This window comes from Bos taurus, chromosome 6 (genome assembly GCF_002263795.3).
Source record: "Bos taurus isolate L1 Dominette 01449 registration number 42190680 breed Hereford chromosome 6, ARS-UCD2.0, whole genome shotgun sequence".
In the NCBI taxonomy this organism is placed as follows: domain Eukaryota; kingdom Metazoa; phylum Chordata; class Mammalia; order Artiodactyla; family Bovidae; genus Bos; species Bos taurus.
Window position 1 is genome coordinate 85447461 of NC_037333.1, and position 67306 is coordinate 85514766.

General features: G+C 35.9%; 3 protein-coding genes across 4 annotated transcripts; 2 read left to right on the plus strand and 1 right to left on the minus strand.

Annotated features, from left to right (window-relative positions):
- Positions 1–1717: 1717 nt before the first annotated feature.
- CSN2 (casein beta) lies at positions 1718–10239 on the minus strand. 2 transcript variants are annotated; one of them, XM_010806178.3, is made up of 9 exons: positions 10192–10239; positions 8175–8237; positions 7422–7448; positions 7283–7309; positions 5366–5389; positions 5233–5274; positions 3414–3911; positions 2771–2812; positions 1718–2040 (listed from the first exon to the last, which is right to left on the minus strand). In XM_010806178.3, the coding sequence occupies exons 2-8, from the start codon at positions 8223–8225 to the stop codon at positions 2807–2809; spliced, it is 675 nt and encodes a 224-aa protein (XP_010804480.3). In that variant the 5' UTR covers positions 8226–8237; positions 10192–10239; the 3' UTR covers positions 1718–2040; positions 2771–2806. The 2 variants fall into 2 exon arrangements, with proteins under 2 accessions (XP_010804480.3, XP_015327157.2); XM_015471671.3 differs by lacking the exon at positions 5366–5389.
- A 1711-nt stretch (positions 10240–11950) lies between these two features.
- On the plus strand, positions 11951–24579 carry HSTN (histatherin). Its single transcript, NM_001163414.1, is given in 6 exon segments — positions 11951–12086; positions 19985–20048; positions 21314–21334; positions 21412–21441; positions 22628–22738; positions 24351–24579. Coding segments are annotated over 4 exon segments (177 nt in total). The 5' UTR covers positions 11951–12086; positions 19985–19997; the 3' UTR covers positions 22703–22738; positions 24351–24579.
- Positions 24580–49793: 25214 nt separating this feature from the next.
- On the plus strand, positions 49794–59144 carry STATH (statherin). Its single transcript, NM_174752.3, is given in 5 exon segments — positions 49794–49844; positions 51053–51073; positions 51151–51174; positions 52286–52404; positions 58879–59144. Coding segments are annotated over 4 exon segments (180 nt in total). The 3' UTR covers positions 52370–52404; positions 58879–59144.
- Positions 59145–67306: the final 8162 nt, after the last annotated feature.

Consider the following 67306-nt stretch of genomic DNA (forward strand, 5'->3'; position numbering starts at 1 on the left):
TCATATTTTTATTGACAATTAAGATAACTTCTTTTGTGCAGTCCCCATTCAGGTCTATTGCCTACAATATCAGCTGCCTTTGTTACTGAAATATGCTTAATAAATTTTGAGCAACTTGGGGACTGGATTCAAACAAAAATTTATACTTGGTCATGCCAGGTTTGGGACATTAATTAGATACTCAGTGTGGAGGTCAAGAATGCAGTTGAGTGCGTGAGTTTAGAGTTCAGGAAACAAGTAAGTTTGGAGACATACAAGTGGAAGCTCTGAGGCTGAGAATGGAACTGAACAACATCAACCAAATTAAGGCTAAAATCTAGCGTACTCCAACCCTTAGAGTTTTGGAAAAGGAGAAAACGCCAGAAGAGAGACTACAAAGAAGTGCCTAGTGAGTTAAGAGAAAAACCAAGCCTTATCAGGTTTAGGATATCAAATGAAATGAAGTGTAATATATCAAAATGAAGAAATAGTCAACTCTACCTTATAGCACTCACCTAGAGTTTGGGTAAAACAAACAGATTAGTAAAATAAAAGTTGTTGGTGATCTTCAAGAAAGCAGTTCCCATAGGGATAAAATTGGGATTGGAGCAGGTTAAAGAGAGAATAACATGAAATAATGGACACCGCCATTTGGATACTCCTTTTCTGATAGTTGTTATATAATAACCTAAAGAATCTGAGAAAGACTCTGATGCTGGTAAAGATTGAGGGCAGGAGCAGAAGGGCACAACAGATGATGAGATAGTTGGATACCATCACCAACTCAATCTACATGAGTTTGAGCAAACTCCAGGAGAGAGCGAAGGACAGGGAATCCTGGCATGCTGCAGTCCATGGGGTCACAAAGAGTTGGACATAGTGACTGAACAACAACAACTCTCAAAGATGGAATTTTTCTTTAAAGATAAGAAATATTGTGCCTAAGTACGGCTTCACTTAACCCTGAAGTGAGGAAAACATGGAGGATGCAGGAAAGATGAAATTAGACAAGTCATTGTGTGAACTGAAGGGAACTGAATCATGTATAAAAATGTAGGATTTGAAAGACAGATAATTCATGGCAATGAAATAATTACTCCACAGACAGAGACAATGGATATCAGAGTTTTGCATAAGTTCTAGTCTCTTGGGCATTAATGGCTAAAATCACACAACTCAGCTCCTTCTGATTGTAACACTAGCCCTTGCTGCGCTGGTGTCAGTGAAGTCAGAAATGAGATTCAACCAGGAACACCTATCATGCAGCATATAGTGCACTTTTCACATTAAAACTTCAATAAAACACCTTAAATTGACTGTTTATAAATGTAGAAATGGAATCTCTTAGAGACTAACTTACACAGCACCACTTAGCTACCACACTGTAGAGCTGTGATTCAGATACCACATTTGAGGGTTGTTTTTTTTTTTCTTTTGTCTAGGATGACTATAAAATTTAACATCTGATGTTGGGTACTTTCTAGAGTGAAAGGAATTATACTTGTATAATTGTTTAATTTAGGTAACAGGTATAAACCAAGACTTTCTAAGGACATATGCCGCATAGGCTCACCCTATCTTTTCCCTCTACTTTTTGATATCCTTTGGTATTCAATTCAAAGAATTCTATTCAATTTTAATTTTCCACAGCTCTTTTTAACATCAAAGATAAATTTAAGTTAACAATAAAGAGACCAATTTCATTAAAAAAAATATAATAAAGACAAGAAAACTTAAATATGCCTAAGGATTAATTTATTGAAATGACTGGTTAGGAAATAGATTCTTAAAGAAATAATAATCACAATTCCAGAAATTATTTTTATACATATTTTGATATGTTCATGATATTTCCAAGTTAAAATTGAACTTTTATGCTAATGTTGAATTAAAATTTTGAAATATATAGTTTATGACTCAAATTCAAATTAAGATGAAAAAGCATAAAATAAATAAAGGAATAAAGTTTCATTTTTTGTTCCATGTATACTCATTTAAAAATTATCTTAGTAACATGATGCAAGGATTGAAAAGTTGCCATATTTCCAGTCGCAGTCAATTCTGTGGAATAGAGAACAAACATAGATTTAGTTATATGTTATAACTCTTCATCTCACCCCATTTGCAATTTTGGTGTGACTTTTTCATAAAAGAAATCTTATTACAAAAACACCATGCTATGCCTTCTCTTAAAGGTTATAAAAATTCCTCTAGGACCAAACATCGGCTTACTTGGAATCATTTTATTAAAATGTCTGCTGAATCATGATCACAAAAGGATGTGTATTGTTAAGAATATCAAAACTATATTCTATCCCCCTTTTAAGTCCCATATCTGGACTGTGAGATTGTATTTTGACTCATGAATTAAAAGACAATATATATATTTTAAGTGAGATAAAACTATTGAAGCTCATAATGACTAGATTAGAAATGTGAATGCAGTTGATCTTTAAAATAAGCTCTAACAGGTTTACATAAAAGTATAAGAAATTATTTTCAGTTTTTTCTATAAATGATGACAATCAATAATAAGGATATAGGCTATTGAAAGAAAACCAATCAAATCTGTAAACACCATATATATACAGTTTTGCATTATTTGAAATATAACAGATACATAATTTCAGGCCAGTAAATAACAGTCAATCATTGAAAATAAATTTATAATTAATCTTTAAGCTGGTACACTGATGGAAATTGCTACTATTGGGGCTTATCCAGGAAAATGAAATGTAAAAGATATTAACTATAAAAATGATCAGTCTGCCTCCAATATCCTAAAGCTTACCAAAAGTGAGGAGGGGGCATTCACTTTGAAATCCTCTTAGACCTTAAAAATAAAAAAAATAATAAAATAAAATAAGTGAATGATTTATACAATTCTTGCCTTTTGGCAAGAAAATTTTCCCTGAGTATTGAAATAAGCATCTCAGTATTTTTCCCTCATATGCTCATATATCAAAAACACGATGTGAAATGAGTCATGTGGTGAAATAATTGTGCATAAGGAGAACTTCAAAATTGTAGAAAATAGCAAACCTTCTTAGGTTTGTTATTCTTAGCCAAATGAGATTATCAAATTCAATTCTGGCTTTATTGTACCTTAATCGCCTTCATCTAATTTAATTGGTCTCAACAGACCAATTAAATCATAGTCCATTATATTATTTCTTCCCAATAAGTTTCTTCTACATAGAAAGAACAATTACATCAGAATCTCCACGGGTAAGCCTAGACATTGAGATCTGGTGGTGGAGGGGAGGTGAAGGTTCTCCAGCTTATTCTATTTATAACTAATGCTGACAATCATTAATCTCAGCTATGCTTATTTTGGAACCATTCATTATTCATTTTTTTATAGGACTCTTAATTACTCGAATATCATACAAACATCAGAAGTTAAACAGCACAGTTAGTAAATTTAGACTTACAATAATAGGGAAGGGTCCCCGGACAGGACCGAGTACAGGCTCCTGGTACAGCAGAAAGGCCTGAATGGGCATATCTCTCTGGGGATAGGGCACTGCTTTCTGGGGAACAGGCAGGACTTTGGACTGAGAAAGGGACAGCACGGACTGAGGAGGAAACATGACAGTTGGAGGAAGAGGCTGGTGAGGCTGGTGCATCCAAGACTGGAGCAGAGGCAGAGGAAGGTGCAGATTTTCAACATCAGTGAGAGTCAGGCTCTGCCTTTCAGTAAAGGGCTCAACTGGATATTTAGGGAAGGGCATTTCTTTGTGCTTAGGAGCCATAGCCTCCTTCACTTTGGAGACTCCCATTACTTCAGGCTGAAGGAAAGGCGGCACCACCACAGGGGTTTGAGTAAGAGGAGGGATGTTTTGTGGGAGGCTGTTATGGATGGGCCCAGGGAAGGGATAGACTAGAGACTGTGTCTGGGCAAAGGGGTGGATTTTATCCTGGAGTTCATCCTGGAAAGAAGGAAAACAAATCTTTGAGTCCATAATCCAGTTATAATTGTTATTCATGATGAATTATCCTCCTCTTTTTAAAACATAATTCAGTGAAGAGAGAGAAAGAAAATCTTCCATTTGGTTTGGTTAAGAAATTGGGGTCATATGAAGACTAATGAGTAAAATGCTCACTGAAGGATTTCTCATTAACCCACTTTCTTCACAGGTGAAATCAGAGAGTCAAGTGAAATCAGGGTTTGGAGATTTCAACACTTATTCCACCTCTTCCTGAGTTGCCTGCAGAGTGGTAGCTACATACTTTGGATAATAGTCCAAACTGGTTTCATATAACAAAGAAAGATCCATTTTAAAAAGACTTTAAAAGTTACTCTGAGGTTTATTTTTGTTTGTTTTAATGAAAACTAAGTCTTAATATGTGTTTTTTTAATTCAAGGAGTTCCTTAACAATGGCCAACTTCTAGCACTACTTCTCTTGGTAGAAGGTGGTAATCTTGAGTCTTCAAAGGCATCAAGTTGTAAATTCATTTTGATTTAGAATTTGGCCTAAGTGCCAAACAATCAAACTTCAATTATAAAACACGAAAGCTTAAATATCATAATTAGATAAATATGTTACCACAAGAGTAATATAATGAAAGAATTTTACATTGTCCGCAAATCCTTGTTTTTAAGCAAGTTCTGCTATTTAATAACTATGTGGTATGGTCACACATTTGCATACTCAATTGTCCTGTACCTCACTTCTCTCATCTGGGCAATGGAAATACTTTTTAGAACTCCACACATCCATAAATGTGAGTATAAAAGCTATCAAATATAATATAAAACCACTGAATATTCATTGTGTGTCAGTTCATCAACTCTGGGTAATTATGAATATTCTCAATTTACAGGTGAAGAAAATGATGTACAGAGAAACATGGAGCCAAGGTTATACAGCTGATAAATGATCAGATGAGGATTAGTGCCACACTGTCACCCTACTGTCTTTCATCAGCATATCCATCATTAGAATAAGGGGATCACAGTCCCTAGTCTGGAAATGTTCCTACTAATATGCAGTTATTAAAACCAGGTATACCATTAGTAAAATGAATACATCAATAATTATTCTTAGCTATTTATTCTATACTGTGAAATTTGATTATGTGTTTTAAAATGCGTTTATATTTTTAAAATATTTTCATTTTGTCAAAGTTTTTATTTCTTGCACTGACATTTATATTACCATTCTTAGACTGAACATAATTATTATAAATCTTTTTATGTGTTATGTTTCATAATACTTCTCAAAATATACTCATAGTGAACAAATTACCTCTGTTTGCTGCTGTTCCTCACTCTGAAACTTCTCAATTTTCTGGTTAAAAAAAAAATACATAAAGAAATGCTGTTTATAAAAATCAAACATGAAATTTAAAAAAATGTACATTTAAATATGAGGGTTTTACCTTATTGATGCGTGTAATAGATTCCTTTGGAAAAATAAAAATAAAATCAGGTCTAGCTTTAAAAAAAATTCTTATTTGTCAACATAAATCAGAAAATGAAGAAATTTAATAGATTAATATGGACAGCTCATTTGATAATATCATTATTTTATGGCTGAAAGTTTATGTTCCACTCTTCTGAATAAGGCTGTTGTATAAAAAGAAAGATGATGCAATCAAGAAAAAGAGGATTAGAGAGCATAGTACTCAAAGAGGCATTTAACAGATACTAATCGGGCTTCCCAGGTGGTGCTAGTGGTAAAGAACCTGCCTGCCAATGCAGGAGACGTAAGAGATGCAGGTCAATTCCTAGGCCCTGGAGGAGATGACAACCCACTCCTGTATTCTTGCCTGGAGAATCCCATAGACAGAGGAACCTGGCAGGTTACAGTCCATAGGGTCATACAGAGTTGGAAAGGGCTGAAGTAACTTTGCATGCATACATGTCTCTCAATCATCCTGTTCTCTCCTTAGGACAACAAATGATCTCTAATATTTTCATCTGGTTCTAAAAGAATAATAGTCATTGAAAATATATAATAATAACCACGCATGAACTTGTTAATCATTCTTAGTTCCCTGGTTATGTTTAGGCTTCTAATGAATTATAAGAAATACATACCCTCCTATAAGGATCTTTGGAGATGGCAATGGCAACCCACTCCAGTACTCTTGCCTGGAAAATCCCATGGATGGAGGAGCCTGGTAGGCTGCAGTCCACGGGGTCACTAGGAGTCGGACACGACTGAGCGACTTCACTTTCACTTTTCACTTTTATGCATTGGAATAGGAAATGGCAACCCACTCCAGTATTCTTGCCTGGAGAATCCCAGGGATGGGGGAGCCTGGCAGGCTGCCATCTATGAGGTCGCACAGAGTCGGACATGACTGAAGCGACTTAGCAGCAGCAGCAGCATCTTTTGACCTTTGTGAAGAGACAAAGTATATTGATGCACTATTTAACCAACAGCTGATGACAGAGCCAAAAAGAGTGGCATAGGGTTATTATCTACCTCATTCCACCAGGCAGATTTAGGACTACACTCATTCTCACTGCCTCTTGTGTACTGGATTGCTTGTATAATAATAAAATATGTCCATTTGCATGTCTGCTCACACTTTACAAAGGGCATCCCTCTTTCTAGTTTGTACTGCAGTTCCTAGTCAAAGTCTGAAACAGAAAGTGCTCAATAAATGCCAAAGCATGGAAGGAGGTTAACATAGAAAGTTCAAGACAGAAAAGAGGACTGTACAGTTCATTAAGGAAAAAAAGCAGGGCACAATGACACAATTTCAAATAACAAACCCATTTAGAAATTACTAGAATATTAAACCTTCTACACATTTATTCCTTTAAATATACAGAGTGGAAATTGACAATAGTTACCCGTCAGTACATAGCCACATTGGCTTAAAGAACACTGGAATGGGTAGCCTATCCCTTCTCCTGCAGATCTTGAGGAATCGAACCAGGGTCTCCTGCACTGCAGGCAGATTCTTTACCAACTGAGCTATTAGAGAAACCTTAACTGTCCTGCTGCTGCTACTGCTAAGTCGCTTCAGTCGTGTCCAACTCTGTGCGACCCCATAGACGGCAGCCCACCAGGCTCCCCCGTCCCTGGGATTCTCCCGGCAAGAAAACTGGAGTGGGTTGCCATTTCCTTCTCCAAGGCATGAAAGTGAAAAGTGAAAGGGAAGTCGCTCAGTCCTGTCCGACTCTTAGCGACCCCGTGGACTGCAGCCTACCAGGCTCCTCCTCTATGGGATTTTCCAGGCAAGAATACTGGAGTGGGTTGCCATTAATGTAACACAAAAAGATAATACAGCATTTTATTGCTCTAAATTTGGGAAATTGCCTCTGAATGAACACTATCTTACCTCACTGCTTGAAAGGCTTTCCACAATCTATAAAGGAAAAATAAAAATTGACAATTAGCTGAGTCTTCTGCCAGATCATTAGAGACTGTTACTATTTTACAGTTAAATTAATTTTTTTCTTTGTATAAAAATATCTTACCTCACCAGGTACATTGAGTTCTTCCAGCTAAAGAGAAAAAAAAACACTTTAGTTCCCACAGTCAACTCATTATTAAATATTTTCCTACCTAATTTTTACTTGCTTTATTCAGAGCTATCTATTTCACAAATCTGAAAAATAAAAATGTTATATGTCTTTTGAGAGTCTTTTAAATTTAGTAACTTTCATTAGTATATTTTTGTTTTACTTTAATGAAGAGTTTTTATGGGTAACAGAAAAGGAGTTATTTTAATTTTTACTGAACACTTTTTATTATAATTATGAACATATTTATTATTGTTGTCTGATATACCATCCTCTGGAGTATCATCCTGTGTTGAATAGACATAGCTAAACCTAGCACTCTACAGTAAGGGATACAAATATTTCATCACTGGAATAAGATATATTTATCTAGATTGTATATGCATGCAATTGTATTTATGCAATATTACTCACTTTTTGTTCTTATCTGTGTTCCTTCTTGTTAGTCTGTTGCTTATTGGTTTATTTTCTTTTTTCTTTAGGGATTGATGGTACAGATGGTACAATACTATAGAAAGCACTAGACTCAGACTTGTGGTCCCATAGGATACTACTGAGATAGTGGATGAACGTAAATGACTTTCTTAGCATTCAAAAAAAATCTGAGATTGTGCATTATTTATACATTTACAATGTTGGTAATGCGATTTTCTACACATAGGCAGATAGTACTAGTCTTATTTATTTCAACATTTTTTCTGTATTTACCTCTCTTGCAAGGGCCAGAGCCACCAGGCAGGCAAGGATGAGGACCTTCATGGCTCTCAATTCCTGGGAATGGGAAGATGAGGAAATAGTGTATTACTTGTCAATCTATTTTCTTATTTAAGTAGAATTACTTCCCTTTAAAAGAAACCAAAGATAGTGTATAATACAAATATCTAAGACTCCGTGCTTCCAGGGGAGCCCAGGTTTGATCCCTCATCAGGGAACCAAGATCCTGCAAACCTCATGGCAAAAACAAAAAGCCCTGTATTTTAGAAAAATATTAATAGACATTTTATCATACGGCCAAGGTTAAAATTTACTATTACTCATTAATCTTACATTTCAAGTTAATGTTTCACTGCCAGCCATCCAGATGTTTTCAGCTAACAGCCTATATCTTATTTCACTCTTTTCATCTTATTCACAGTACTTATGAGTGTTTTTTGGAAAGACAGAAGAGAAGTTACAGATACTTACAGAAAAATTAAGTGATTGATTTACTTATTAAAAATATTTATTTATTAATTTTTATTGCCAGATATGTCTTAGATTCTGGGATTAGAGCAGTGAACAAAATATTAAAGTTTCAGTTCTGTTGGAGACTCAGTTTTATTGAGGGGCATCTGATCAAACAATGTATATGAAGAAGAAGGTAATACTTTATTTTTATCTTTTCTCTACTAAACTAAGTGATTTTCATGAATGTTTGTCTTCCTCATATCTTTTATTTCCAGTAAGACTTCTGTTTCATTTTAGCATTTCTTCTATTTGTTCCATTGATCCACATGTTTTCTTGGACTGACTAGATTGTTTCTTCTGTACTCAGTCTTCATCCCCACATGCCTAATGTTATCTCCCCTTTGTCCCACACAATTTTAGAGATCATACACTATGCTTATTTTCTCTACAGAGAACTGTGTACTTATCTCTCGGTGATTTACCAGGGTGTCAGATTCTCTTGCCCAGTCCTCACTTTAGACTACTTCTCCTTGTAGCATAAAATAAAATACATACTATTTTTGACCAAAATGTATTAAATGGTTTGTTTTGTTGCATTTTTATAAGTTCTTGAAAAAAAAAATGTTCTTGCCATCAACATCTCTTGACACACATCTTCAATCCCAGATTTGCAAACTACATTAAGAAATTTTTTCTATATTTTTCTCATGGATGCTAATTCGTAATTTGTTTTACTTTATCCAAGATGTCTATAAAAGTCTAAATAAATTTTCATTGTCAAGACTTCAAAAAAGAGTATAATACTCAGAGTTCATTACATGTAGGGAGGGTATTATTACATTTTGTTTATTTTATAATTAGCATTTTATATGCCAATTTTTAAGCCATTTCATTACTGACTACTATACTTTGAGCTATAATTTCTGTCAGATCACATTTTTCATTGTTTTTTGTTTCCTGGTACTCCCTGTCCAACCTAGAATTTTTTTTTACAAAATAAAATACTTTCTCTTTAATTTACTTCTGTATTTCATGTATCTATTTTAATATTTTTGAAATATTGTAAGATAAATGATAAACTTGAAATTTGGATGTTCTGAGCAATTTTAATAAATATACTCTTCTTTTATAAATACCTTTCAAATAGCACATGTATCCTAACAACCCTCTTTATCTCTTGACTAAATATGCTAGCTCTATAAACTTTTTGTTGGTAGAGCTTCTTCAGTAACAATTATTCAAATTCCCATAGTATAAATTAAATGTGCTTGCCTTTATGGCTGAGGTATGTTTAATCAAATTGAAAATATTTAATTCAAGAAAAGATCTTTTAATACAGCCTGTTAACTAGTCTCGTGGTAAAGAAAATAGCAACCACTGTTACAAATCTTTATAGTTGCTTCTATTTTAACAAATTTGCTGAAAATACTGTAAACTTTATCTTAAACATCCTTATTTTTAAGATCTATTTTAAGCAATTATGTTCTTTCTACATTTTAACCTAGTCTGAAATAAAGATGAGTAGCAGATACAATGAAATTATATCTGAGATTCTTACCTTTTTTCCAAAGTAGAGGACAAGAAGTGAAGGAGGAGCTGAATGGATAATGATCTGATTTTGTGGTTGTTTATATATAGTATTTAATGGCATGCTAATTTTGTGGTTTGAAATAAAACCAATAGTGGATTTGAATTCCTAGAAATCTGCATGATTAGAAAATGAATTCTTCCTATTTTTCTGTCCCCAAAAATTCTGGGGAGCATTTTAAAGGGAATAATTCACAATCTGATAAAGGAAATTAAATTGTCCAGTAGCTACAGACCTTGGCTGGGACACACGGAAGTTTTGGCCCAGTCCCCAAATTATTGTAACTACAATGAGGTCTCTTTAGTATTCGGTGGGTCTTTGAGATCTTGGGGTAAATTCTAATACACACCAGAAATACACAGGCCACACAAAGAACACAATCTCATGCTAACCTGAATAGTTGTTAGTGTTTATGCTATAATGGAGAAAGAAACAAGCTAACAAGCACATGATGATAGCTTAGACCTGAAGAGCGAAGACAGTATAGACTAAAAGGAAAGAATAGCCTCCTGAATATGGAAAAAAATTTAAAAGTCACTAAATTAATCAAATGAAGTAGGAAACACAATCCACTCCAGTATTCTTAACTGGAAATAGTGGAGCCTGGTGGACTGTCATTCATGGGGTTGACAAGAGTGAGACACAACTCAGCACACACACATGCAAGCCAAATCAAACAGTGAATCTGGGTCATGTATTGCAAGGAAAAAGGAGTAGATGGAGGTGAGAAGAGAGAAAGAGAAAGGGGTCAGATAATGGCAGACAAAGCATGCTGTGACTCCAGGGAATGTCAATCTTATTCTCTAGATAGTGGGGATTTGTTGAGGGATTTTAAGAGAGAAAGTAACATTTATTTAGAGAATACTTCTGTAGAACAAATATTATTTATACAGATTTATTAAAATGGGACAGCTCAAGTTTGGCCTCATATCTTTTATAGTGAGTCAATGTTTATCAGCTAGTATTCATGGAAGGGCAAATGAGGGAAGGAAGAAAGAAAATGAAAGCCCAGACAAGAGGAGGGTCTTACCATAAGTACTACAATAGAGTCTAAGCCAGACCTCAAAAGTACTTTTCATTAATAAGAGCCCATTTACAAAAGCAGTCCTCAACTTTCTTTGCCTCTTTAGTGATAGATGTTCATAAATGTAGTTGTATTTTACACTACTCATTTTTACAAGGTTTGTTTCGTCTATTAATTATGTTCAATATATATATTCACAGCTTTGGGACAGATAGATGATCTTCTAAAGTAAGCACTTTGACATAATTGATAATTTTTCTTCACAATATACCTTACATTTATATCATGCTGAGATGTGTGTTGGATGGTAATACATCTCACTGTCATAGAAGTCTTGTATTGCTTAGAAAACCCAAATCAACATCTACTATGCATTTGGATTATTCAGCTAATATTCATTCTAAGACTGCTCATATGGACCCAGGAGGAAGTCAGGAAAATAAATGATGAAATGAACTCAGTGTCATAGATATAACTAGAAAAGGCCTTGGCTACTTCATATGCCTTTCTTTATGTGTTAGCTTTTGGTTGCCAAGGCCACAGGCAAAAAAGTGTGATTTCTGAGAAAAGAAATACAAAAGAAAGCATGTCCTTCCCATTCAACATTTCCCTTTTCTCAGGAAGATGCTTTACATATTGTGCAATGAACAGAGAATTTCCTAATGACTGTCTCTCACCAATTTTGAATTACATTAATTGATAGAGATGGATTCGATTGGACCAGAAAAGTAGGTAAAATCTTGATCAAAGAAATCCTTAACAATATACTAAAGAAAGAAGCTTGTCCAAGGGAAAATTAAAAAGCCAGCAATTGAAGATGACATCAGGTACCGCTGTCCAGGTAAGCCTCAGAACACAATGACCAGTAAGAAGCCAAAGGGCCATATGGGCAACTCAAATTTTTGCAATGTTACCTAAGAGTTGTCATTTTTATAAGGCAAAAGAATTTCATATGGGGAAATTTTATTAGATAACCCTGGGTGAGGAGCAAGATATAGTCAAAGCAAGATGTTCTAGTACTAATTTTTATAAGCATGATCTGTTCAGCCAAAGTTTTTTTCCATATTGGCCGATGAATCTGAAATATGCAGTCCTGAGATTCAGATATATTCTAGCTGAAACCATGCAAATGATATCCTTAAGAAAGAAAGCAATAGAAAAGTTGGATGAAGAGTACAATAAAGGGACCAAAAATATTCAGAAAAAAGAACTAGAGGAGATATAGGGAAATCTCTGGTGAGTTCAGTTTAGGATTTTGTACTTTCACTGCAGTGGCCATGGGTATAATCCCTCACTGGGGAACTAAGATCCCATAAGCTGTGCTGGATGGCCAAAAAAATAAATATTAAGAGATATCATCCATAGAATATTTTAAATATATTTAGAGAAGAGGAAACTGAGGATTTGAGAATTTGTATTACTTTTTCAAGATACTAAAGCTATTTAGAGATAAAGCTGTTATGAAAAACTTGTTTCCTAAAAATTATTTGAAGCACTGTTTAATAAATTCCAAAATATAGAGGCAGGAAAATAAAATACTGAGGATTCATATAATGATTCAGATTTAGAAACAATATAACACAGAATTAGTGAATTCTGACAAATTATTAGGTAGGAGTAGATAGTTCAGCATTACTCATATAGATGGAGTATTTAATCCTTTCCATGAGATTATCCAAATATAATAATTTCCTATCTATGTGAAGTATAACTATTAAGATTAATTTATAAAATAAATCAAGAACCAGAGAATAAGAAAAATGTTCTGTGAACCAGCAGATACTATGAACGCATAACACCCAGCACCCTGATTCATAGGACACACAGCTAATCCTGATTATTCTTCCTTTACATATGACCATAGAACTTCACACAGTTTCCAGAGCACATCAATATCAGTTCAGTCACTCAGTCGTGTTCGAATCTTTGCGATCCCGTGGACTGCAGCACTCCAGGCTTTCCTGTCCACCACCAACCCCTGGAGCTTACTCAAACTCATGTCCATTGAGCGGTGATGCCATCCAACCATCTCATCCTCTGTCATCCCCTTCTCCTCCTGCCTTCAATCTTTCCCAGCATTGGGGTCTTTTCCAATGAGTCAGATCTTCGCATTAGGTGGCTAAAGTATAGGAGTTTCAGCTTCAGCATCAATCCTTCCAATGAATATTCCTTGATGTACTCCTTTCCCAATTTGGAACCAGTCTGTTGTTCCATGTCCAGTTCTAACTGGACCTGCATACAGATTTCTCAGGAGGCAGGTAAGGTGGTCTGGTACTCCCATCACTTGAAGAATTTTCCACAGTTTGCTATGATCCACACAATCAAAGGCTTTGGTGTAGTCAATAAAGCAGAAGTAGATGTTTTTCTGGAACTCTCTTGCTTTTTTGATGATCCAATGGATGTTGGCAATTTAATCTCTGGTTCCTCTGCCTTTTCTAAATCCAGCTTGAACATCTGGAAGTTCATGGTTCATGTACTGTTGAAGCATGGCTTGGAGAATTTTGAGTGCTATTTTACTAGCATGTGAGATGAGTGCAATCGTGTGGGTGTTTGAACATTCTTTGGCATTGCCTTTCTTTGGCATGAAAACTGACCTTTTCCAGTCCTGTGGCCACTGCTGAGGTTTCCAAATTTGCTGGCATATTGAGTGCAGTACTTTCACAGCATCATCTTTTAAGATTTGAAATAGCTCAACTGGAATTCCATCACCTCCACTAACTTTGTTAGTAGTGATGCTTTCTAAGGCCCACTTGACTTTGCATTCCAGGCTGTCTGGCTCTAGGTGAGTGATCACATCATCGTGGTTATCTGGGTCATGAAGATCTTTTTTATATCGTTCTGTGTATTCTTGCCACCTCTTATTAATATCTTCTGCTTTGTTACTGCTACTGCTAAGTCACTTCAGTCATGTTCGACTCTGTGTGACCCCATAGACGTCAGCCCACCAGGTTCTCCTGCTCCTGGGATTCTCCAGGCAAGAACACTGGGGTGGGATGCCATTTCCTTCTCCAATGCATGAAAGTGAAAAAGTGAAAGTAAAGTCGCTCAGTCGTGTCCAACTCTTCGCGACCCCATGGACTGCAGCCTAACAGGCTCCTCCATCCATGGGATTTTCCAGGCAAGAGTACTGGAGTGGGGTGCCATTGCCTTCTCCTCTGCTTTGTTACGTCCATATAATTTCTGTCCTTTATTGTGCCCATCTTTGCATGAAATGTTCCCTTGATATCTCTAATTTGCTTGAAGATCTCTCTAGTCTTTCCCATTCTATTGTTTTCCTCTATTTCTTTGCATTAATCACTGAGGAAGGCTTTCTTATCTCTCCTTGCTATTGAGCACATACTACATGCTAGACCAGTATTTTTCAACCTTCATATTATTGATATTTTGAACGGAAGAATTCTTTGTTGTGGGAGTTTTCCTAATGTGTTGTAGGATGTTTAGCAGCATCCCTGGCCTCTACCATGAAGATGGTAGTAGCACCAACTGCACAGCTTTTAGAATCAAAAATGTCTCAAGAAATTTCCCAATTTCTCCTGAGGCAGGGGGTTGCAAAATCATCTCATATTTAGAATGACTGCGCTAGAAGACTTGAAAGGTCACACAATGAAAAAAGATGTAGATGTTGTGGTTCCTGCTTGTAATCAGATCATAAATGTGAAAGGACATATGACTACACTTTGTCATGAAAGTAATTTCCCCACTCCATAATTTCATCCTTCCTACTCTCCCACACCATTTCTTATCTACTTAATAACCCTCTTTTATATCTGAAGCAAAACATTATTTGATTTTATCAGAATCTAGGACCCAGTCAGTTCTTGAATGCCTTTAAATTCAAATGTCTCTTTTCCACCTTAAATTTCAAGGAAATCACTAGTTCACTTTTTATACATATACCCAAATCCCCTACTTGTCTCTGATTTTACTATACTGTCTTACCTAAATCATATCACAGATTAATCCAAATTCTACCTTCTGCCTCTGTGAATGTAGCTGAGAAAAATAATACTCAACATGACAATTGTTCTCACTATAAAATAAAGTTCAGCAGTCACCTTACATGTCTATCCCCACTTTCTTAGACTGTTATTTAACATTCAAAGCAACAGCACTTCTACATATGCCTTCCACTGATTTCCAATTGCTCTTAGGTTAAAATCCAAAACTCATTAAAATGACCTAAATGCCTTACATCATTAGGTGTTTCTTTGTTCTATATATTCTCCTTCTGACTCCTGCTCTGTCTGCTGGCCTCTTGCTATTCATTGAGCGGAATAGGTGAGCTGACACCTGAGAGCTGCCCATTGGTTGTTCCTCAGTCTGGGATTCTTTCCCCACATAAATGCATGGACCATTCCCCACTCTACACTTTTGTCTCTACTTACTTTTTCTGTAGGTTTTTCCTGGCCATGTTACCCTAGAACTAATCACCTGGCATTATAGAGGGATAATTGAACTATAGAATGTGATACCCAACAGGTATTTATTTATTGTGTTCTAGAGGCTGGGAAGTCCAAAACCAGGGGGCAGCATAGTTGGCTTCTGTTGTACAGGCCTTCTTACTGGCTTGCAGACAGATGTCTTCCTCCTGTATCTGCACATGGTGGAGAGGAAAATCCCTGGAGTCTCTATTTCTTCTAATATGAGCATTAATCCATCATAGGTTTTCCACACTATGACCTCACCTAAACCTCAGTGGTAGCGCTAGTGGTCAGGGACCTGCCTGCCAAAGCAGGGGACATAAAGACGCTGGTTCGATCCCTGGGTTGGGAAGATCCCTTGGAGAAGGGAATGGCAACCCATTCCAGTATTCTTGCCTAGAGAATCCCATGGACAGAGGAGCCTGGCATGCTACAGTCTATAGGGACGCAAAGGGTTGGACACAGCTAAAGCAAATTAGTATGCAAATCTCAGTACCTCTCAGAATGCTCAACTCCAAATAGAACAGATTGCAGGGTAAGGTTTCAATATATGAATTTAGAGCAACACAAACACTCAGTCAAAAACATAAGGTAACCTGCTTAAAGGCAAGAATAGGAGATTATCTTTTTGTATATTTCCAATACCCAGAAGGTTTGTGTTATCTAGTAGGTCATCATATGTTGTTCTGTATTTGTCAGCTGCAGTACTTTTCATTTCAACAATCCACATAGGAATATACACACAAAAAAATTTTTTTAGTTTATTTTTTAGCTAAACTGTTTTTAAAAAATTTGTAACAAATTGTAGGCCATGCTTTAGTTTAGGAGAAATATAGAAAAAGGAGGAGAATGAAGGAGGAGGAAGAGGGGAAAGAATAAGAACAAAAGGAGAAGTAAGAGGAGAGGGAATTCCAGCATAAATATCACCATAAATACCCATTCACAGGTCATGTTCTTATTCCCCTAATTTAATGTCACACCTGTGATACAGTAGCATCTCTTACTCAGTTTTTTTCTTGTAAATAAAAGATCTTGGCATTTTCAAACAATATGGTGGTTGGTTATAGAGAATATATGTCTGTCTCTCTCACTTATAAAGTATCAGGACATATTCTGGTTCCTCAGTCTTCTAAAACGACCTACCGTTCCTGGAGGTTGAAGCCATAAGTCACACATGAGGGCTACTCCCGTGTTTAGAGTCCAATATTCTGAGTTCCTACTGTCATACACAATGCCCACACTTCCTACCACATCAAAGCAGAAAATGCTGAGTGGAATAAAGCCTCCATTTTGGTGTCACAAACTAAAATATGGGTGAGTCAAATTTAATTGTAAACTTTAAATGTGTTTTGCAATCTATCAATTTTTATAAACTGAAGTTTGTGTTTGTTACTGTTGTTGTTTGGTAGGGCCTTTAGAATATTAGTTCACTTTTTGTTCTCTAGGCCATGAGTGTCATAATTCAACTAGAATAGTGCCTAAGAACATAACTTAAAAGAATCAAAAAGACATAAATGGAGAAGTTGGGGAGTAAGCAGTAAGGAAAGGAGAGAGAACGAAAAAAGGAAGATAAAAAGAAAATCACTTGACAATTCCAAAATGAATAAAGGAGGACTTATTTTAAAGATCAGACTTACCAGTGATTCCTAACCTATATATCTTTTTTTCTATTGAGAGTATACTAGAGACTGGATTTGTTTTTTGCATTTGAGAAGAGACCTCATATATACCTGAAGAATAGACAACAATGAAATAGAGAAAGAATTGCTTAAATTGAATTGGATTTTAATGCTTTATTTACCTTAAAAAAGGATTTGTATCATTTTATATGCTGTTATTGCTGCTGCTGAATCACTTCAGTCATGTCTGACTCTGTGCAAGACTGCCCTCTGCCAGGCTCCTCTAACTATGGGATTCTCTAGGCATGACTACTAGAGTGGGTTGCCATGTCCTCCTCCAGGGGATCTTCCTGGCTGAGGGAGCAAAGCCAGGTCTCCTGCATTGGGAGGCCCACCTTATATGTTACCTAGGATATAACATTAATGTCTAGTGGGGATGGTCAAATATAGCATAGAAAACTCACGTAATAAATATTTCCTGTGATATAGAGCTAAACCTTAATTCCTGTTATAAACCTCAATTCCTGATATAAAGCTAAACCTTAAAGGGTCCGGTCAAGAGACAAATATACATTAGTCTATTATGTGGTTTCTCAAACTTTAAGATACACAATCACCTGGAGATATTGTTAAAATGGTATTTCCAAAACATCTCCAAGATTCTGTTTCAATACTTCTGTAAAGAAAACTAATAAATTTGCATTTCCGACAAACTCTCAGGTAATGCTGATTCTGATCATCCCACATACCACATTTTGAATGTATGGTGGCTCACATGGTAAACAATTTGCCTGCAATGCTGGAGACCCAGGTTCAATCCCCAAGTCATGTAGATCCCCTGGAGAAGGGAATGGCAACCCACTTCAGTATTCTTGCCTGGAGAATTCCATAAACAGAGGAACCTGGCAGGCTACAGTCCATGGGGTCCCAAAGAGTTGGACATGGCTGAGCAACTAAAAAAAAAATAAGGATATTAATTAATATGCTAATTTTCCACTAAGGATAAATGAGCTCCTAAGACTCAAAGGAAGTAAATTCATTCAAGATATATGCATCTACTTACTATGAGAGATAGAAAGTACTGAGCTTCATGGTCATTTGACTTTATATGGCAGAACCAATACAATATTGTAAAGTTTAAAAAAATAAAATAAAAAATAAATAAATAAAATTAATAATTATTTTATCAAATAATACCCCATAGGATTACCAATTTTTAAAAGTAGTTGACTTGAAGACTTAAAATATTCTAAGTCAGTAGAAAAAAAGTACAATTTAGTAATTTGTAGGAAACACACTTGAAATAACTCCATTTCATTATGTCAGTTATCACCATTTATTAGAGAGCACATCAAGTTTTAATTAGATGATTTTATTTTTGGTATATACTTATTTCAACTTGGGCACATATCTGTTGAAATAGGATAGATGGTGTTCTACAGAAACATTTTTGCCATTCTATTTATTTCTACACTTGACTTATGCTAACACACTTTGCCTTTGTCTTATTCACACTTGTCTAGACTAACGGGGATTAACATTTAATGGGTCCACTGGTTTCCTGGCCATTCGCTTCACAAATTTCTTTTGTAAATCACCCTGTTAAGTTTATTTTTAGTGTCTATGGGGACAGACTTTAGGAAGTATTTTCAGTTCTATAATAAGATCTCATAACTGATGTAATTACAAAAACAAATGAAGGATTTCAAGGTATTTAAACACAGCAGTTTTCTAGCAAAGAACATCTCCTGAAGCATCAGAATTTCATCTTTCATGACTGGTGAGTCTCATTTTTGGGAAAAAGTTAACATATTCATGTGTAATATAGTATAATGTCATTTGCAATTTTTTGATTGCTAAAATGAATTGGAAACCATTTATAAACTGTATGCTATTTATTGATAATTTTGCAAATAAAAACAATTTCAGTAAATGATATTTGGGATCATAATTAAGGCAGTGTTTAAGAGAGGTTTAGGAGGTAGATTGTTGCTTGTCATTCTACCTCCTAAACCTCTCTTATAACTATATATATATATAAAACAGCAATCTAAATGGTCAGCCTAACACATTTTTTTGTCCTTCTTGCAGACTGAACTATTCACTTTCATCCTCTCTCATTTTTGTTTCTCTGCAGACCACCCACACTCTACTTACCCACTTGCTCTATATTATGTAACACAACTTATGTTTTTACTTTCTTAAATATCTCCATTCTCTTGGTCTGTTTAAGATGTTCATTTTCTGTGTGTTTATAGCTTTTAAGTGAAGTCACTCAGTCATGTCTAACTCTCTGTGACCCCCATGGACTGTAGCCTACCAGGCTCCTCCATCCATGGGATTTTCTAGGCAAAAGTACTGGAGTGGGTTGCCATTTCCTTCTCCAGAGGATCTTCCTGACCCAGGGATCGAACCCAGGTCTTCCGCATTGTAGGCAGACGGTCTATCATCTGAGCCATCAAGGAAGCCCTCATAGCACTTTAGTATTTCCAAATCAAAATGCTTACCTTTATTTATCAAGATCCCTATTGGTTTCTAAGCTCCATGATGTCAAGAAATGTGTTTATGTGTTTCAATTGTCCTTGCATTTCTAGTCTGTTTCACTAGGCTTTGGAACATAATTTGATGTGTAAATGAAATGTTTGGTGTGTAAATGAAAGAGTGAATGTGCTACTGATTTTTCACATATGCTTTCACAGGACTCCACCAAATATGAAGATCTTTATCTTTGTCTTCATTATGGCTCTCATCCTAGCCATGATTGTAAGTATACTGGGAATTTTGAAGAATATGTTTTCAAAATTAGCCAGTGTCTTGTTTCATGTGTTTTGGTCTATATGTGCCAGTTCAGGAGACATCAGAGACGTGGGTTCAATCCCTGAGTCAGGAAGATCCCCTGGAAGAGGGCATGGCAACACACTTCCGTATTCTTGCCTAGAGAATGCCATGGATGGAGGAGCCTGGCAGGCTACAGTCCATAGGGTCACAAAGAGTCAGAAATGACTGAAGTGATTTAGTATGCATGCACGTGCATTTACCTGAACAATGCTTTAGAAATTTTAATGAATATTTTAAATGAATATTTTCCTTGAATTGTACTACATAAATTCATGAAGAACTTAGAATATATCTTTAATATACACACATATAGTGTCACATCCATACACAAACACTAAACACACAGAGACATAAAAGTGTAATAATCTTAGTGTGAAAATTAACTTTTTAAAATAACCTCATAAAAATGTGAGTCTGAGGTGCTAATAAAGACATTTAAATACTAAAAACTCTAAATCTATGAAATGTCAGGGCTTCCCTGTAGTGTCATTAACTGCTTTGGGTCACTAGGCAAAACTCACCTCTCTGAATTGCTCTCATCTTCCTCTAAATTTGTTTCTCCTTCTGTGAAAGCAGTGGTAACTTTCACTTTGATATTCTTTATGTCTAGTTACTGAGATACTCTTCAAGAAATAAGATGACTTCTATTAATCCAACAAGTTGTCATGGATCTTTCAAAAACAAATTGGTTATTTATATCACAGTAACAGATTATTTTTTTTATAAAATAATAGAAGTAGACAATTTTTTTAAAGTAAGAAGGAAATAGAAAATAAACTTTATATCAGACCCTATCATCATAACTAATATATGAATGTAAATAACTTTTGAGCTACTTGAACATATCCACATAAAAAACATTTGATTTGAGGAAATCTAAACCTTAATTTTCAATTTTATTCTCCAATTCACAGTGATACATTTGTCTCACTTTCAGCAAAAAAGAAATTGTTCCAGAGTGAATCTCTATTTGAATGTAGCAAATTAATAATAGTAAAAGTTTTCTCTTCATATTTCTTCTCATATTAAAGATGTTGTTCAACTAAAAAAAAAAAAATTTTTAGTGTATCAATTATCCAAAACTTTACCTCTTGTTTAATCAGAATTGTGGCAGCTAAATATATGTTTACACTCAATTTATAACAGAGAAATTAAAATGTTAACTATTTTCTTCTTTTCTTTTTTCCCAGAGAGCTGATTCATCTGAAGAGGTAAGACACTTTCCTTCACTGGAATATTTGAAAATGAAACATGTATTACAATGTTAATCTGTTCTTTACCTTAACAGAAACGTCACAGGAAACGGAAAAAACATCATGTATGTATTCCTCTGATAATGTGGTATAGTATAAGAATATTTTTTACTCAGAATATTTATTCTATAAGAGAATACATATTTATCTTTGAAATATATCTATACAATGATTAGCTTATGTGTCCATTGAATTATCTTTTTATGATACACTAGGTAAAGACCCCAAAGACTTGTGTGCTGTTACTGTTTACATAGAAACCTATAATGCCACCCTGATAAAGCCAGTTATTTTCTAAGAAAAGTTATTTCTGTTTGGTAAATAATTGCCTTCCTCTGAAGAATACTGAAATTCTAATTATATTAAGTACAATATACACCTAAAGGACCATAGAGGCTGCTAAAGAACATATATTATGTGGTCAGTTTCCATTTTCTGATTTCTTTTGGGAGGTAATGTATGTTAATTGACCAAGTTAAAGAAGAGAGACAATTTCATTTATTTAACATTTTTCTTAATGATATGTATCACTGGTGTCTCATATTATTTTGACATGTCTAATCAGGTTGATAGGTCTCCAGAATTCTTACTAATACAGTAAGTACTGCTACTGCTACTGCTAAGGTGCTTCAGTCATGTCCAACTCTGTGCGACCCCATAGACAGCAGCGCACCAGGCTCCCCTGCCCCTGGGATTCTCCAGGCAAGGATACTGGAGTGGGTTGCCATTTCAGATAAATTCAAATAGCTTCAAAAAAAAAAAAAAAAGATGCAGAAGGAGAGATGGAATACATCAACAAAAGTGAATAGTAGGAATGTAGAAGTTTCAAGAGACAGTATCTCATTTACAAGTAAAGAATGAGATGTAGCAAGGCCACCTAAACTGAGTTAGTAAATTCCTCCTCCCTGGATTTAAGAATGAACAAAGAAGGAATTTGAAGGTTGTAATGTAAATAGTATTGAACCATTTGTGAGTGGTTGGCTATACTCAATGGCTCCATGTATAAGACAACAAAATTGCTGATAAATAGTAAAAATATAAACGAATTGTTGTTCTTTTAGTACTTTAAAACCATTATTCTTTTTTTAAAGAAGTGAAACCTATCTAAAAGTTTGAAAAAACAATCGTATAGGTAACATATAAGGTCTTACCAACATTAATAACCTATTTTTCATGGAAATTATTGTAAATTATTTGCACTGTCATTGTCTCATTCTCTATAATTTCCTCCTTCCTTTTGTTTGTATACAGAGAGGATATTTTCAACAATACCAGCCATATCAACGATATCCACTAAATTATCCTCCTGCGTATCCATTTCCTTAAAATGCTGCTTAGTAACTACAGGACATGATTAGAGAGGTAAGCCAGGTCTAATAACATTTAATTTTCTCCAAAAGTATCAATGATGACAGTTAAAAACAAAGAAAAACATAAGACATCAAACCAAAAGAAGCACATTTGAGAAATGCAGCCTAGTGTAGGTCCTAAATTGTATGTATTTATCTAAATATTTCAAAAAGTAAACATCTATCTAGGATGGTAAAGAGGTGGGCTATGGTGACCAGAACGCCTTGTGGTTGTAGGCTATTCCTGACGGTTTCACAACCTTGAACTTTTCCTAATCTTTTCTAAACTTTAATTTTCCCATGGACAAAATAGGTATTACAATAATTCTTTTTTCTAGGGGGTGGGGCAGTATAGCTTTTTTACACTGCTGTGTCAGTTTCTGCTTTACAACAAAGTGAATAATCCACATATACTCTTTTTTGGACTTCTCTCCCAGTTAGAACATCACAGAGCACGGAGTAGACTTCCCTGTGTTATACAGTAGATTCTTATTGGTTATTTATTTTACACATAGTATACTAATTGTGCTTGATCATTCGATCATGTCCAACTCTTTGTGACTCATTGGACGGTAGCCGGAAGTTTCTCTGTCCGTGGGATTTTTCAGTCAAGAATACTGGAGTAGTTGCCATTTCCTTCTCCAGGGGATCTTCTTGACCCAGGGATTGGACCCATGTCTCCTGTGTCTCCTGCGTTGCAGGCAGATTCTTTACTTACTTAGCCATCGGGGAAGCTCTACACATAGTAGTATACCCATCAACTCCAATCTTCCAATTCATCCTTCCCCCACTTTCTCCCTTGTTATCCATGCATATGTGCTTTATGTCTGTGTCTCTATTTATGCTTTGCAAATAAAATAATCTGTATCATTTTTCCAGATTCCACATATATGCATTCATAAATGATATTTGTTTTTCTCTTTTTGACTTACTTTACTCTGTACAACAGTCTATATGTCCATCCGTATCTCTGAAAATGACGTAACTTATTCCTTTTTATGGCTTAGCTTCATTTCATTGGCTGCTATGCCACTGACTTTCACTCAAATTGAATTCCTTCTTGCCGTTAATGACAGGACAAAAACATTTACTTGACTTCCTAGGTATAGATGATAGCTAAAGACATTTGAAAAAGGAAGGATGCATTAAAAATATCATTTGGGAAAGATATCTTTGGATGAGGTGTATAAGCCATGTTTAAGCAGAAGGGCGAGGGGTTGAATTAGGTTGGTGATAGAAAACAAACAGAAAAAGACTTTTCTTTCTAGGGTAAAGTGAGAAATGTAAAGGTTGGCAGAAACTTTTAGGGGAAATTGGGTAGCCGGAAGGAAGTGATCAGCCAGGTCTGACAGAAAAAGTGTCCACTCTGGTCAGCCGATACTCGTGATAATTTGATAAGAGGACACATTCTACCATTTAGTGCCTTTCCACAGTTGGGGGCAAGCAGACATCAGGGCACCTTGGAAGGCAGGAAGGGAGGGGATAACAAATGGGCAATTCTGAACACTTGGTCAGGTACAAATGAGTATACATTAATATAACTCAAAAATAAAAAAGCATAATGGTATTATTAATGACTTTATCTGTAGTTCAAATTTAATATAGTGTTTTCTCTTTATCCACAGATTTTTCACAATGATTTTTCCTACTCTTTCTGTTGTGTTGAAAACCATCTTTCAAATGAATAAAACAAAGAAAAAAAAATCAGTCAAGTAGTTGCACAACACATACTTGGAATCAAATATCAATATTTTAAAACATAATAATGATAGTCTCTGAACTATGTAATTGGTTTCTACTTTCTTTTCTCTGTCACTTACCATGCATGCTTAATAAATTGATCTATCAAGCATATACTAGGTATCCTGTTGTATTTTGTCCAAGCACTGTGATAGAAAAGTACAAAAATCACTTAATTGAGTAAGAGTTTGGGGATAAGTATATATCCATGAAGGCATCACCTCCATCAACTCCATAAACATATCCATCATCAGGAAATATTTCCACCCACATCCTTTATTATTATTTTATGTCGTTGTGGGTATAAGAACACACAATAGATCCCTCTTAGCAAATCTTAAAGATAAAATACAGCATTGTCTTCTAGGTATTACATTATTCAGTAGGTATTCAGGACTTACTTATCTTGTGTGACTGAAACTTTATATCTTCTGACCATTACGTTGTTATACTCCCCTCCTCCGGAGTCCAGGGCACCATAGCTTTATTCTATATTTCTGTGAGTTTGACGAGTTTAGATTCTACACATGAGGGGTACCATAAAATGTTTGCCTTTCTGTGTCTGGCTTATTTCTCTTTGCATAAAAATTTCAGGTCCATCCACGTTGTTCCAAATGACAGATTTCTTTCTTTTTAAAGCTGAGTAATGTATTCCACTGTGTCTATACACCTCATATTTTCTATCCATTCTTCTGTGAAATCAGATTTTAATTGTTTCCACATCTTGGCTAATATAAACATGCCAGAGAATATGAGGGTGCAGGTGTCACTTTGAGATCCTTATTCCTGTCCTCCAGATAAAAACCCAGATATAGGATGAGGGAATTAGACAGTAGCTCTAATTTTAATTTTTTGAGATACCCCTGTATTTTCCCCAGGGGTTACACAAATTACATTTCCAGAGTGCACCAGGGCTTCCTTTTCTCCACAGCCTCAAGAGCACTTGCTTTCTTCTGTTTTTTTTTTTTTTAAGCAATAACCACCATGATAGGGAATCTTACAACAGGAAATTTTGGCCCCCCTTCCCTTAGTGTTGTTCTTATCTTGTATTTTAATTGGGTGCACATTGAAATCCCCAACATACATTGTATTAATATTAGGTTTGTTTTAAAAATATTTTACTTTTGGAGAGTTTTAAAACATGAGTGGTTGAGACGTTTCATTTTTACCTCTCTATTTACCATCTTCAATGTGCTTCCCTTGAATAGATACAGATTTCTGCCTAATACCAGTTTACTTCTGCCCAAAGGACTTCGTTGAATTTCCAGTAAGGCAGGTCAGTTAGTCATTAAGTCATTCAGTTTTGTGAATCTGAAAAAAGTTATTTTATCTTCATTTTAAAGGTACTAATATATATTCATTGGTTATAGAATTTTTTGACAGATACTTTCTTTTGAGTAAAAGAAAGTGTTGCCAATCCCTTCTAGTTAGTATATTTGGCAAAATCAAGTCAGTTGTCATTCATATCTTTGCTGCTCTGTACATAATGTCTTTTCCATGGTTTCTTTTTAATGTTTTCTTTAAGGCTGATTGCAAACAATTTGGTTATAATGAACCAATTTTTTTTCATGCTCTTATCATCATTTGTTGAGCTTATTGATCTATGGTTTATAGTTTTCCTAATATTTAGGCAATTTTCACTCTTTTACCACAATTAAAACTGTTTATTTGCTGTCCCCTCCTCCTTGATGCACTGTCCTTTTTTTCATCTTTGTTGTCCCTGTTTCCATAAGTCTGTCTATTCCCTCATCTTCTTTCCTAATCATGCATTCAGTAATTGCATTCAGTGTACTTTTCATTTTGGACCTTGTATTTTTCAAGCATACTCATGCCTCTTCTACTTATCATATGGAATACAATTAGGGTAAATATTTTAACAAATTTGTTTTCTAATTCAATCCTTTGCCTCACTTCTGAGTCTATTTATATGTCTTGATTTTTCTCTTCATTGTGTGTTATACTTTTCTTCTTTTCTTCATGCCTGCTATTTTTGGTGTTTCCATTTTTAGTTCTATTTTTTATTATACGTATTGTATTTTCCCTAATTTTACTATCAATATTAACTCATTGCAGACAACTTGAAGTACATAAAATTGTAAAGTAAAATGACCCATCACATATATGTCCCAACACCCAAAAATAAACATTTTCAGATGCATTTCCCTTCAGGGTCTACCTTTTTTTTTTTTTCCTACTGATGTTTAACTATATCACTGTTTAGTTTCAGTTGCACAGAATAGTGATATATATTTCTATACATTACAAAAACACTGACTTGATATGTCTAATTAATAGCTGTTGCCATAAAAAAAATACAACATAATAGCATATTCTTATTGGATTGATCCCTTTATCATTGTTCAATGGCCTCCTTTGTCTCTTGTTAAGAGTATTTCTTATAAAGTCTATTTTGTCTGATATAAATATTATGACCCCAGGTTTCTGATCATTTCATTTACATGGGATACCTTTTACATCACCTCCTTTTGGTCTGAATGTGTATTCAAGTCTGAAGTGGAACTCATGCAGGTAGCTCTATGTGTATCTTGTTTTTGTATTGATTCACCAACTCCATGTCTTTTGATGGGAGCATTTATTCTATTTGTATTTGAAGTATTAATAGTTATGTACTTATTTCCATTTGATAAACATTTTTGAGTTATAATTGTAGCATTTTAAAATTCCTTTTATCTTCTTTTGCTTTCTTCCCTTATGATGTAATGTCTATTTTCAGTGTTATTATTGTATTCTTTTTCCTTTTATGGTATGTATATTATAGATTTTTGGCTTGTTGTTATCATGATACTTATATATAGCAACTTGCATATATATATATATGTATATATATGCATGATTTTTAAGTTGATGATCTCTTATGTTCAAATGCATTTTAACCACATTGTGTTTTCAACCTTGTTCCACATTCTTGTCTTTGACACTGTATTTTACATTTTTTCTCTTGTTCTGTTTTCTGTATCCCTTAACTTATTGTGGATTTTGATAATTTGACTCCATTTGTCATTTAAACTTCCTACTAGATCCCCTTTATGGGTCACAGCCTTATTGTGCAAAAGGGCTAGTTTAACTCAATGAAGTTATGAGCCATGCTATGCAGGACAACCCAAGACAGATGGGTCATAGTGGAGAGTTCTGACAAAAGGTGGCCTACTAGAAGAGGGAATGGCAAACAATTCCAGTATTCTTTGCCACGAGAACCCCATGAACAGTATGAAAAGGCAAAAAGGTATGAAGCTGAAAGATGAGCCCCCCAGAATGTAAGGTGTCCAATATGCTACTTGAGAAAAGCAGAGGGCAATTACTAATAGCTCCAGAAAGAATGAAGCAGCTGGGCCAAAGCAGAAAGGACACTCAGCTGTGAAGTGTTTGGTAGTGAAAGTAAAGTTTTATTTTTTAAGAACAATATTGCATAGGAACCTGGAATGTTAGGTCAATGAATCAAGGTCAATTAGAGATGGTTAAGCAGAAGATGGCAAGAGTGGACATCAACATCTTAGGAATGAGTGAACTAAAATAGACGGCGAATTTAATTCAGATAACCATATATCTACTACTGTGGGCAAGAATCCCTTAGAAGAAACAGAGTAGCTCAAATAGTCAACAGATAGTCCAAAATGCAGTACTTGTGTGCAGTCTCAAAGATGGCAGAACGCAAGGCAAACCATTCAACATCACAGTAATCCAACCCCATGCCACAGTAATCCAACCACAGATTCCAAAGAAGCTGAAGCTGACTGGTTCTATGAAGACCTACAACACCTTCTAGAACAAACACCAAAATGATGTTTTTTTCATCATTGCGGTTTAAAATGCAAAAGTAGGAAGTCAACAGATATCCGAACTTACAGGCAAATTTGGCCTTGAAGTACAAAAAGAGGCAGAGCAAAGGTTAACAGAGTTTTGCCAAAAGAGCATCTGGTCATAACAAACATCCTTTTCCAACAACCCAAGAGACAACTCCAAACATGGACATCACCAGATGGTCAATAACTGAAATCATATTGATCATGTTCTTTGCAGTCAAAGATGGAGAAGCTTTCTACAGTTAGCAAAAGCAAAGCTTGGAGTTGACTGTGGCTCAGATCATGAGCTCTGTATTGCAAAATTCAGTCTTAAATTGAAGAAAGTAGGGAAAATCACCAAGCCATTTAGGTATGACCTAAATCAAATGCCCTATAATTATACAGTACAGATGATGAATAGATTCAAGGGATTAGATCTAGTATACAGAGTGTGAGAAAAACTATGGATAGAAGTTAATAACATCATACAGGAGGCAATGACCAAAAGCATCCCAAAGAAAAAGAAATTCAAGAAGGAAAAGGAGTTGTCTGAGACTTTACAGCTAGCTGAGAAAAGAAGAGAAGCAAAAGACAAGGAAAAAGAGAGAAAGATACACCCAACTGAATGCAGAGTTCCAGAGAATAGCAAGGAGAGGTGAGAAGGCCTTTTTAAATGAGCAATGCAAGGAAATAGGGAGAACAATAGAATCGGAAAGACTAGAGATCTCTCAAGAAATTGGAGATACAAGGGAACATTTCACACAAGGAAGGACACGATAAAGGACAGAAAGAGTAAAGACCTAACAGAAGCAGAAGAAACTAAGAAGAGATGGCAAGAATGCACAGAACTATTAGAATGGGTCTTAATCTGGATAACAACGATGGTATGATTGCTCATCTAGAGCCATATATCCTGGAATCTGAAGTCAAGTGGGCCTTAGAAAGGATTACTATGAACAAAGCTAGTGGTGATGATGACATTCCTGCTGAGCTATTTCATATCCTAAAAAATGATTCTGCTAAAGTGCTGCAATCAATATGTCAGCAAATCTGGAAACCTCAGCAGTGGCCACAGGACTGGAAAAGGGCAGTTTTCATTCCAATTCCAAATCTACTTATCTACTACTGTGGATATAGATGATTTGACTCCCTTTGTCTTTTAAACTTCCAGCTAGATCTCTAACCAGTTGATTTCCTCACTTCACTGTAGTTTTGCCTTTACTGATGACAGTTTTCCTTTTATAACTTCAGATTTCCAGATTTGCCATTTTGTTCTCTGCTTAGAAACATATCTTCATCATGTTTCTTGTAGGATAATTAGAAATTTCAGTAGGACATTGTCAAGCAGAAACCTATAATCTTTATAAGGCTGCTGCTGCTAAGTCACTTCAGTCGTGTCCGACTCTGTGCGACCCCATAGACGGCAGCCCAAGAGGCTCCCCCGTCCCTGGGATTCTCCAGGCAAGAATACTGGAGTGGGTTGCCATTTCCTTCTTCATATAAGGCTATGAAGAAGCAATCTGGAGGGAAAGAATAGCATTGTTCTTTTTTGAGTGATATCTTTTTAAAATTATGTTTGAAGTCACTTGTAGTTTGTTGAAAACTATTTTGCTAGCAGAATTCTTTTTTTTTTTTTTTACTTTACATAATTGTATTAGTTTTGCCAAATATCAAAATGAATCCGCCACAGGTATACATGTGTTCCCCATCCTGAACCCTCCTCCCTCCTACCTCCCCATACCATCCCTCTGGGTCATCCCAGTGCACTAGCCCCAAGCATCCAGTATCGTGCATTGAACCTGGACTGGCAACTCGTTTCTTACATGATATTTTACATGTTTCAATGTCATTCTCCCAAATCGTCCCACCCTCTCCCTCTCCCACAGAGTCCATAAGACTGTTCTATACATCAGGGTCTCTTTTGCTGTCTCGTTCACCGGGTTATTGTTACCATCTTTCTAAATTCCATATATATGCGTTAGTATACTGTATTGATGTTTTTCTTTCTGGTTTACTTCACTCTGTATAATAGGCTCCAGTTTCATCCATCTCATTAGAACTGATTCAAATGTATTCTTTTTAATGGCTGAGTAATACTCCATTGTGTATATGTACCACTGCTTTCTTATCCATTCATCTGCTGATGGACATCTAGGTTGCTTCCATGTCCTGGCTATTATAAACAGTGCTACGATGAACATTGGGGTACACGTGTCTCTTTCCCTTCTGGTTTTCTCAGTGTGTATGCCCAGCAGTGGGATTGCTGGATCATAAGGCAGTTCTATTTCCAGTTTTTTAAGGAATCTACACACTGTTCTCCATAGTGGCTGTACTAGTTTGCATTCCCACCAACAGTGTAAGAGGGTTCCCTTTTCTCCACACCCTCTCCAGGATTTATTATTTGTAGACTTTTGGATCGCAGCCATTCTTACTGGTGTGAAATGGTACCTCATAGTGGTTTTGATTTGCATTTCTCTGATAATGAGTGATGTTGAGCATCTTTTCATGTGTTTGTTAGCCATCTGTATGTCTTCTTTGGAGAAATGTCTATTTAGTTCTTTGGCCCATTTTGATTGGGTCATTTATTTTTCTGGAGTTGAGCTGTAGGAGTTGCTTGTATATTTTTGAGATTAGTTGTTTGTCAGTTGCTTCATTTGCTATTATTTTCTCCCATTCTGAAGGCTGTCTTTTCACCTTGCTAATAGTTTCCTTTGATGTGCAGAAGCTTTTAAGGTTAATTAGGTCCCATTTGTTTATTTTTGCTTTTATTTCCAATATTCTGGGAGGTGGGTCATAGAGGATCCTGCTGTGATGTATGTCAGAGAGTGTTTTGCCTATGTTCTCCTCTAGGAGTTTTATAGTTTCTGGTCTTACGTTTAGATCTTTAATCCATTTTGAGTTTATTTTTGTGTATGGTGTTAGAAAGTGGTCTAGTTTCATTCTTTTACAAGTGGTTGACCAGATTTCCCAGCACCACTTGTTAAAGAGATTGTCTTTAGCAGAATTCTTTAAATGAGTCAAGATTTCAATTAGATCCAGTTATTCTCATTGTAAACATTGTAGAATTTTCTGATGCTTAGTAAACTAGGAAAAATTAGAATAATTAATAATGTCCCATCAACATATGTTAAAAATAGCAACTATTTTTCATTAGATATGTAATGGTAAATCTTTTTTTGTAATATATTGCAAAAGTGAGATAATTTTTAATTGCTTAGTTACTAGTTTAATAGAAATATTAGATACTCTACTCAGGTACAAATATGGTAAAAGTGTTAGTTGCTCGGTCATGTCAGACTCTTTACAACCCACTGGACTGTAGCCTACGAGGCTCCTCTGTCCTTGGAATTCACTAGGCAAGAGTACTGAAGTGGGTTGCCATTCCCTTCTCCAGGGAATCTTCCCAACCCAGGGATCAAATCCAGGTCTCCTGCATTGCAGGCAGATTCTTTACCATTTGAGTCACCAAGAAAGCCCCATTTGGGTGATAGCATACACTAACAGTATAGTCAGATGTGATATATATATATATATATATAACATACATATGTAAATGAGTATTTACATATATATGCTATAAACATTAGCTATAAGTAATTAATCTGTAAATACCTTCTCTGAAAAGCAGAATATATGAGCATTTACACAATTATAAATTTTAGATACAATTTGTTACTGCCTTTTTCTGAATGGATGCGGCTGGAAAATCCAATTTCAAACATGAAGAAGAAGAAAAACAAAAGAAGGAGAAGAAAATCTAATGATAATATCACCATAAAATATCCATTCACAAGTGGCCTTCTTATGATACCAGTTTAATGTCACACCTGTGATACAGCAGCCATCTTTTATAGACTTGTTCCCTTTCAAATGAAATACCCTGCCATTTTCAAGCAGTGTGGTGGTTGGTTATAGAGCACATAATACGTATTTATCTTAATAGTAAAATATCAGAACATGATCCAGTCCATCAGTCTTCCAAAATTACCTATAGTTCCTGGAGGATTAAGCACTTCCCTGGTGGCTCAGATGGTAAAGAATCTGCCTGCAATGCAGGAGACCCAGTTTCGATCCCTGGGTCAGGAAGATCCCCTGGAGAAGGGAAAGGGAACCCACTCCAGTATTCTTGCCTGAAAAATCCCATTAACAGAGACGTCTGTAGGGCTACAGTTCATGGAGTGGCAAAGAGTCAGACACGACTGAGTGACTATCATCACATAAGAGGGCTACTCTTTGTTTAGTCTTCTATTTTTATTTCCTACTGTCATACATAATCCTCAACTTCCTATTGTGTTGAAGCAGAAAATTATGGGTGGAATAATAGCTACATTTTGGCATCCCAATCTGAAATTCAGGTGAGTTAAGTTTAATTGTAGGTTTAAATGCATATATTAGCATCTGCCTCTTTTTTGACTGTAATGGTTTGTGTTTATTGCTGTTGCTGTTCTGTAGGGCCTTTGGAACATTAATTAACATTTTTCTCACTAGATTATGAAGACCATAGTTCTGTTAAAATAGTGCCTATGAATGGAAATTCAATGAATCAGTGAGCAATAAATGAGGCAATGGAGGAGGGAAGGAATTAAGTGAGTAAGGGACGGAGAAGGAAAGAAAAAAAGAATGAAGCAAGAAAATCAGGCAATATTTTCAAAAGGAATAAAGCAAGGATTTTTTTAAAGTAAGACTTCTTACAGTTTGTGAACACTGTACTTTTCTTTTGAGAATATATAAAGATTGCTTTTGCTTTACACTTGTGGAAAAATTATAAATCTCTAATGCTTGAAATCAATAAAAATAATAATATATAAATTAATTTGAATTACATTATTATTTGCCTATTGCAGCATTTATATTGTTTTGTAGACTACCCAAGAACATCAGGAACATCCAATGGGGCTGTTCAAAGATAGGGACAGAAGACTCACCTGTAAATATTTCCTTAAAACACCTGAAACAAAATAAAATCTTAAGTCCTATTTATGTGTCAAACCTAAAGACCTAGATTTCTGAATCTACTATGTAGCTTCCTAGACTTTATGGTACACAAAGAACCTCCTGGAAATACTGTTAAAGTGAGACTCCGTCTATTTGTCCAAGATTCTGATTCAGCATGTTTGGAAACAGAGCCTGTGAATTTGTATTTCTGGTAAGCTCTTAGGTGATGCTCATCCTGATGATCCTATATATCACACTTTGAGTTAAAAAGGACTGTGCTCAATTGCTCTGTCATGTCAGACTCTTTGCAATATCATGGACTGTAACCCACCAGGCTCCTCGGTCCATGGAATTTTCCAGGCAAGAATACTGGACTAGGTTGCCATTTCCTAGGGAAAAGATCCACTCCAAGGGATCTTCACAACCCAGGGGTCAAACCCCCATCTCTTTTATCTCCTGTATTAGCATGCAGATTCTTTACCACCGCACCATCTCGGTATAATTTAAACATTACAGAAGTTTTTATGAAATCCAGTTTTGAGTATATTTGATTATCCAACCCATAGCAAAGAGCTATATCTTTAAACAAATCTGCCTAAAGAGTTAGTGATACATATTTTTTTTCTGTTTAGTAAAATCTTGGTAACACATGTCTTCCACTGAGGAACATGAGACCCTAAATATACAAAGTAAGCATTAATAAATTAAATTTCAAAAAATCCATCCAGTTTTTACATGAAAAATAGAGTAGTGAACTCCATGGTCATTTGACTGTAAAAATAAGAGTTACTTTATCAATAATATTCAAAAAATTATCAAATTTTTGCAAACTTTTGAATATTCTAAGTCAAAAAAAATATCTTAAAATCAATAGTATAAGTATAGTTTATTTATTTAGAGATCACACATTTGAAATAAATAACTCCAATTTTATTATGCCAGTTATCCTCAATATTAGACAATGATAAAATTTTGAAAGATGGTTTCATTTTTTGTATAGGCTTGACCCATCCTAAGTATGCATTTGTTGAAATAAGGTAGATGATTTTCTACAGAAATATTTTAATCAGTTCATTTCATTTCTACACTTGGTTTATTCTAATAAGCAAACTGGAATTGCAAAATATTTTCAATTATTTTATATGCATGGAGAATATTTATTCAAATTGAATTTCCTGGTGCCTTTAACAGGACAGAGAATTTGAACTTAATTTCTGAGGTATGAGGTAATCACTGAAGGTTTTTCATCAAGGGAAGATATACTACAAATATTACTTGACAGAGGTAAACATGGATGAAATATGGAGCCTGTTTTTAAGTGGAGAGTCAGGGGGACGGAAATCTGTCAGGAAGAGAAAAGCTTAAAAGAAATTTGAAAAAGAGGCCCTAAGAAAAGGCAATCAGGTTTAGTGATAGATGGAATGAATGAACAAATCACGGAAGGAGGAAAAAGAAATGGAGCAAAGTTGTCAGGCTTTGATTAAATGTGCTAGGACCTATGACTTTTGGAAAAGACATATAACATTAACATCTGTTTCTTGATTGTTGTTGTTTCTTCCAGGGAATAATGGTTTACGATTTTGTTTGGCACTATTTATGTAGGAGATGCTAAAGGAGATACGTTGGCTGCGTTCAGTCTGAAAGAGAATAGTATTCACACTGAAAGTCCACGTGAGCTAAAGCACAACCCTGAACCTTTGATTCTCATGTGAGAAGTGCAGGGGGAGAAAAAGATGATAAAAATCATTCTCCAAATGATTTTCAATATTTTTTAAATCTGTGAAGTACCAGGAAAAGTAATATCAGCTTCAACCATATTGGTTTCTCTAATTATAGAGACTGAAGCCATGAGAATATAGTTCTCTTAAATTTTAGAAGAGAACAGTTGAACAGTGTTACTATTTTAGGTAAGAAGGATCCAACTGAAACTTATATTCATTCATTCAACAGATATTTCTTGACCAAACATATGCATGCCGTTAGATAGCTAATGGGGATATAAAAAAATATTAAGCCAGAGTCTCTGCACTACACAGCTTAATGAAAAGTGAAAGTGAAGGCGTTAGTTGCTGAGTTGTGAGCAGCTCTTTGTGACCCATGGGCTGTAGCCCATCAGGTTTCTCTGTCCATAAAATTTCCTTCTCCAGGGAATCTTTCTGACTCGGAATCAAACCTGGGTCTCACATTGCAGGCAGATTCTTTATTATCTGAGCCACAGGGAAGCCCAAACAACTTAGTGTATGGCTTTAAATATGGCTGTAAAAACAGTTAATCATCAATTAAACTATCATGTGATAAAGGAGTGATAAATTGGATGGCTTATATAGGCATATTGTAAAAGGTAGAGTTTGGCCAGGTCAACTGAGAGGGAGTATAGACAGAAAATAAAGTCTATTTAAACTATTAAACACTATTAAAATAACACTATTAAACTATTAAACACTATTAATAAACACTATTTAATAGAACACTATTAAAATAACTGTGAGAAATAAGAGCTTGAACTAGGAAAGAGTGGTATTGACAGCAGCAAAAGTCTCATTATATAACTATTTTAGAATTATTTTACTAAATATTTTATACAGAGAGGAAGTTAAATAGGCATGGTTTTTTGGTCAAAAATCATTTATCATGTCAAATAAAGACAAATCCAAACTTGGATAAAGTGAAAGTATTAGTTGCTCAGTTGTGTCCAACTCTGTGTGACCCCATGAACTACAGCCCACCAGGCTCCTCTGTCCATGGATTCTCCAGGCCAGTAGCTGTTCCCTTCTCTAAGAATACTGGAGTGGGTAGACTATCACTTCTCCAGTGGATTGTCCCAATCCAGAAATCAAACCAGGGTCTCCTGAATTGCAGACAGATTCTTTACCACATGAACTACCAGGGAAGCCCAAACTTAGATTAGGAGAGACTTTAATCAGAATAAAGCATTTCAATATAGGGAATGCTCAAATCACAGAAATCTGCAAGGATTTCAAAAGCAAGCAGAAAACTCTTCTTTTGACCAGGTAAACCAAAATAAGCAAAGACAAGTAGAGATGTTTAAGGAAGTTGATCTATCAGAAAGAAATGTCTGGTAATTGTTGTTCAGTCACAAGGTCCTGTCCTACTCTTTGCAAGCCCTTGAATGGCAGCATGACTATGCCAAAGCCTTTGACGGTGTGGATCACAATAAACTGTGGAAAATTCTTCAAGAGATGGGAATACCAGACCACCTGACCTGCCTCTTGAGAAATCTGTATGCAGGTCAGGAACCAATAGTTAGAACTGGACATGAGACAACAGACCGGTTCCAAATCGGGAAAGGAGTACGTCAAGGTTGGATATTGTCACCCTACTTATTTAACTTATATGCAGAGTACATCATGAAAAACACTGGGCTGGATGAAGCACAAGCTGGAATAAAGATTGCTGGAAGAAATATCAATAACCTCAGAGATGCAGAGGACACCACCCTTAGGGCAGAAAGTGAAGAAGAACTAATGAGCCTCTTGATGAAAGTGAAAGAGGAGAGTGAAAAAGTTGGCTTAAAGCTCAACATTCAGGAAATTAAGATCATGGCATCCGCTCCCATCACTTCATGGCAGATAGATGGGGAAACAGTGGAAACAGTGGCTGACTTTATTTTTCTGGACTGCAAAATCACTGCAGATGGTGACTGCAGCCATGAAATTAAAAGACGCTTGCTCCTTGGAAGGAAAGTTATGACCAAACTAGATAGCATATTCAAAAGCAGAGACATTACTTTGCCAACAAAGGTCCATCTAATCAAGGCTATTATTTTTCCAGTAGGCATGTATAGATGTGAAAGTTGTACTATAAATACAGCTGAGTGCTGAAGAATTGATGCTTTTGAACTGTGGTGTTGGAGAAGACTCTTGAGAGTCCCTTGGACTGCAAGGAGATCCAGCCAGTCCATCCTAAAGGAGATCAGTCCTGAGTGTTCATTGGAAGGATGGATGTTGAAGCTGAAACTCCAATACTTTGGCCACCTGATGCGAAGAGCTGACTCATTGGAAAAGACCCTGATGCCGGGAAAGATTGAGGGCAGGAGGAGAAGGGGATGACAGAGGATGAGATAGTTGGATGTCATCACTGACTCAATGGACATGAGTTTCAGTAAACTCCGGGAGTTGATGACGGATAGGGTGACCTGGCGTGCTGTGGTCCATGGGGTCGCAAAGAGTCAGACAGGACTGAGCAACTGAACTGAACTGAACTGAGACTTCCCTGTCCTTCACTATCTCCTTGAGTTTGCTCAAACTAATGTCCATTGAGTCATTGATGCCATCCAACCATATCACTCTCTGCCACCGCCTTCTTCTTTTGCTTTCAATCTTTCCCAGCATCAGGGTCTTTTCCAGTGATTCAGCTCTTCAAATTATGTGACCAAAGTATTGGAGATTTAGCATCAGTCCTTCCAATGAGTATTCAGTGTTGATTTCCTTTAGGATTGACTGGTTTGATATCCTTGAAGTCCAAGGGACTCAAGAGTCTTTTCCAGCACCACAATTTGAAAGCATCAATTCTTCAGCACTCAGCCTTCTTTATGGTGCAACTCTCACATACGTACATGGCGTCTGAAAAAAAAACAGAAGCTTTTTTATAAGCTTTGATTATATGAAACTTTGTCAGCAAAGTGATGTCTCTGATTTTTAATACACTGTCTAGCTTTGTTATAGCTTTTCTTTCAAAGAGCAAGTGTCTTTTTTCAATTTTGTGGCTGCAGTCACCATCTGCAGTGATTTGGAGCCCCCAAAATGAAATCTGACTGTTTCCTCTTTCTCTCCATCTATTTGCTGTGAAGTGAGGGGACCAGATGCCATGATCTTTGTTTTTTGAATGTTGAGTTTTAAGCCAACTTTTTCACTCTTCACATTCACCTTCATCAAGAGGTTCTTAGTTCCTCTTCATTTTCTGCCATTAAAGTCACATGATCTGCATATCTGTGGTTGTTTATATTTCTCCCAGCAATCTTGATTCCAGCTTGTGAGTCATCCAGCCCAGCATTTCACATGATGTATTCGACATAGAAGTTAAATAAGCAGGATTACAATATACAACCTTGACATACTTCTTTCCCAATTTTGAACCAATCCCTTGTTCCATTTCCAGTTCTAACTGTTGCTTCTTGTCTTGCATACAGGTTTCTCAGGAGGCAGGTCAGATAGTCTGGTATTCCCACCTCTTTAAGAATTTTCCACATTTTGTTGTGATCCACACAGTCAAAAGTTTTAGCACAGTGAATGAAGCAGAAGTAGATGTTTTTTCTGGAATTCCCTTGCTTTTTCTATGAGCCAACGAATGTCGGCAATTTGATCTTTGGTTTCTCTGTCTTTTCTACCAGGTTGTACATCTAGAAGTTCTCAGTTCATGTAATGTTGAAGTCTAGCTTGGAGAATTTTGAGTATTACCTTGCTAGCATGTGAAATGAGTGCAATTGTGCGGTAGTTTGAACGTTCTTTCACATCGTGTTTCTTTGGGATTGGAATGAAAACTGACCTTTTCCAGTCCTGTGGCCTCTGCTGAGTTTTCCAAATTTGCTGGCATATTGAGTGCAGCACTTTCACAGCATTATCTTAGGATTTGAAACAGCTCAACTGGAATTCCATAACCTCCACTAGCTTTGTCTGTAGTGATGCTTCCTAAGACCCATTTGACTATACACTCCAAGGTGTCTGACTCTTCTAGGTGAGTGATCACACCATTGTGGTTATCCAGGTCATTAACACCTTTTTGTGTAGTTTCTCTGTGTATTCTTGCCACTGCTTCTTAATCTCTTCTGTTTCTGTTAGGTCCTTACAGTTTTTGTCCTTTATTGTGCCTATCTTTGCCTGAAATATTCCCTTGGTATCTCCAATTTTCTTTGAATGGCTTGTCTTTATCATTCTATTGCTTTCCTCTATTTCTTTGCATTGTTCACTTAAGACTTTCTTATCTCTTCTTGCTATTCTCTTGAATTCTGCATTCAGTTGGGTATATATTTCCTTTTCTCCTTTGCCTTCTGCTTCTCTTCTTTACTTAGCTATTTGTAAGGCCTTCTCAGACAAACACTTTGCATTCTTTAATTTCATTTTCTTGCAGATGGTTTTGATCATGACATGCTGTACAACATTACTAAATCTCCATCCACAGTTCTTCAGGTACTCTGACTACCAGATCCAGTCCCTCGAATCTATTCATCACCTCCACTGTATAATCACAAAGGATTTGATTTAGGTCATACCTGAATGATCTTGTGGTTTTCCCTACTTTCTTAAATTTGAGCCTGAATTTTGCCATACAGAACTGATGATCTGAGCCACAGTCAGCTCGTGGTCTTATTTTTGCTGACTGTATACAGCTTTTCCATTTTTAGTGGCAAAGAATATAATCAATCTGATTTAGGTATTGACCATCTGGTGATGTGCATGTGTAAAGTTGTTTCTTGTGTCTAGCAGATTCTGACAGAAAAAGTGTCTACTATGGTCAACCAAATCTCAGAATAAGCTGTTAAGGGAGCATGTTCCACTTTTTAATGCTTCTCCAGTCCTCGGGGCAAGCAGAGATCAGGGCACCAGGGAAGGAGAGAAGACAGACTAACATATGGAGACAATAAAGCAGTGATAACAAATAGGCTTTTGTGAAACTTAGTCAGACACAAAGGAATATATATGCATACAACTTGAAAACAAGTAAGCATGATGTTATTAGCCATGATTTCATCTGTAGTTCAAAGTAAATAGAAAGAATGCTTTCTCTTTATCTACAGGCTTGGAGAAAAAATGTATATGCTTTGTACTCAGGAAGGTTCTTCCTGCCCTCCTGCAGTGTCCATATTCTGGCTTTCAAAGAAAGAAAGAAAAAAAAAAAAGATTCAGTCAAGTAGTGTTACATGCACAATGCACTCCTGAGATCAAGTGTTATTATTTCTAAACAGTAGTAGTCATATTCTCTGAACTAATTGATTGTGTTCTCCCTTATTCTCCATGTTAAAGTATTTTAAAAATTTTTTTAAAACTTGCCATACATAATAAATTAATCCTTAAGCACATACTGGATATCCCATCGTGTTCATTTCTTTGGGCTGCAATACCAAAGTAAGAAAATTGGTTGCTAAAATTAACAATGATTTATGTCCACACAGTAAATTTGGCAGAGTTCTGATGGATGTAGAGTATAATTGTCTTTTAGGTTTTTTTAAGTTTGGCATCCATTGTCCACCCTTGGCATTACTTGGTTAGTAAATATATCTTCAGTCTCTATATCTATTGTCACAAACCCAGCTTGTACTTCTGTGTTTCCCTGTTCTCATAAATACAACATTCATATATGGTTAAGTGCCTATCCTATTCTAATAGGCCCTCCTTTTATCATATTATTCTGCAGTGACCCATATTTTGAAATAAATGATATTCTGTATTATTGGAGGTGAAGGCAACAGCACATCTTTCGTGGTAGGACAAAATTGAACAGATAGCATCCATGTCTATTTGGATTCTCAGTACAATTTTTCTATATCTATGATGCCTAGATTCATAAAGTTTTTTGATAGGTCAACATTTCTAAAGGAAGACACACAATGCCATCTTATAATCTTCTGGGACATTTATTATGAAAGAAATCAAGGATGACAAATCGGGGCAGCAATTCTAAAAGCTGAAAATCATCTAGGCAGTGTCATTTTAATTTTGAAATAGTCAGTACTAAAAACATTTCAATCCATGCAGTTGGCACGAAATCATCAAAATCATAATCAATATCTCACCTTTAATTTTAATTGTACTTATAGAAGAAACTGATTCCTTCCTTTATTGAAGTATAGTTGATTTACAGTGTCAGTTAGTTTCAGGTGTATAGCACAGTAATTCAGCGATGTATATATTATATATATGTAGAATGAGTATATGTATAATCATATATTTGTTCTTTATTCATTCTTTTTTAGTTTCCTTTTCCTAAGAACTTGTTATAAAATATTGACTAGAGTTCCCTTGCTATAGAATAAGTCCTTGTTAGTTATCTATTACATATAGCAGGGTATCTATGTTAATCCCTAACTCCTGTTTTCCACCCCCATTCCTTCTCCCTTTTTTCACCATAAATTTGAGTTCTATCTATGCATCTATTTCTGAAATACTCATTTTAGCATGTAGCTTGAAAGAAAATGTCAACTATGTATTGCTTGTAATTGTTGACAGCTAAAACTCTACAAATTAAGCTGTCATAATTTTAGGAAATAGAAAATTTTATTCACCAAAATTCATGGAAACAGGGTTTCACTTCCTGAGATCAGCCAAACTAAGGGACAATCTTCAATCTCCAGAGGTTTGCACACAGCAGAGAGGCCAAGTGTTGAATCAAGGACAGTCGCAGAACACAAAGGAGAGTCCTCAGGCTCAGATGCTGATGAAAGAATCAGAGAGTGAGGGAAGGAAGCAGATGCTGAGTTATTTGTGTGCGTGCTCTCTCCTTAACTGCCTTTTCACTCTCCACTTAACACACTCCACTGTATGAAAGATGCCTGAAAATGAACAACTCCAATATGGAACTTTTTGTTGTGCCCCTCCCCCATTTCAGTTTATTTCACCGTGTAGTTCCTCAGATTCAAAACATAAGAATAATCCTTGAGTTTTTTCTTTCCACTGACCTTCACTTTCTATGTATGACCAATGTTTATCTGGTAGGTCCTACTTCTAAAATTAATACATATTTAAATTACATATATAATATAAATCTGTATGCTTGCTCAGTTGCTCAGTTGTGTTCTACTCTTTGCAACCCCATGGACTGTAACCCTCCAGGCTCCTCTGTCCATGGGATTTTCCAGGCAAGAATATTGGATTGAGTTGCCATGCCCTCTTTCAGGATTTCTTCCCCACCCCAGAATCAAACCTGGGTCTCCTGCGTCTCCTGTATCTCCTGCACTGGCAAGAGGATTCTTTACCACCGAGTCAGCTGGGATGCCTATATATGAATTTCGAGGATACAATAATGCTTTCTATAAGCACTAATTGTATAGTAGGTCTTCAGAACTTACATATAGACCATGACCAAAATTTTTACCTGCTGTCCCTGGCAATCACAAACACTTCTCCTCATGCTTCTATGTGCTTGATAATTTTAAATTTTATGAATAAATGAGATTGTGCAATATCAGTCTTTCTGTGTCTGGCTTATTTCAGTTAGCAAAATATCCTTTAGGTCTATCCATAATGTCTCAAGTGCAAATTGTCTCTTTTTTAGCTCTAAAAATAATAATATATATTTTGTGTGCATAACACATTTACTCTATTTACGTGTCAATCCACATTCAAACTGTTTCTAAGTCTTGGCTATTGTAAACAATGATGTGAAGAACATGAGAACGCACATCTAACCTGGACACTTTGATTTAAATTCCTTTTGATAATTATTCAGAAATGGGATAATTTAACTGGATGGTAGCTTTCTTTTTTAATTTGTTAGGTAACTTCATAATATCTTCCTTAGAGGTTGCAACAATTTATATATCTATAATATCTCAGAGCTCTCTTCTCTCATGTTTCAACCACATTTATTTTCTTTTCAACAGTCAAACTAGTAGGGAATCTTATAATATTAGCCTTCAGTTTTCCTCCTCCAGTGGTTTGTGGTGAGGCATAATTCTACGTTATTAAAACTCACACTATGTACTTATTATTACCTTCATTTTTGAAATATTTACATTTCTAAGAGTTTTTAAGAATAGATAAGAGAAAAGCAAAGGGGAAAGGAAAGATATACCCATTTGAATGCAGACTTCCAAACAATAGCAAGGAGAGATAAGAAAGCTTTCCTCAGTGATCAATGCAAAGAAATAGAGGAAAACAATAGAGTGGGAAAGATTAGAGATCTCTTCAAGAAAATTAGAGATACTAAGGGAATATTTCATGCAAAGATGGCCTCAATAAAGGACAGAAATGGTAGGGACCTAACAGAAGCAGAAGATGTTAGGAAGAGGTGGCAAGAATACACAGAAGAACTGTACAAAAAAGATCTTCATGACCCAGATAATCACGATGGTGTGATCACTCACCTAGAGCCAGACATCCTGGAATGTGAAGTCAGGTGGGCCTTAGGAAGCATCACTATGAACAAAGTTGGTGGAGGTGATGGAATTCCAGTTGAGCTATTCCAAATCCTGAAAGATGATGCTGTGAAAGTGCTGCACTCAATATGTCAGCAAATTTGAAAAACCAGGCAGTGGCCACAGGACTGGAAAAGGTCATTCCAATCCCAAAGAAAGGCAATGCCAAAGAATGCTCAAACTACCAGACAATCGCACTCATCTCACACGCTAGTAAAGTAATGCTCAAAATTCTCCAAGCCAGGCTTCAGCAATATGTGAACCGTGAACTTCCTGATGTTCAAGCCAGTTTTAGAAAAGGCAGAGGAACCAGAGATCAAATTGCCAACATCCGCTGGATCATGGAAAAAGCAAGAGAGTTCCAGAAAGACATCAATTTCTGCTTTATTGACTGTGCCAAAGCCTTTCACTGTGTGGATCACAGTAAACCGTGGGAAATTCTGAAAGAGATAGGAATACCAGACCACCTGACTTGCCCCTTGAGAAACCTGTATGCAGGTCAGGAAGCAACAGTTAGAACTGGACATGGAACAACAGACTGGTTCCAAATAGGAAAAGGAGTACGTCAAGGCTGTATATTGTCACCCTGCTTATTTAACTTCTATGCAGAGTACATCCTGAGAAATGCTGGGCTGAAAGAAGTACAAGCTGGAATCAAGATTGTCAGGAGAAATATCAGTAACCTCAGATATGCAGATGACACCACTCTTATGGCAAAAAGTGAAGAGGAACTCAAAAGCCTCTTGATGAAAGTGAAAGAGGAGAGTGAAAACCTGGCTTAAAGCTCAACATTTAGAAAACCAAGATCATGGCATCTGGTCCCATTACTTAATGGGAAAAAGATGGGGAAACAATGTCAGACTTTATTTTGGGGGGCTCAAAAATCACTGCAGATGGTGATTGCAGCCATAAAATTAAAAGACACTTGCTCCTTGGAAATAAAGTTATGACCAACCTGGATAGCATATTCAAAAGCAGAGACATTACTTTGCCAACAAAGGTCTGTCTAGTCAAGGCTATGGTTTTTCCTGTGGTCATGTATGGATGTGAGAGTTGGACTATGAAGAAAGCTGAGCCGAAGAATTGATGCTTTTGAACTGTGGTGTTGGAGAAGACTCTTGAGAGTCCCTTGGACTGCAAGGAGATCCAACCAGTCCATTCTAAAGGAGACCAGTCCTGGGTGTTCATTGGAAGGACTGATGCTAAAGCTGAAACTCCAATACATTGGTCACCTCATGTGAAGAGTTGACTCATTGGAAAAGACTCTGATGCTGGGAGGTATTGGGGGCAGGAGGAGAAGGGGACAACAGAGGATGAGATGGCTGGATGGCATCACAGACTCAATGGACATGAGTTTGAGTAAACTCCAGGAGTTCGTGATGGACAGGAGGCCTGGCGTGCTACAATTCATGGGATCACAAAGAGTCCGACACGACTGAGCGACTGAACTGAACTGAACTGAGTCAGTTACATGTTGTTCTTCATTGTCCTTTGCAATATTGTTTCTTTTAAGTAATTTGCACAGGAATATAATAAACTTATCCTTTTAGTTAATAAAGTCACAGATTTTGTCATATACTGAAGACCGTGGTTTCAATGAAGGACAAATGAAGGAGGATGAGCAGGAGGTAATGGAGGAAGAAAAACTAGAAGAGAGGAAGAAGACGGATAAGGACATTCCAGCAATAATATCATTACAAATACTCACTCACAGGTTGCTTTCTAATGTCATTAATTTAATGTCACACCAGTGATATAGCAGTAGCTCTTTGTTGATTTTTCCTTTGAAAATGAATGACCTTGACATTTTCAAACAGTATGTTGCTTGGTTAGTGTAGACAAAGTATCTGTGCTCTTAATTTGAAATATCAAGGCATCTTCTGATCCATCAATTTTCCATAATGACCCACTGTTCCTAGAGGATGAAACCATAATAACACAGATCTACTCCTTGTTTAGAGTCCACAATTCTAAGTTCCTACTTGTAATCTAATCCCCACATTTTCTATCATGTTGAAGGAGATAATCATGAGTGCAATAATGTTTGCATCTTGGTGCCCCAAACTAAAATATGGGTGTGTTAAGTTTAATTGTAAATTTTAAATATGAATATGAGCATATATCAATTATTATTACCAGGCAGTTTGTGTTTCTTCTTGTTGATTTTTTGGAGGGTCTCTGGAACATTAATTCTTTTACACTGTGAATATCTTAGATCTACTAGAATTGTGTCTAGGACCATTGCTTAAATGAATCAATGAAGAAAAAATGTGGAGGGAAGAAACTCAAGTGAGAAAGAATGAGAAAGAATAGAGAATGGAAGGAAGAAAATCACTTTAATATCCAAAATTGATGAAGCAAGACTTATTCTTAAAAATAAGGCTAACTTCCAGGGTTTCTGAACCCTATACATCTTTTCTCCCTTCAAAATATACCTACAAAATTAAATTTATTTTGCATTTGAGAAGCAGCCATGTATCTGCAAGACAAAAAAATCATAGAAAAGAGTAAAAAATATGGAACTTGAATATGACTTTAATTATTTAGTTGCCTTAATACATCATGCATAATGTCAAAGCACTGTCCAGAGAATAAAAATAATTTATAATGATATTCTTCACCTATAGCACAAATTTTTCCTACAAACACCAAAACTATGACCTACTAATAGGGTCACTTCAATCGATGAACAATGTCTTTATCAGTGTACTTACCTGGGTTCTTCAACTTCATAGTACAAAAAGAATAACCTGGAGACAGTGTGAAAATTGGATTCCTAGTGCACCTATAACATCCTGATTTGATATATCTGATGAGAGCTAATGAAGTTGAATTTCTAAGAATATTTCTGAAGATGATGATTCTGATGGTCTCCTATAATATACACTGAGTAATCATGAAATAAGACACAAAATTTATTTTAAATTTACATGTTTTTCTGATTTCCCATTCTGAGTATATTAAATTAGCCAACAGATAGCAAAAAGGTAAATTTTGTATTAATTTCCTGAGGGACCGAGGCAGACCTAAGTATTTTCTTCTACTTAGTATAATCATGTCAACTCATGACTTCCACTGAGAAGTCCCCTAAACATTCGAGGAAGTAAATTTAATTCTGAACATGTTCATCTAATCACTATGTGAAATATATACTACTGAGTTTCTCTGATCACATGGCTTTGAGAAAAAAGCATCATTTTATCAGGCAATACACAAAGGATTATCAGATTTTTCTAATAAATATTTAACATCTGATTGGAACATAATGTAATAAGATAAAAGAACAACTTAATAATTCGTAAGAAACATTTAAAATAAATGACTTGAATGTATTATGACAGCACAATATCTTAGAGAAATGTAAATTTTTCATTCAGTTCAGTTCATTTCAGTCACTCAGTCTTGTCCGACTCTTTGCGACCCCATGGAACACAACACACCAGGCCTCCTTGTCCTTCACCAACTTCTAGAGCTTGCTCAAACTCATGTCCATAGAGTCGATGATGCCATCCAACCATCTCATCCTCTGTCATCTTCTTCTCCTCATGCCCTCAATCTTTCCCAGCATTGGGGTCTTTTCAAATGAGTCAGCTCTTCGCATCAGGTGGCCAAACTATTGGAGTTTCAACTTCAACATCAATCCTTCCAATGAAAACTCAGGACTGATCTCCTTTAGGATGTACTGGATGGATCTCCTTGCAGTCCAAGGGACTCTCAAGAGTCTTCCCCAACACCACAGTTCAAAAGCATCAATTCTTTAGCGCTCAGCCTTCTTCACAGTCCAACTCTCACATCCATACATGACCACTGGAAAATTCATAGCCTTGACTAGATGGACCTTTGTTGGCAAAGTTATGTCTCTGCTTTTTAATATTCTGTCTAGGTTGGTCATAACTTTCCTTCCTAGTATTTTTGGCATAGATTTGCTCCATCTCAAAAATGCATTTGTTGAAATAATGTGAGTGGTTAGTGTTTTACAGAAATATTTTTACCATTTAATTTTGTTTCTAACTTGCTTTTCTCTATCATATTTTTTCCTTTATTATATTCATATGGCCTAGATTGATACTAGGATTAACTTTTGATGGATTCATTTGTTTCCTGGTCCTTCTGCTTCACAATCATCTATTGTAAAGTCACTCTATTAACTTTATTCTTAGTATCTGTGAAGACAGGTTTTGGGCATTATCTTATGTTATATGATATGATTTGACAACTGACATGATTTAGAATGACAAATGGAAAATTTCAAGTGTATTTAAATACAACAGTTCTCCAGTGAAGGGCATCCTCTCTTCAAGCTTCAGAATTTCAGCTTCTCTGACTCCTGAGTCTCATCTTGGGTGAAAGGTATGTTCATATATAATCTAATATGATGTCTTATTCTAACCTTTTGCTCAGTAGAATGAGTTGAAATACTTTATTAATTATATGTTATTTGTTGATAGCTTCTCATAAAGAAATAATTTTAAAGAAATGATAACCCTCTGTCAGGATCTAAAAGTGATTTCAGGATTCCAGTGCCTCTGAACTGACAGCAATTGTTGCACAAGGTGATTGAGGTGGAAAATGGAAGACAAGAGCTCCATCTTCTCTGTCTCTGATACATCTTAGAAGCCTATTTCTTCTTAACTAAATATATGATCTTTTTGTTATGTTTACCTTTAGCCTACAATGTAGCTTGTTTTACAGAAAAAGTATCTCAAATAGCATCAACTCTATTTTTGGAAACATAAGCATTCTTTTAAATTTAAGTAGTCTTTTTCAAGGTTACTTTTTTCCCATCACAGATCATTTCCAACCTTCCCATTGTTTTTTCATTATCAACATATATTCTGTTTTTCTGAACCTACACAAGCTTTATCATTGCATGTTTTAAGAAGCATTTTCTTAAAGTCCTTAGATTATTCTGTCTATCCATTTCTCAAGATCAGTTTCTGTCACTTCTTTCAATTATCTACATTCTATAAAATTCAAGGATAAACAGCACTAAAAATGCATCTTTTTTGTGTCATAACTTCACTGAATATTTAGTCTAATAGTAAATGATTGAAAAACTTGACCAAGAAATATATAATTTTTACAGTCTGTCTGATATTCGGGGCTTAAATAAATGAGACACAATCAGTAAACACAGGAAAATAGAAATATCATCAGTTACAAATTCTAATTTATATATGAGAGATTTATAGTTATTTATCCTGAATAGTTTCTTTCCTTAAAGATGTTGCTGTGATGTTCTATCAAACTGATGACTAAAAATTATTTTTAAATTTACTCATTATTCACCTTATATATAAAGAATTTTTTAAATTTAATGTTAATAATTTAGAAATAATCTACATTAATTCTTTTCAACAGCAACAGTACTGGGTTCATTGCAGATAAAAAGTTACAAAAACATATTAAAGTTTCCCAGTTAAGTTTAATTGGGTTCAATAAGGTTATTTGAAGATTAAATCATTTTATTAATTCAATTTCAAAATAACTAGAATTTTTTCCTAAAACATTTTTATTTGATTTTTCTCTCCCCAGCATCACTAATTTTCTAATACCAAGATTACATCATCTACAGTTTTCAAGCCAGAAACCTGACTCATTTTCACTAATTATGATTCAAAACCAATCCCTGTCATTGATTTTGAATGACAAGGGATTCATTCAAATCCTGTCATTCTACCTTCTAAATACATCTTAAATTCCACCTTACTTACGATCCATACCATCATTATGTAAGTTCCCTGTCATTTCACAGAAGTCTAAATGGTCAGCCTGTATCCTTTTTCTGTCCTTGTTACAGGATGAACTTTCTATTCTCATTCTCTTTCATTTTTTTTTTTTCCCTTTGGATAGGCCACAAAGACTTGTTTTTACTTACTCATTAACCCCATATAATGTAACACAAGTCTTACCTCTATTTTTTTTTCTTTTTAAAAAATTTTTGGCTGTGCTGGGTTTTCCTTGCTGCACCCTGGCATTCTATAGTTGTGGGGAGCAGGGCCTATTCTCTAGTACTGGAGTTGCTTCTCTTTGAAGTGGCTTCTCCTGTTGCAGAGCATGGGATCTAGGGCATAAGGTCAGTAGCTGTGGCTAATGGGCTTATTTGCCCTGCAGTTTGTGGAATTCTCCTGGACCAGGGGTCAAGCCCATTACCCCTGAATTGGCAGGCAGATTCTAAACCACTGGACCATGGGGGAAGTCCAAGTCTTACCATTTTATTTTCTTCAATATCTCCATTTTCTAGGTCTAAGACTAATATCTCACTTGCTGTGTGTTTACAGTGCTTTAGTATTTAACATCACAGTACTTCTTTTTGCTTATCACGATGCCTACTTGTCTCTACATTCCATGATGTCAGGCAATATGATTCAATTGTCTTTGCATTTCTACTCAGTTTCACAAGACTGTGGAGCATAGTTTGATCAATAAATGTTTGATTTTTTAATGCAGCAGTGGATGGGTTACTGATTTTTCACATATGCTTTCACAGGACTCTACCAAATATGAAGATCTTTTTCTTTGCCTTTATTATGGCTCTCATGGTTGCCATGATTGTAAGTATTGATATACCAGGAAATTTTGAACTTAAGCTCTTAGGAAGTATCCTAAAAGTATTTCCTATTTCTTGTGTTCTGACCTATATGTGCATTTACCTGAACATGACTTTAAAATTTTTTTAATGTTTTATAGGAACATTTTCCTTGAATTAAGCTTCATAAATTCATGAGGAATCATAATATATCTTGAAAAGACATGCATGTGTGTAACACACACAGAATTAAAGTATAATTAGTATAATGTGAAAATAACATTTTTTAAAGATCTCATAATATGGGACTAGAGAGCTGGTAAAAGGCACTTAAATATTAAAAGCTGTAGCTCTGACAAACGCCATGAATTCTCAGCTGGTACTGTCATTTACTTCCACATGTTATTAGGTAAAATTTCACTTCTCTAAATTGCTTTCCACTTCCTCCCTCTTCCTCCTTCTTCTTCCTCCTCTTCCTTCTCTTCCTCCTTCTACCATTGTCTTCCTCCTTTTTCTATTTTCCTTAAATTTGTTACTCTGTTAAAAGTAATTGTCCCTTTCACTTCATATTCATTATGTCCAGTTACTGAGAAATTACACAAGAAGTTACAATACCACAATATATTGAACAAATTCTAGTAGGGGTTTCAAAAACAAATTGGTTATGATATCACTGTAAATCATGTTATTTTCTGTAAAATGATAGTTGTGGAAAAATAAAACTTTTAGAAAAACAGAGGAAAATATAATATCAGACTCTACCAGCATGCTCATATTTGAATATTAGTGGCTTTTGAGTTACTTAAACATATCCACATAAAAAATGTTTTTCTTGAGCAAAAACAAAAATAAACTATTTAAATTCACTGTCCTATTCAAAGCAATAGATTTTTCTCAATTTCACACTCAAAAGAAATTCAAACCACAGTGAATTATTTGAATATAGCAAATTAACATGGTAGCAAACTATTATTCACTCATTTTAAAGATGTAAGTAAACAACAACCAAAGTATAAACAAACAACAATCAAAACAGCAAAAAAAAAATACAGGTTGCCTCCATCAGTCATCTAAGACTTTGCCTCCATTTTGTTTAATTGTGGCAGCTAAGTGCATTTTTGCAGTCAATCTAGAATTGTAAAATTAAAATATGTTAACTACTTTACCCCATAACAAATTAAAAGTTTAAAAATAAATATGCCAACTATTTTTTTCTTTTCTTTTTTCCCCCAGAAAGCTGATTCATCTGAAGAGGTAAGACACTTTCATTCACTGCAAAAGGTGATAATTAAACATGTATTAAAATTTTAATTTGTTCTTTATTTTTCCAGGAACACCGGCTTAGATTTAACCCTGTAAGTATTCCCCTAAGAAAATGGTATAGCATAAACATATTTTATTCCCTAGTATTAATTCTAAAAGGAAGACCCACATTCATCTCTGAAATATATTTATACAGTGAATGACTGCAGTCCTTGTTTATGCATTTGTTATTTATTTATTTATACATTTATTTCTTGATAATACCCTGAGGAAAGTCCTGAATTCCTTAATATTAGTAGCATTTAGATGGAAACTCATAATGCCAACCTAATGTAGCCAATCACTTTCTTAAAACTAAGATAGGTTTGTCTGATGAATAATTTGACTTTGCCTAAAGAATCATATTCTTTTGAGCATAATATGTACTTAGTGGAGCATAGAGGCTATAATGGTAGCTTTCACACTTGATCTTAGCCAAAAGGCCGAGAAGCGATTTAATGGTAGCTTTCAAATTTCTGATTCTTATAGTGGGTGATAAAGTCATAAGGTAAAGTTAAATTAACCATATGATGAGAGAGATCATTTTATTCATTTAACATTTTGCTCCATGAAAATGTATCCCTGATTTCTCACACTTTTTAGACATATCTTATCAATGTTATAGGTCTCAAAAATGTATACTAACTTAACAAGTAGATGATCTTAAAATGACATCAAATAAAAGGGTTCAGAAGGTTGGATGAAGGATATTTGGATTAACAGAAGTGAATATTACAGAATTAGGGGTTAGAGGCAGTAAGCTCATTATAATACAACAGTGATCAGCAACAATTCCAGTAATTTGAAATTAGTTAATGCCTACTCCCTAGAAGGGTGACCAAATCAGTTTACAGCTAATATCATAAAAAAGATTTCAAATCATTTTTGGGAGGTCCGCCATAATCAATGGCTCTGGGTATGATAAAACAATAGAATCATCAAAAAACAGCAAAAAAAAAAGCCTATATTATTTTGCTATTTTTTAAATATTTTTCTTACACAAAAAGTAAAACTCTAACTAAAAGTTTGAAAAATAATCCAACAGATGATATAGAAGGACCTACCACATTTATGATGTAAGTTGTTAATAGATATTATTATGAATTATTTGCCCTACATTATCTTAACTCTATGCAATTTTCTCCTCCTTTTTGATGTATGCAGAGATTTTATTACCCAAACCAGCAAGGTGGATATATTCCTAGTTATCCAGCATATCCATATCCATATCCATATCCAGTCCAGTAGTAGCTGCTCAGTAATCACCGGACATGAACACAAAGGTAAGACAAGTCTAGTGGCATTTCATATTCTTCAGCATTATGAAGGGTGACAATTAAAACAAGAAAAGTCAAGAGTAAGTCATAAAAACAAAACCAGCCCCAGTTTAAGAAGTGCAGCCTGGTGTAGCTCTCTTAAACTGTGCTGATTTATCTGTGCTGTGCTTAGTCACTCAGTCATGTTTGACTCTTTGCAACCCCATTGACTCCTCTGTCCATGGCCCACCAGGCTCCCTGTCCATGGGGATTCTCCAGGCAAGAATACTGGAGTGAGTTGCCATGCCCTCCTCCAGAGGATCTTCCCTACCCAGGGATCGAACCCAGGTCTCCCGCATTGCAGGTGGATTTTTTTACCGTCAGAGCCACCAGGGGAGCCCAATTGTTTATCCAAATGTTCCAAAGAAAACATCTGTCCTGTGGCTCAAAGACTGAGCACTGGGAATGGGGACACCTGGGTTTGTATTCCTGGTCCCCAAAATCATATGAAATATCCTTAATCTTTTCTAAACTTCACTTTTGCATCAGACTCAATAGTATCATAGTAATAATTACCTCATAAAACTAGTGAGCCTTTTAAAAGATGATATGCAAAATTCCTTGAACAGAATTTTATATAACTGTGACTACAGGTTGATCTGCCACTAAATCTGCATCAACATATTGTTTAAAATTTTTTCCTTCTCAATGTAAACTTTGGAACAACTGCAAAGGCACCAGATTGGAGCTTATTAGCAATTCATTCTATTAATTAATGGGAGAAGGCAATGGCAACCCACTCCAGTACTCTTGCCTGGAGAATCCCATGGATGGAGGATCCTGGTAGGCTGCAGTCCATGGGGTCGCAAAGAGTTGGACACAACTGAGCGACTTCACTTTCACTTTTCTCTTTCATGCACTGGAGAAGGAAATGGCAACCCACTCCAGTGTTCTTGCCTGGAGAATCCCAGGGACGGGGGAGCCTGGTGGGCTGCCGTCTATGGGGTCACATAGAGTTGGACATGACTGAAGCGACTTAGCAGCAGCAGCAGCAGCAGCAGTGCCATTAATAACAGAACAAACAATCTGAACTTGTCCTCCCAGGTATAAAGCAATCACTGAAGATTTTTGATCAAGGAAAGATATACTATTAACAAAAATTTCATTTGACAGAAAAAACATGGATAAAATATGGACTCTGTTTATAAGTGGAGGGGCAGGGGACTAAAATTGGTTGGGAAAAGAAAGACTTGAAAGAAATATGATAAAGAAGCCTTAAGAAATGGCAATCAGATTTCATGATGCATTGAATGGATGACCAAACCAGGAAAGGAGAAAAAAAGAAATGGAAGAAAGTGCTCAGGATTTGATTAGCAAATAAATATTCTCAGGAAATATGACTTTCAGTAAGGACACATGATGCTAATATTATTTGTTGGTTTCTTGGTTGTTGCTGTTTCCTCCAAGGAATTTTGCTTTATGAATTTGGTCTGTTAATGTAGGAGATGCTAAAGGAGATACTTTAGTTATGTTCAATTTGAACAAGAATAGCATTCACATTGAAAGTCCAAGAGGACTAAAATTCAAACTGACACAGTTTTTCTTATGTGAGAAGTGCAGGGGAAAAAAAATGATAGAATTCATTCTCTAAATTTATCAGCAGTCGTTTGATATTTCTTAAATCCATGAAGTATCAGGAAAAATGAAAGTGAAAGTGAAAATGAGACTTGACATGGAAATATAGGAGTTCTTTTAACTTTTGGATGAGAACAATTGAAAATTATGTTCCTCTGTTACTGTTTTAGGAAAGGATCCAAACGAGATTTGCATTCATTCATTCAACAGATACTTTTAGACCACCCATAGGCATTCACTGAGATAGCCACTGGGGATATAAAAAACATTAAGCCAGAGTCCCTGCACTCGACAGCTTCAGTCCAGTTGCTCAGTCATGTCAGACTCTTTGCGACCCCATGGACTGCAGCACGCAAGACCCCCCTGTCCATCACCAACTCCTAGAGTTTACTCAAAATCATGCCCATTGAGTCAGTGATGCCATCCAACCATCACATTCTCTGTCATCCCCTTCTCCTCCTATCTTCAATCTTTCCCAGCATCAGGGTCTTTTCAAATGAGTCAGCTCTTCACATCAGGTGGCCAAATATTGGAGTTTCAGTTTCAACATTAGTCCTTCCAGTGAACACACAGGACTGATTTCCTTTAGGATGGACTGGTTGGGTCTCCCTGCAGTCCAAGGGACTCTCAAGAGTCTTCTCCAACACCACAGTTCAAAAGCATCAATTCTTCAGTGCTCAGCTTTCTTTATAGTTCAACTCTCACATCTGTACATGACTACTGGAAAAACCATAGCATTGACCAGATGGACCTTTGTTGGCAAAGTAATGTCTCTGCTATTCAGTATATTGTCTAGTTTTGTTATAATTTTCCTTCCAAGGAGTAAGTGTCTTTTTATTTCATGGCTGCAATCACCATCTGCAGTGATTTTGGAGCCCAGAAAAATAAAGTCTGCCAATATTTCCACTGTTTCTCCATCTATTTGCCATGAAGTGATGGGCCCGGATGCTATGATCTTTGTTTTCTGAATGTTGAGCTTTAAACCAACTTTTTCAGTCTCCTCTTTCACTTTCAAGAGGCTCTTTAGTTCTTCTTCACTTTCTGCCATAAGGTTGATGTCATCTGCATATCTGAGGTTATTGATATTTCTCTCAGCAATCTTTATTCCAGCTTGTGCTTCATCCAGCCCAGATCTGTTTAATATGGCCATAAATAGAAATAATCATCAGCTAAAATATCATGCAATAAAGGAGTGATAAGGAATGGATGGCTTATGAAGGCACATTATATATGGGGAGTTTGGCAAGTTGAGAGGGAGTATAGACAGAAAATAAAGTTCATTGAGAAACTATCAAAATAATTGTGAGAAGTAAGAGCTTGAACTAAGAAAGAGTTGTAGTGACAGCAGTGATTTAATTTAAAGTCCAATTATAGAACCATTTTGGAATGATTTTACTAAATCTTTTATATAAAAATGAATTTACATAGGCAACATTTTGGGTCAAGAATCATTAATCAAGTCAAATCAAGACAAATCCAAAATTAGATAAGGAGAGACTTAATTCAGAATAAACCACTGCTATATAGAGAATGCACAAATCACAAAACTCTGCAAGGATTTCAAAAGCAATCAGAAAAGTTTTCCCTTTATAGGGTAAAAAAAGATTAAGCAGAGAGTAGCAGAGACTTTAAAGGAAAGTTGGTCTAGAAGAGTAAAATGTCTTTTATTTATTTATTTTTAATTTTATTTTATTTTTAAACTTTACAATATTGTATTAGTTTTGCCAAATATCGAAATGAATCTGCCACAGAAATACCTGTGTTCCCCATCCTGAACCCTCCTCCCTCCTCCCACCCCATACCCTCCCTCTGGGTCGTCCCAGTGCACCAGCCCCAAGCATCCATATCGTGCATCGAACTTGGACTGGCAACTCGTTTCATACATGATATTATACATGTTTCAATGCCATTCTCCCAAATCTTCCCACCCTCTCCCTCTCCCACAGAGTCCATAAGACTGATCTATACATCAGTGTCTCTTTTGCTGTCTCATACACAGGGTTATTGTTACCATCTTTCTAAATTCCATATATATGCGTTAGTATACTGTATTGGTGTTTTTCCTTCTGGCTTACTTCACTCTGTATAATAGGCTCCAGTTTCATCCATCTCATTAGAACTGATTCAAATGTATTCTTTTTAATGGCTGAGTAATACTCTATTGTGTATATGTACCACAGCTTTCTTATCCATTATCTGCTGATGGACATCTAGGTTGCTTCCATGTCCTGGCTATTATAAACAGTGCTGCGATGAACATTGGGGTACATGTGTCTCTTTCCCTTCTGGTTTCCTCAGTGTGTATGCCCAGCAGTGGGATTGCTGGATCATAAGGCAGTTCTATCTCCAGGTTTTTAAGGAATCTCCACACTGTTCTCCATAGTGGCTGTACTAGTTTGCATTCCCACCAACAGTGTAAGAGGGTTCCCTTTTCTCCACACCCTCTCCAGCATTTATTGCTTGTAGACTTATGGATTGCAGCCATTCTGACTGGTGTGAAATGGTACCTCATAGTGGTTTTGATTTGCATTTCTCTGATAATGAGTGATGTTGAGCATCTTTTCATGTGTTTGTTAGCCATCTGTATGTCTTCTTTGGAGAAATGTCTATTTAGTTCTTTGGCCCATTTTTTGATTGGGTCATTTATTTTTCTGGAGTTGAGCTGTAGGAGTTGCTTGTATATTTTTGAGATTAGTTGTTTGTCAGTTGCTTCATTTGCTATTATTTTCTCCCATTCTGAAGGCTGTCTTTTCACCTTGCTAATAGTTACCTTTGTTGTGCAGAAGCTTTTAAGGTTAATTAGGTCCCATTTGTTTATTTTTGCTTTTATTTCCAATATTCTGGGAGGTGGGTCATAGAGGATCCTGCTGTGATGTATGTCGGAGAGTGTTTTGCCTATGTTCTCCTCTAGGAGTTTTATAGTTTCTGGTCTTACGTTTAGATCTTTAATCCATTTTGAGTTTATTTTTGTGTATGGTGTTAGAAAGTGGTCTAGTTTCATTCTTTTACATGTGGTTGACCAGTTTTCCCAGCACCACTTGTTAAAGAGATTGTCTTTAATCCATTGTATATTCTTGCTTCCTTTGTCAAAGATAAGGTGTCCATATGTGTGTGGATTTATCTCTGGGCTTTCTATTTTGTTCCATTGATCAATATTTCTGACTTTGTGCCAGTACCATACTGTCTTGATAACTGTGGCTTTGTAATAGAGCCTGAAGTCAGGTAGGTTGATTCCTCCAGTTCCATTCTTCTTTCTCAAGATAGCTTTGGCTATTCGAGGTTTTTTGTATTTCCATACAAATTGTGAAATTATTTGTTCTAGCTCTGTGAAGAATACTGTTGGTAGCCTGATAGGGATTGCATTGAATCTATAAATTGCTTTGGGTAGTATACTCATTTTCACTATATTGATTCTTCCAATCCATGAACATGGTATATTTCTCCATCTGTTAGTGTTCTCTTTGATTTCTTTCACCAGTGTTTTATAGTTTTCTATATATAGGTCTTTAGTTTCTTTAGGTAGATATATTCCTAAGTATTTTATTCTTTCCGTTGCAATGGTGAATGGAATTGTTTCCTTAATTTCTCTTTCTGTTTTCTCATTATTAGTGTATAGCAATGCAAGGGATTTCTGTGTGTTGATTTTATATCCTGCAACTTTACTATAGTCATTGATTAGCTCTAGTAAATTTCTGGCGGAATCTTTAGGGTTTTCTATGTAGAGGATCATGTCATCTGCAAATAGTGAGAGTTTTACTTCTTCTTTTCCAATTTGGATTCCTTTTATTTCTTTTTCTGCTCTGATTGCTGTGGCCAAAACTTCCAAGACTATGTTGAATAGTAATGGTGAAAGTGGGCACCCTTGTCTTGTTCCTGACTTTAGAGGGAATGCTTTCAATTTTTCACCATTGAGGATAATGTTTGCTGTGGGTTTGTCATATATAGCTTTTATTGTGTTGAGGTATGTCCCTTCTATTCCTGCTTTCTGGAGAGTTTTTATCATAAATGGGTGTTGAATTTTGTCAAAGGCTTTCTCTGCATCTATTGAGATAATCATATGGTTTTTATTTTTCAATTTGTTAATGTGGTGTATTACAGTGATTGATTTGTGGATATTGAAGAATCCTTGCATCCCTGGGATAAAGCCCACTTGGTCATGGGGTATGATCTTTTTAATGTGTTGTTGGATTCTGATTGCTAGAATTTTGTTAAGGATTTTTGCATCTATGTTCATCAGTGATATTGGCCTGTAGTTTTCTTTTTTTGTGGGATCTTTGTCAGGTTTTGGTATTAGGGTGATGGTGGCCTCATAGAATGAGTTTGGAAGTTTACTTTCCTCTGCAATTTTCTGGAAGAGTTTGAGCAGGATAGGTGTTAGCTCTTCTCTAAATTTTTGGTAGAATTCAGCTGTGAAGCCGTCTGGACCTGGGCTTTTGTTTGCTGGAAGATTCTTTATTACAGTTTCAATTTCCGAGCTTGTGATGGGTCTGTTAAGATTTTCTATTCCTTCCTGGCCCAGTTTTGGAAAGTTGTACTTTTCTAATGTCTTTTAGAGTTTGACAGAAAAAAGTGTCTACTGTGGTCAGCCGAATCTCAGAATAAGCTGTTAAGGGAGCACATTCAGCTTTTTAGTGCTTGTCCAAGCCTAAGAGCAAGCAGAGGTCAAGGCACCAAGGGAGGAGGGAAGTCTGACTAATATATGGAGGACACAAAGCATTTGTTAACAAATGGGCCATTGTGAACCCTTGGTCAGACATAAAGGAATGTATATGGATATAAGTTGAAAACAAGTAAGAATAATGTTATTAGCCATGATTTCATCTGTAGTTCAAAGTTAATAAAAAGAATTTTTCTCTTTATCTACAGGTTTGGTGAGAAAAGGTATTTGCTTTGTACTCAGGAAGGTTCTTCCTGCCCTCTTGCTGTATCCATATTCTGGCTTTCAAAGAAAGAAAACAAAAAAGAAGATGCAATCAAGTAGTGTTACATGCAAAACACACTCCTGAGATCATATTAATATTTCTGAACTGTAGTCGTGATATTCTCTGAACTAACTGTGTTCTACTTTGTTCTCTATGTTAAAGTATTTCAAAAATTTTTAAAAAATTACCATAGTAATAAATTGATCTATCAAGCAAATACTGGATATTCCATTTTATTTATTTCCTTGGGCTGTAATAACAAAGTAACAAAGTTGGTGGCTAAAATTACAATAATTTTATGTCTTCCTAGTATATTTGACAGAGTTCTGATGGATGTAAAGTATAACTGTCTTTGTGGTTTTTTCTAATTCTGACATTTATTATCCACCCTTGGCATTTCCTAGTTTATAAATGTATAACTTCAATCTGTTTTCACAAATTCAACTTCTACTGCTGGGTTTCTATCTTATGACAACAACATTCATGTTTGCTTAAGTGCCCAGTTCAGTTCAGTCACTCAGTCATGTCCGACTCTTTGCAACCCCATGAACTGCAGCATGCCAGGTCTCCCTGTCCATCACCAACTCCCACAGGTTGTTCAAACTCCTGTCCATTGAGTCAGTGATGACATCCAACCATCTCATCCTCTGTTGTCCTCTTCTCCTCCCACCTTTAATCTTTCCAAGAATCAGGGCCTTTTCCAATGAGTCAGTTCTTCACATCAGGTGGCCAAAGTTTGGAGTTTCAGCTTCAGCATCAGTCCTTCCAGTGAATATTCAAGACTGATTTCCTTTACAATTGACTGGTTTGATCTCCTTGCAGTGTTATTTTAATTTTGAAATATTCTGCACTAAAAAAATTTCAATCCATGCTGTTGACATGATGTCATTTAAATAGAAACCAGTATCTTGCCTTTCACTTTAATTGTACTTATCAAGAAACTGATTCCTTCTTTTATTGAAGTATAATTGATTTACAAGGTCTAGTTAGTTTCAGGTGTACAGCACAGTGATTCAGTATTATGTATACATATTGAATGAATATATGTATAGTCATATATTCATTCTTTATTAATTCTTTTTCAGATTCTCTTTCCAAACAGCTTATTATAAAATATTGTAGCATTCCCTGTGCTATAGAGTAAATCCTTATTGTTTGTCTGTTACATATAGTAGTGTATCTATGTTAATCCCAACTTCCTGATTTTCACCCCCTTCCTTTTTCCTCACCATAAGTTTGTGTTCTATCTGTGCATCTATTTCTGAAATACTCATTTTAGCATGCAGCTTACTCTACAAATTAAGCTGTGTCATAATTTTAGGTGATAGTAAGTTTCATTCATTAAAATACATGAAAACAAGGTTACACTTTCTGAGAAGGCAGCCAAACTAAGGGACAATCTTCAATTTCCAGAGGTTTGCACAGAGGAGAGAGGCCTAGTGTTGGATCAAAGGCATTCACAGAACACAAAAGTAGAGTCCTCAGGCTCAGATGTTGATGAAAGAATCAGAGAGTAAGGGAAGGAAGTAGATACTGAGTTATTTGTGTGTGTTCTCCCTCCTTAACTGCCTTTTCACTCTCCACTTACATACTCTACTGTGTGAAAGATGTCTGAAAATCCTGAACAACTCCAATACAGAACTTTTTGTTGTGCCCCTCCCCCATTTCAGTTCATTTCACTGTGTAGTTGTTCAGATTCAATGCATAAGAAAATCCTTGAGTTTGTTTCCACTGATCTTCACTTTTTATGTATGACCAATATATATCTCCCCAGAAAGCCATTTTGCTTTTTTGGATTTCTTTTCCATGAGGATGGTCTTGATCCCTGTCTCCTGTACAATGTCACGAACCTCTGTCCATAGTTCATCAGGCACTCTGTCTATCAGATCTAGTCCCTTAAATCTATTTCTCACTTCCACTGTATAATCATAAGGGATTTGATTTAGGTCATACCTGAATGGTCTAGTGGTTTTCCCTACTTTCTTCAATTTCAGTCTGAATTTGGAAGTAAGGAGTTCATGATCTGAGCCACAGTCACCTCCCAGTCTTGTTTTTGCTGATTGTATAGAACTTCTCCATCTTTGGCTGCAAAGAATATAATCAATCTGATTTCGGTGTTGACCATCTGGTGATGTCCATGTGCAGAGTCTTCTCTTGTGTTGGAAGACGGTGTTTGCTATGACCAGTGCATTCTTTTGGTAAAACTCTATTAGCTTTCGCCCTGCTTCATTCCATATTCCAAGACCAAATTTGCCTGTTACCCCAGGTGTTTCTTGACTTCCTACTTTTGCATTCCAGTCCCCTATAAAGAAAAGGACATCTTCTTTGGGTGTTAGTTCTAAAAGGTCTTGTAGGTCTTCATAGAACCATTCAATTTCAGCTTTTTCAGTGTTACTGGTTGGGGCATAGGCTTGGATTACTGTGATATTGAATGATTTGCCTTGGAAACGAGCAGAGATCATTCTGTCATTTTTGAGATTGCATCCAAGTAGTCCATTTCGGACTCTTTTGTTGACCATGATGGCTACTCCATTTCTTCTAAGGGATAGCTGTGAAAAGAAGAGAAGTGAAAAGCAAAGGAGAAAAGGAAAGATATAAACATCTGAATGTGGAGTTCCAAAGAATAGCAAGGAGAGATAAGAAAGCTTTCCTCAGTGATCAATGCAAAGAAATAGAGAAAAACAATAGAATGGGAAAGACTAGAGATCTCTTCAAGAAAATTAGAGATACCAAGGGAACATTTCATGCAAAGATAGCCTCAATAAAGGACAAAAATGGTAGGGACCTAACAGAAGCAGAAGATATTAAGAAGAGGTGGTGAGAATACACAGAAGAACTGTACAAAAAAGATCTTCATGACCCAGATAATCACGACGGTGTGATCACTCACCTAGAGCCAGACATCCTGGAATGTAAAGTCAGGTGGGCCTTAGGAAGCATCACTATGAACAAAGCTAATGGAGGTGATGGAATTCCAGTTGAGCTATTTCAAATCCTGAAAGATGATGCTGTGAAAGTGCCGCACTCTATATGCCAGCAAATTTGGAAAAGTCAGCAGTGGCCATAGGGCTGGAAAAGGTCAGTTTTCATTCCAATCCCAAAGAAAGGCAATGCCAAAGAATGCTCAAACTATCGTACAATTGCACTCATCTCACACACAAGTAAAGTAATGCTCAAAGTTCTCCAAGCCAGGCTTCAGCAGTAAGTGAACCATGAACTTCCAGTTGTTGAAGCTGGTTTTAGAAAAGGCAGAGGAGTCAGAGATCAAATTGCCAACATCTGCTGGATCATCAAAAAAGCAAGAGAGTTCCAGAAAAAACATCTATTTCTGCTTTATTAACTATGTCAAAGCCTTTGACTGTGTGGATCACAATAAACTGTGGGAAATTCTGAAAGACAGGATTACCAGACCACCTGACCCACCTCTTGAGAAACCTGTATGCAGGTCAGGAAGCAACAGTTAGAACTGGACATGGAAGAACAGACTTTTTCGAAATAGAATACGGAGTACGTCAAGGCTGAATATTGTCACCCTGCTTATTTAACTTCTATGCAGAGTACATCATGAGAAACGCTGGAAGAAGCACAAGCTGCAATCAAGATTGCTGGGAGAAATATCAATAATCTCAGTTATGCAGATGACACCACCCTCATGGCAGAAAGTGAAGAGGAACTAAAAAGCCTATTGATGAAAGTGAGAGTGAAAAAGCTGGCTTAAAGCTCAACATTCAGAAAACAAAGATCATGGCATCTGGTCCCATCACTTCATGGGAAATAGATGGGCAAACAGTGGAAACAGTGGCTGACTTTATTTTTGGGGGCTCCAAAATCACTGCAGATGGTGACTGCTGCCATGAAATTAAAAGACGCTTACTCCTTGGAAGGAAAGTTATGACCAACCTAGATAGCATATTCAAAAGCAGAGACATTACTTTGCCAACAAAGGGCTGTCTAGTTAAGGCTATGGTTTTTCCAGTGGTCATGTATGGATGTGAGAGTTGGACTGTGAAGAAAGCTGAGCGCTGAAGAATTGATACTTTTGAACTGTGGTGTTGAAGAAGACTCTTGAGAGTCCCTTGGACTGCAAGGAGATCCAACCAGTCCATTCTAAAGAAGATTGGTCCTGGGTGTTCATTGGAAGGACTGATGCTGAAGCTGAAACTCCAGTACATTGGCCACCTCATGTGAAGAGTTGAATCATTGGAAAAGACCCTGGTGCTGGGAGGGATTGGGGGAAGAAGGGGACGACAGAGGATAACATGGCTGGATGGCATCACCAACTCGATGGACATGAGTTTGAGTAAACTCCGGAAGTTGATGATGGACAGGGAGGCCTGGCGCACTGTGATTCATGGGGTTGCAAAGAGTTGGGTATGACTGAGCAACTGAACTGAACTGAATATATATCTGATAAGTTCTACCTCTAACATTAATATATATTTAAATTATATACACAAATTTTTGTGGTTGCTTAGTTGTGTCCTACTCTTTGCAACTCCATGGACTGTAACCCACCAGGCTATGTCCATGGGATTTTCCAGGCAAGAATATTGAAATAAGTTGACATGCCCTCCTCCAGGTTTTCTTCTCAACCCAGGTCTCAAACCTGCATCTCCTGTGTCTCCTGCATCTCATGCACTGGCAAGAGAATTCTTTACCACCGAGTTACCTGGGATGCCTATATATGAATTTAGATGAAACATACAGTACTGCTATCTATAGACTCTATCTATAGTAGGTCTTCAGAATCTATTTATCATTCATGGCTAAAACTTTGTACCTTCTGTCCCTGGCAAACACAGCCACAGTTCTATTCATGCCTCTCTAACTGTGATGAATTTAAATTTTACCAATAAATGAGATTCTACAATATCAGTCTTTCCATGTCTGACTTATTTCAGTTAGCGCAGTATCCTTTAGGTCTATCCATAATGTCTCAAATGGCTAATTGTCTCTTTTTTAGTGCTGCTTGTTCTTAGCGGCTCAGTCATGCCCAACTCTTTGTGAACCCATGGATTATAGCTCACCAGGCTCCTCTGTCCATGGGGATTCTCCAAGCAAGAATACTTGAGTAGGTTGCAATGCCCACCTCCAGGGGATCTTTCCAACCCAGGGATTAAACCCAGGTCTCCTGCATTACAAGCAGATTCTTTACCAGCTGAGCTGCCAGGGAAGCCCTTTTTAATTCTAAATATAATAATATATATTTTAATAACATCTATAAAAATAGATATATTTATTTTAAATATAATAATGTCTATTTCATGTGCATAATACATTTTCTCTCTCCATTCATGTGTCAATCCACATTCAAATTGTTTCTACATCTTGGCTATCGTAAACAATGATGTGAAGAACATGAAAGGACACATCTAACTTGGACACCTTGATTTAAATTCTTTCAGATAATTACTCAGAAGTGGGATTATTGAATCAGATGTTAGCTTTATTTTTAATTTTTTGAGGTAATTCCATAATATCTTCCTTAGGGGTTGTACCAACATATATTTCTACAATACCCCAGAGCTCCCTTTTCTACAGTCTCAATCACATTTATTTTCCTTTTTTAACAGCCATATTCATAAGGAATCTTAGATATTAGCCTTCAATTTTCCTCCTCCAGTGGTTTGTGGTGATGTTGTCATATACTTTAACCCTACTTTTATTAAAACACACACCATATATATTATTACTTTTATTTTTTAAAAATTTACCTTTTTAAGAGTTTTCAAACATAGAAAATTGAGGCATTTCCCATTCATCCCCATATTTACCATTTTCAATGTCTTTCTACTAAGGAGCTAAAGATTCCCATGTGTTATTACTTTACTTCTGCCTGAAGGACTTTCATTAAATGTTACTTCTAAGGCTAGCATAATGATCATAAATTTGCTCAGGTTTGTGATCTGAAAAATGTTTTTTGGTCTCCATTTTAGAATTGTATTCTCACTCATAGAATTTGTTTGACAGATATTTTCTTTTCAGTACTTAAAATATTCCACCACCTTTTCTTGGCTTATTTTGAGAAATCAGTTATCATTCAAGTGCTTGCAGCCCTGTATAACACATGTACTTTTTTCACTATATACTTTCTTTTTAAGACTAGTAGAGGAATTCCCTGGAGGTCCAGGGTCCACGCTTGCACTACTGAGGCAGGGTTTGAGTTCGGGTTCCATCCCTGTCACCGAACTAAAACCCCATAATTCATGTACCACAGTCCAAAGAAAAAAATGGCTAGGAAATCGTTTGTTTATAAAGTGTTTGATGTGGTCTTTTTGATGCTTTGCAGTTATAATTTGTTGTGCTCTTGATCTATGAGTTGCAGATTTCCTAACATTTGGACATTATTTGTTCACTGATTTGTTCAAAGATTTTTTCTTCCTTCCCTTCCTCACCTTCAGCACAATTATATATGTATTATATATGTACTATACAAAACATATGGGTTCCTTTTGAGATTCTCGTTGAATCAGCTCACTGAAGCACTGTTTCTTTCCATTCTTATTTTATTCCTCGTGATTTTTTATAGTTTTAGTTTGGATATTTTCAAGTTTCCTAGTCTTTTATATTCAGTTTTCTTTCAAGTTCCCTCATCTTTTTTCCTAAAACATGTTGTTAATTACTATCAGTGTACTTTTCTTGTCAAAACAATATTTTTCAAGCAAGCTCATGCTTTCCTCTACTTGAATGTATAAAATATAGTTTCACTAAGCATTTATATAATTTTTTTCTAATTCTATTATTTCTGTCATATCTGTTTGTTTCTATTCATTGATTTTTCTCTTCATTGTGAGTTATTTCTTCCTTTTTTGGCCCATACTTGCTAATTTTGGTTTGGTGTCAGACATTGTTCTTTTTCCCTTTAGAGAGTAGTAGATATATTTTTATTCCTATAAATGCCATTTTTTTCCTGGGTTATTTAACCAGAAGGATAAACCCAGTCCCTGATATGCAGTCAGCCCCAGAAGCTGAATTCCAGAGCAGAAGTCCTTTAAACTTCTCAAAATGCCCTTAAAATCCTGCATAATCGGGCTCTTTTGATTTCTCTGATCTCAGTTCCAAGAAAAATCTCAATTTAAACAACACTGTCCTATTTGCTTGAATATCATTATTAAGAGTATTAATATTTTAGTATTGCAGGCTGTTTCTATCTCATGGTCTAGATTACTCTTCTCACAGCTGTCGATAACATTGACTTCTTTATTTCCTTCAAGTTTTCACTTTCTTGCTCAGGAAGACATTTCCTAGCACACTAATATTGAATATTCCATTTCTAGAAAAATTTCCTATCCCTTTCCTCTAATTCTATTTTCTTCATAGTATATATCACTATCAGACCAATGATTTATGATTTGATTATCATGTTTTATCTTACCTTCCAGTTAACATATAGTATATCTTCCATGAAGACTGAGGTTTCTTTTTCTTCATGGCCCAATTCTATTTGGATAAAAGAGTTCCTGACACACATTAGGCAATCAATAATTGCTTGTTAAATATACTATACTTATATTTTTTAAAGGGAAAATACATTTACATAAACACTCTAAGGGATTATTTTATAATATTTGCAGGCAATTTTTTAGCTTTAGTCAAATTTGAACATGATCTAAAAATAAATATAAGGAATATTAAATGCACTGTCTGTGAAAATCTGAGGGAAGAACATTCTTGAGCAGAGGAAAAATGGAAATCAAAAATACACGAAACTTCATGGTGCTTTCAGGAAAGTTGCAAATGAGACAAAGAGTAGTAAAAAATGGAATGACAAATGTCTGCTGTGTGAAATTTGAATGCCCTTGAATTATATGCTATAGATTGTCAATATTACCTTACTCAGGATGAGAAGCCAGAGAAAATTATTGAGGCAGTTAAATTGCCTGATACATCTATTATTTTTTTCAAATGTAAAACTGTTGTGGAAAATGTATTTTGGAACTGACAGATAAACATTAGATTTTAATTTATGAAATTAAAGATACACTGCATATCTTTATCCATGCAAGAGAGGATGAACTGACTTACAAAGGCAGTGCATTAAAGATATTTGGAAGAAGAAGTCATAAGTAGGACATCTTTCCAAAAGCTTAGCCATCATTGTGAAGAAGCAATGTGATTTATTGGTAGCAGAGAATGAAGAGATGGTATCTGAAAAATAAGTGATAACTAAAGATAATAGTTGGAGAAGGAAATGGCAACCCACTCCAGTACTCTTGCCTGGAGAATACCTTGGACAGAGGAGCCTGGTGAGCTACAGTCCATGGGGTTGTAGAGTCAGACACGACTGACACACACACACACAAAGATCATTGTAGACCAAGGGAATAAACAAGTGCAAACAAAACAAGTTAAGATATTTAAGAGAAAGAAAC

Coding starts and splice junctions, on each gene's coding strand:
- CSN2 (XM_010806178.3), bottom strand. CDS start 8,225: ATGAAGGTCCTCATCCTTGCCTGCCTGGTGGCTCTGGCCCTTGCAAGA. Junction 7,449..8,174: donor CTCTGGCCCTTGCAAGAGAG/GTAAATACAGAA, acceptor TTTTCTCTTTAG/CTGGAAGAACTCAATGTACC. Junction 3,912..5,232: donor AGGAACAGCAGCAAACAGAG/GTAATTTGTTCA, acceptor CCTTCTTTCCAG/GATGAACTCCAGGATAAAAT.